We start from the raw sequence: 72,089 nt of genomic DNA on the forward strand, positions 1-72,089 counted from the left end.
AATTGGAAGCATGCAAGTAACCAATAACATACTTGCAAAACTAGTATTGACAAAAGGGTTGATGAGTTGTGACTTGAAGTTTGGAAGCATATGGTTTTCATGGGATCAAAATTCTACACTTGCCTTAAAAGGAAATCAATGACACACTTTTAGTACAATGTGACTTACCCCTTTCAAGCCAAGGTCAACTTCAAAGAATGCTTCCAAGACTAAATGGGTAATGCAGGTCTTTTCAGATATTTTTGGCATCAAATTGCAGCCATCTAATAAGGGAAAAAGCCAAAGTAAAAGATCTCAAACGGCTACAAAATTCAGAGAACAGAGCTGCACGGTCAACCCACGGTCGACTTTGGGGTGAGCCGCAGTTATCCGAGTTTAAATTTCTCTTGCCTATAAAAGCCAAACCTTGGAGCACTTGAAGACTCACCTCTTGCACTTATATTTCAATATATTTACTGATATAATTCAAATCTCATTGTAATCAATTTAGAGTGATTCAAGCAAGAGTGTCTATAAACTTAGTTGTGAGTTCACTTGAAAATTATCTTCTTAAAGGGATCTAGAAGATAAGTGAGGTTTCACTTAGTGATAGCATTAGGATATTGTGATAAGAGCTTTTGGTGATTGTGAATTCTTCAACGGGACGTAAGGGTTCATAAGTTGCGGCTTATCAAGGAGCTAGTGTTGTATCCGGACACTCCACCGAGTTTGGAGCATCATAGTGAAACTAACTCTCAATTCATTAGAATTGAGGAGTGGATTAAGTAAGATTAGTTAACATCTTCCCGAACCACTATAAATCTCCGTGTTTGTTCTCTTATCCCTTATTTACTTACTTATTATACTTGTGAACAAACTATTTAAATCACACTATAGTAATTTCAAGTTCTAAATCGGAAAAAGTTTTAAAAATTACACCAAGTAACTATTCATCCCCCCTCTAGTTACTTACAATTGGTATCAGAGCGGTTGCTCTAAACGTTTTGCTAAAATTATTATTTTTTAGATAAAAATTAATTTTTGCAAACTTTTGAGTTAAAGATCATGGAACAAAAACTTGAGAACTTGAGCTATAGTGAAGGTTCCTCTATGTAAAGACCTCCACTACTTAAAAGTGAAGGATTTTGCTATTGAAAACAAAAAATATGAAAGATATGTCTATGCTAAAGATATAGACGTTTGGAACATTATTACTAAGGGCGATTATATCCCATTCACACAAAGTAAGGATAGAAAAAGTAGGATAATTGTGCCCGAGGAAAATTGGTCAAAAGAACATAAAACGAATGTAGGAAAAAACTACCTAGCTAAATTAGTCATATTCAACGCTTTGAATAGAAAAGAATATGAAAGGGTATTTATGCTTAAGAATGCAAAGGAAATATGGGATAGTTTAATAGTTACTCATCAAGGAAATGTACAAGTCATTGAAAATAAAATTGAACTACTAGTGGCTCAATATGAACAATTTGTTATATCGGATGATGAAAAAATTGATATTTCTTATTCTAGATTTAACAATATTTGTTCAAGTTTGAATGCTCTAGGTACTATCTACACGAACAAGCAATATGTTCGTAAATATTTAAGAGCTTTACCCTCCAAATGGAGACCAAAAGTGGCGGCAATAGATGAGTCAAAGGACTTGGAGAAAATGTCGCTTCATGAACTCATTGGAAATCTCAAATTCCATGAGGTCATCCTAGACAAGGATGAAGAAGCGGACAAAGTCAAGAAGAAGGTGAATACGAGGAGGATGAAGACGATATACTAAATGACGATGAACAACTTGCATTTATTGTTCGTTCATTCAAGAAGTTCTACCGAAGACTCGGGAATCATGTTCGAACTCCAATGGACTCAAAGCCACCTTTTGATTCCAAGAAGTAGTTCGTAAGGAGATGTTTTAGATGCGGTGATCCAAATCATTTAATCCCAAAAGAAAGAACGAGAAGGCGTTTCTAGGAGGTGCTTGGGACGATGAATAAAATGAAACACAAGAAAAAGGAAAGGAAACATGTGTCATGGCTATCGATGCACCAAGCTCGGAAAGAAATGATAAAGCTTTCCTAGTCGGACAAATCGACAATGAGGTTCTTTCAAACTCTTTTGAACTCAATTTTGATAATTTCATTAAGCTTTGTGATCTAAGTAGTAGAGTTAGCACTAGTAATACTAACTTAAAAGAAGAAAATAGCTCACTTAAGATAGAAGTGTCTAGGCTAAAGGAAAGAATAACTAACTCAAGTGAATGCCTTACCTGTGATGATCTAAACCATGAAAATAGAACACTTAACAAAATCGTCAAACTACTTGAGAATAAAATCAAGTTTTCAATATTTAATAAAAGTGAAAAACTACTAGAAGACATCTTAAGTGTTCAACGAACTAACCATAACAAACATGGGTTAGGGTTTAAAGAAAGCACCCTAAAAAATAAACCATCGAAACAACAACCTATAGGGTTTGTTAAGTCTCAAGAAAATCAAAATGTTATAGGAAGTTTGCGGTCGAAGCACGGTCCCACCGTGAAGTCGACCGTAGGTCCTTTCTCAAAAACTAGACCACTAAAAAGGGTAGAATCTAAAGGGAATTTCTTAGAAAATATGACTAATCACTCTTGAAACCCTAGGAAGAAAATCATTGAAACAAGGGCTCAACCGAAAGAAAACTACAACGCTAAAGTGGTAAAAAGATGGGTTAGAGTAGGAGTTTTCAATGCTAATCATCCTGGACCCAATAAACATTGGGTACCAAAGTCATTAATCAACTAAATATAGGTTTGCCTAAATGAAGTTGTACAAGAAGAAGATTGGATTATTGATAGTGGATGTACAACACACATGACGGGGAACAAAGACTTCTTCACAAAGTATAAAGAACATAACGGTGGTGATGTAATCTTTGGCAGCGATGTACAAGGTAAAATCGTCGGTAAAGGTAACATCACTAACTCTAAAATTACACTTGAAGATGTCTTGCATATTAAAAATCTAAGTTTTAATTTGCTAAGTGTTGGTAAAATATGTGATAAAGGGTATAACATGACATTTACTAAATTATCTTCACATATCACCAAAGATGGTAAAAATGCTATAAACGAAATTAGGATAAAGTGCCTTTACATATATAAACTAAATGACAAACACCTAGATATTTGCCTTACTTCCATTCATGATACTACCACTTTGTGGCATAGGAGACTCGGGCATGCTAATATGAAATTAATTCACAACATATCTTCTAAAGAAATGGTTAGAGATTTACCTAAGCTAAAATATGAAAGTCATTTTTGTGATGCATGTAAAGTAGGAAAACAAGTCCATGCTAGTCATAAACTTAAGAACTTCATTTCAATAAAAGATATCTAGAACTCTTACACATGGATTTGTTTAGTCCATCATCTGTTCAAAGCTATGGTGGGAATTTCTACACCCTAGTAATTGTTTATGATTTTTCAAGATATACTTGGACACTTTTTCTAAAACACAAAAATGAAGCTTTTGAAAGATTTTTAATTTTTGTCACAAAGAGACAAAACTTGCTTGGGTGTACAATTGTCACCATACGAACGGATCATGGAAGAGAATTTGATAATGATGCCCAATTTGGAGACTTTTGTGATTTACATGGAATTTCTCATAATTTCTTGGTTCCTCGCACTCCTCAATCTAATAGGGTTGTTGAAAGGAAAAACCGAACTCTTCAAGAAATGAGTAGAACAATGTTAAATGAACAATCAGTCCCTCAAAAATTTTGGTGTGAAGTTGTCACACCCCGGACTTTTCCAACTAGGTTATTTAACCTAACTTGTCTGAGCTAGAAACTTTTCGGGTTAGTTCACATGATCTTTGAAAGTAGTTCCATGTTAAGGTTTGTCTATGGTCTCATAATTAGAACTTGAACTATCCTAAGTTATCACAACCATTCACATAATTTTCGAAAACCCTATTATATCGTTGTAAACTCTTAACTTGAGAAAACTCGCACCTCTATGCATTTATGAAGATGAATACATAAACTAATCACGTATTATGATTAAGTAACCTTCCTTAATCTATCTAGAAGCTAAAACAATATATGATCAAACTTAAATCAAGATCATAAACACTTAAACACATACTTACATCTAAACCTAACTAGTTTAAGTTTAAACTTAACATCAGACCTAATTAATCACAATTAATTAAGACTAATCACATGAAACCTTAACCTCCAAGTATTACTAGATAAACTTTCATGAACTAATTAATGAAAGGGCTTAGTCACTCCCCTTTTCCCACCCTGCCACGTTTTCCACCACCACCACCATATAAACCCCTTCAACCTTCTCTTCTGTCATTTGATCACTCTTTTCACTCACAAACACTCTCTAGTTACAGCCATATTCATCCTTCTCCTTCATTTTCTTGAGTCTAATCATCCTTTCTCTTCAAGGTATAACAAACTATTTAATTCTATTCATCATTTTTAGTCATTTTCAAGAACATTCTTGGTCTAAAAGCTTAAATTAGAGTGTTAAATCACTCAATGATGACTATATAGCTAACCATGATCTTGATGTTAGACAGTAAACTTAAGATCTTTACATGTCCTATGTCTTAAAATGAAGCTAAACTAAGAACTAAAGTGGTTAACTACATAAAACTGTTTTATCTTTGAGTTGTCCAAAATTTTACTTGAAGTTCATGACATAAACACCAACTTATGATTGATCTCAGGAACTCATAAATTTGTATGATGTTCATATACGTGTTTGTGACTTCCAGTAAAGTTTTCATGATTTATTTCAAAGAAAAATTCATTTTTCATTTTTATTTGGTGACACAAGTTCAGATTTAAAGCAATCTGACCAAGTGTCCAAGAATCATGTATAAATCAAAATATAAGATAGATCTTGAAATGAAGGATTTTGATTTGAAAAATGGACATAATAAGGAAACCATGGATAGTTAAAACTCCAACAACCATTAAGGAATCATTGATATATAGTCCCATCAAATTGACATAAGAATTTGTTGTAGTCAGAATTTGGTCTAAAACATTGTCTCTAAAAACAAGGTTAATGAAGACCTGGAAGTGATTCATTTTGAGAATAAGAACTTTTATGTGTCCTAAGATCTCTGTAAAAATCTTAATCAAACAAATGTATTTTGCTATTTTTAAACTTGCCTAGGAACTTATAGTGTAAATCTGAACTGTTTTGCACACTTGAAAAAGAGTGAACTTTTGACCAACTTCTATTTTGAGTTTAGAGGCGAACCTTACATGGTTATAAACTTTACTCAAAGAGATTTCCAGAGATGGTAATCTCACCTTAAATGAATTTCTAGATTAATAGAAACACCTAAACTAATGTTACGGTAAAAGTAGTCAAAACAGTCAACACTTAAAACTATGAACAATGTAATCTTTGAAACCGAGAATCGAAATGGACATGTAAGATCACTTAATAAATTGATCTTAGATCTAACCTAAATACTATATTAGATATGGTATGACCTCCGACCTTAATTCATATATTTAGGTCTCGATCCCGGATCACCGCGAAACATTTAAAACCGCACTTTCCGAGCCTCGCACCGTATTGCATAGATAGTGAGTTTCATAGTTCCATTTTTCAATATTTTTGGGCTGAGAATCATGCTTGATGTTTTATTACATGCTTTTTGTTATCAAAACATGTATATATTTTATACTACATGTGTGATATAAGTGAAGTTTGTGCTTCCTTTTAAACGTTTTGTAACTTAGAATGCGAATTATGTTTGATCTATGTTTTATACTGTGGACATGAGTAACTAAACTATATTCTACGGAATAACTTTTATAGTCCACTGAAATCCCGATTCTAATATTGTTAATTACCTGGATTTGGTAAACGCGAATAATGGGGATATATCTATCGGGGTTTGACAACCACATCTGGACTTAGTAGTTAAACTAAATGGATGCTCAGACTTCGTCATGCGTCACTTTTGGACTATAAGTGACTACGCTTTTCGGGTATGGATACTTATGTATCTAATTGGTTAAGTTCAATATTGGGAGCTCTACTATATGGAATATACTTTTTGATTGTTTTTGAACCAACTTGACAATCGTTAGGAAACTACCTTAAACTTGAACTATTTATATACTTTGAAATCTTGTGGTCCACAAAAACTATTTGAAGACTATGAAATCTTATGGTTCATGAAACTGTTTATAAGCTTGAAATCTTGTGAACTATGAAACTATTTATGAACTTAAAAGCTTGCGATTCGTGTTACAGTCAAACTATTTATACACTTGAAAACTTGTGATTCATTTCATCATTAACCTATGTATGAATTGTGAAATCTTTTTAAACTATTTTCACGACTGATTACAAACTGATTTAAACTGTGAACCCTTGTGGTCAAATCATTTTACTTGTGCAACTATTAACTTTTTATGCATGCATTCTCAGGTTTATAGCTAGCTTCCACGCACTCTGATAGAAGACTGGACTGGGACCATGAAGTCAGCCACGTCATAAAGGTTCAGGCAGGGGTATGATAGAGTGGTATCAGAGCCCATGTCATAGGGATCTAGGATATGCATTAGTGAGTCTAACAGATTTGTTAGGATACATTAATGAGTCTAGAATACGACATGATTAGTTTACGTTCTTACTTGAACTATTTGATTACATTATCTGATATTAAGATATTGAACTATCCTTAAGAAACTAATAACTCTTAGATGACCTCGTTCGCACAAATCATTTCTATTGATTTTGACAAGTATGTCGACTCGCTCATTATCGTACAATTCAAGACTTCACTCGACTCCATTGTAGTCAGTTTTCTTATTGGAAGGAGTCAATTAAAATATATTCAGAGAGAGATTTTGAGGATTCATATTTATCCTCATCTACCACTTATACTCCACTATTGTTTGTCATTTACCTTACCTCCTCAACACTTGTTACCAGTCTGCAACGACGAGTATTCACTGACTACCTCTTATACTTATACGTTCAGTATTTTAAACTATAAGTATTCCTAGGGTGGAAATTCATATTCCCATTATGAATAATCGTTTGACTCAACCCTAATCCTATACCTTCCACCATTCATTGTCAATCAGACGCACGTAAGTGGAATTGGATGTGCGACATCTTTGATTAATGGAAATCCAAGGACAACAACTCCCGTTATAAGACAAGTGAACCTTACAGTACAATATCAGTTAATCCCGTCACTCGCTTGCAACATCACCATACTACTCACATGGTTGTAGATCGCACCATTCGTCGGGGAAGATATCCGAACAATTTGGACGTTGTCAAGAGAAATTCGCATATCGTGTCCCTCAAGTTTAGGATCGTGTGATACCGTGAAGACTATGATAATTACCCGCTATTGAACAATAGTTTAATTTATTCATAGTCGTGGATAACTCTTTGGACAATAACCCGATCTAACCATTAGTACCACATAACCGAATCCCACCAATAATATACGATTCCACCTAATCAAACATGAGATACTTAATGAAGCAAGAATCTCAAATCATAAATTAACGAGTATTGTTCCTCGGAGGAGGAATACGATAAATACTTATTAAAGAAGCTGCATTCTCTCTCTCTCATCAAACACTCGACTAAACTATCCTATGGAATCTACCCTAGTCACCCTAATGAATTATATTAGGCATACTTATCCTAAAAGATGGTTAAGATGACCAAGATTCGCTTTGTATCACATCTCACGACACTTATCTTCCACTTCCACTTACCATTATTGGTCGATACATGAACGCCAAGGATTTAAAAAGCGAAACTCTAACACCCTCGACCGTTGAAGATGGCATGAGGGAAATACCCTAATCCAAGATCAGTAAACATTACACCACTATAGCTCAAGGATCAGGAAACTATTACCTCATTCTATTTTCTTTCCCTAATAACCCGCATATTTTTCTACAAGGCACATACCGAGATCTTAAGGTCAAGCGTACACTCTATCCGAGATTAGAATATCACCAATTGAAGATAAAGGAGGATGACGTACCTGTGATTAGCATTCAGGACTATATACAGTCATTACAGATTTCTAGGAATGCCATTTGGTTTGATTAAAGCTCCTATAGTGTTCTTAAGAACAGTGTGTGCGAACCATATTTGGAAAAATTCATCATTGTGTTCAATGACGATATCTTGATCTACTCTGATATTAAGGACGAGCACAACCAATAATTAAGAATAATTTTGCAACTGCCGGTGAAGGAATAATTGTGTGCTAAATTTTCAAAGTGGGCTGGAGTAAGAAAGCTTGTGTTGGACGAAACACACATGATGAGATATTCAATCCATACAGGGATAGGTAAGATGTACCATAACCTAAACAAATTTTATTAGTGACCAAGTAGGAAAACTGAGGTCGCCACTTATGGAAGAAAGTTCTCGACTTATTCAAAAGTCAAGGCTGAGAATCAGATACCGTCTGGATTATTGCAGTAACCCGAGATCCTAGAACGGGAATGTGAAGATTCCTATGGATCTCATCCCTAAACTACCAAAGAATACGAGTGGTGATGACACTATTTGAATAAAAGTGGATCTTTCCTCAAAGTCAACACCTTATTACTAGTAACCACTAACATCTCACCACTCTCGATAGATATACAAATTAATTTCTCCGCGCAGGCGATGTCCGCCCAATTTCTTGACAACCAATCCATTAAAACTTCCTAACTCGACCGACATAAGGTCCACTTTAAACAAACTATTAGATAAGTTCAAGGTATAATTTCATATGACCTTATCTATCATCAAAAATTTACCATTAGCTAGCCCTATAGCAATATGGGAATCACATGCGTCAAGAAGGACGTATGAATCTCTCTTACAGAGGATAGAATGTTAGCAACCCTATAAGGATCGTGACACGAGGCTGAACATAATTCTATATCTAAATATTCAATAATACCCAAGGAAAGGGTATCCCGCAATAACAATGTACGAACCATCAACTCATGAGAGAAGAGAGTTGAAAAGATACTAATCAGAGAACCTTGTGACGAATTACGAATCACTTGAACAACCATGAGGATCAAGTGATTTACTCAAAGAATCAATCGGGTGGAAAGCCTGATAACTAAACTCATTCTAACTCTTAGAATACGAATAAGACAAGAAAGACATTCCTAGCTTCAAGCCATAAGTTAATTGAATATAGGACATGGACATCATCTGTTAAGAAAGGATGGTGAAATGAATGTATGAATTATTATAATATAATGACGTCTGACTAACGGAATTATATTGTAATAAGTTATACGGAAATTTACACCATCAGTTCAGGAAAAGATGAAAGTATGAATAGTTACAGTATAACGACGCCTAGTCAACGTGATTATACTACAATAATTCACACAGAAATCTTGATAGGATCTGCATATATCGGATCTGTGATAAGATCTATAATCGAGTATTAAGAAATCGATAGAAATTGAAGAAGTTTCTAGAACGCCGATTTTAGGTATCGAAACCTTATTAGGATTCATTATTTCCCCCTCAATCATGATTAGATTCTCACCATTAATGAACGTTGGGATAAGAAAAATCCAATAACTTGTCATTGATAACTGCCATCTGAAACTAATAGCCTTCATGATATCTTTTGAATACTGAATTCGAAGGAGTATCTCTTCAACGAACCTATTCATCTATTAGAAGAGATGCGTCTGAACGACAACCTTAATTCACCAGAGAATCCATAGAAATATCCAACTCGAAGATTATTGATAGATCATTAAGATATTAGAGTCGTCCTTTTTCAAAAAGGATGTATATGAAACTAAAACTCTCTTACCATTTCAACACTCGATTCAATTACTACCCAAATTTCGGGACGAAGTTTCTTTAACGGGTGGAGACTGTCACACCCCGGACTTTCCCAACTAGGTTATTTAACCTAACTTGTCTGAGCTAGAAACTTTTCGGCTTAGTTCACATGATCAATGAAAGTAGTTCCATATTAAGGTTTGTCTATGGTCTCATAATTAGGACTTGAACTATCCTAAGTTATCACAACCATTCACACAATTTCCGAAAACCCTATTATATCCTTGTAAACTCTTAACTTGAGAAAACTCGCACCTTGAAGATAAATACATAAACTAATTAATTATTATGATTAAGTAACCTTCCTTAATCTATCTAAAAGCTAAAACAATATATGATCAAACTTAAATCAAGATCATAAACACTTAAACACATACTTACATCTAAACCTAACTAGTTTAAGTTTAAGCTTAACATCACACCTAATTAATCACAATTAATTAAGACTAATCACATGAAACGTTAACCTCCAAGTATTATTAGACAAACATGCATGAACTAATTAATGAAAGGGCTTAGTCACTCCCATTTTCCTCCCCCTTTGCCACGTTTTCCACCACCACCACCATAAAAACCCCTTCAACCTTCTTCTCTCATTTGATCACTCTTTTCACTCACAAACACTCTCTAGTTACAGCCATAATCATCCTTATCCTTCATCTTCTTGAGTCTAATCATCCTTTCTCTTCAAGGTATAACAAACTAATTAATTTTATTCATCATTTCTAGTCATTTCCAAGAACATTCATGGTGTAAAAGCTTGTTCTAGAGTGTTAAATCACTCAATGATTACTATATATCTAACCATGATCTTGATGTTAGATCAGTAAACTTAAGATCTCTACATGTCCTATGTCTTAAAATGAAGCTAAACTAAGAAGTGAAGTGGTTAACTACATAAAACTGTTTTATCTTTGAGCTGTCCAAAATTTTACTTGAAGATCATGACCTAAACACCAACTTATGGTTGATCTCAGAAACTCATAAATTTGTATGATGTTCATATATGTGTTTGTGACTTCCAGTAAGGTTTTCATGATTTATTTCAAAGAAAAAGTAATTTTTCATTTTTATTTGGTGACACAAGTTCGGATTTAAAGCAATATGACCAAGTGTCCAAGAATCATGTATAAATCAAAATATAAGATAGATCTTGAAATGAAGGCTTTTGATTTGAAAAATAAACGTAATAAGGAAACCAAGGATAGTTAAAACACCAAAAACCATTAAGGAATCATTGAGATATAGTCCCATCAATTTGACATAAGAATTTGCTGTAGTCGGAATTTGGTCTAAAACCTTGTCTATAAAAACAAGGTTAATAAAGACCTGGAAGTGATTCCTTTTGAGAATAAGTACTTTTATGTGTCCTATGATCTCTGTAAAAATCTTGAGTCAAACAAATGAATTTTTCTATTTTTAAACTTGCCTAGGAACTTATAGTGTAAATCTGAACTGGTTTGCACACTTGAAAAAGAGTGAACTTTTGACCAACTTCTATTTTGAGTTTAGAGGCTAACCTTACAAGGTAATCTCACCTTAAATGGATGTCTAGATTTTTAGAAACACCTAAACTAATGTTATGGTAAAACTAGTCAAAACAATCAACACTTAAAACTATGAACAATGTAATCTTTGAAACCGAGAATCGAAATGGACATGTAAGACCACTTAAGAAATTGATCTTAGATCTAACCTAAATACTATATTAGATATGGTATGACCTCAGACCTTAATTCATAGATTTATTTCTCGATCCCGGATCACCGCAAAACATTTAAAACCGCACTTTTCGAGCCTCGCACCGTATTGCATTGACAGTGAGTTTCATAGTTCCTTTTCAATATTTTTGGGCTGAGAATCATGCTTGATGTTTTATTACATGCTTTTTGTTATCAAAACATGTATATATTTTACACTACATGTTTGATATAAGTGAAGTTTGTGCTTTCTTTTAAACATTTTGTAACATAGAATGCGAATTATGTTTGATCTATGTTTTACACTGTGGACATGAGTAACTAAACTATATTCTACTGAGTAACTTTTATAGTCCACTGAAATCCCGATTCTACCTAGATTTGGTAAACACGAATAATGGGGATAGATCTATCTGGGTCTGACAACCCCATTCGGACTTAGTTGTTAAACTAATTGGATGCTCAGACTTCGTCACGGGTCACTTTTGGATTATAAGTGACTAGGATTTTCGGGTACGGATACTTATGTATCCGGATACTTATGTATCTAATTGGTTAAGTTCAATATTGGGAGCTCTACTATATGGAATATACTTTTTTATTGTTTAAATTATTTATTATTTACTATATCCATTTTTTTTACTACTACTACTTTTTGGGCCGGAGGTCCTTTTAGAAGCAATCTCTTTATCCGTCGAACAGAGAGAGTGAGGACTTTCTCTACGCTTGTGAGTGTTTCACTCGGGGTGAAAAAATGATTTCTCTTTATTCTAGGATAGAGGCATGTTGTTGTTGTTGATTGTTTTCGAACCAACTTGACAATCATTAGGGAACTACCTTAAAATTGAATTGTTTATATACTTTGAAATCTTGTGCTCCACACAAACTATTTAAAGACTATGAAATCTTATGGTTCATGAAACTGTTTATAAGCTTGAAATCTTGTGAACCATGAAACTGTTTACGAACTTACAAGCTTGCGATTCGTGTTACAGTCAAAGTATTTATACACTTGAAAACTTGTGATTCGTTTTATCGTTAACTTATGTATGAACTGTGAAATCTTTTTAAACTATTTTCACTACAGATTACAAACTGATTTAAACTGTGAACCCTTGTGGTCAAATCATTTTACTTGTGCAACTAAAACCTATGAACTCACCAACGTTATGTTGACCGTCTTTTTATGCATGCATTCTCAGGTTTATAGCTAGCTTCCGCGCATTCTGATAGACTGGACTGAGATTATGAAGTCATGCCACATCATAAAGGGTCAGGCGGGGTATGACAGAAGCGGTCTCAACCACAAAGTATATTCAAAATAGAGTCCTAATTAGACCTTCAATAGATAAAACACCCTATGAAATTCTAAATGGTAGGAAACGCATCGTAAGCCATCTTAGGGTATTTGGATGTGAATGCTTCATCTTGAACAAAAAGGAATACTTAACCAAATTTGAACCCAAAGCCTATGAAGGAGGGTTTCTAGGATATTCGTTAGAAAGCAAAGCCTATAGGGTTCTAAAGAAATACACTAATGTCATAGAAGAGTCATTAGATGTCACCTTTGATGGGACACCTCCACCCAAGTCCAAACCACTTTTAGATGATGATGTAATTGAACAAGAAACCATTGTGACTAGCACAAACCAAAATGAGTCCAAAGAAGTTGAAGAAACCAATGAGAGACAATCTCATTTGGAAAACAACCACAGTAAAAACAACTTAGAATCCACAACCGACCTTAAACATATTAAGGATCATCCAATACAACAAGTCATAGGAGATATCAACACTAGAACCACACGTTCACAAATCTTCAATCTTGTTGCAAATTATGCATTCATCTCCCAAATAGAACCCAAAAATGTCCAAGAAGCCTTATTAGATGAAATTTAGATAGAAGACATGCAAGAGGAATTAAACCAATTCCAAAGGAGTGATGTATGGGATTTGGTTCCCCTACCAAGTGAGCAAAATATTATAGGAACCAAATGGGTATATTGAAGCAAATTAGATGAAGATGGGAAGGTTGTTAGAAATAAAGCTAGGCTGGTTGCACAAGGGTATAGTCAACAAGAAGGAATCGATTACAATGAAACCTTTGCCCCCGTAGCTAGACTAGAGTCCATTAGAATACTTCTTGCTTATGCATGTGCTAATAACTTAAAACTATATCAAATGGATGTTAAAAGTTCTTTTCTAAATGGTGTCATAAATGAAGAAGTATATGCATCTCAACCCCCGGGCTTTGAAGACTTTGAAAAACCATATCATGTGTTTATACTTAAGAAGGCCTTATATGGACTCAAACAAGCACCTAAAGCTTGGTATGAGAGACTTAAAACCTTCCTTATTAATCTTGGATATGAAATGGGAAAAATTAACAATACACTATTTGTCAAAAAGCATGAAAATGATTTGGTTATTGTTCAAATATATGTTGATGATATTGTATTTGGTTCTACTAGTGAGTCTCTTAGCAACGTGTTTTCTAACTTGATGCATGATGAGTTTGAAATGAGCATGATGGGTGAACTCAAGTTCTTTCTCAGACATCAAATTAAGCAACTAGAAGATGGAACTTTCATCAATTAACAAAAGTATATACATGTATGCTCAAAAAGTTTGGAATGGAGAACTCAAAACCTATGGCCACTCCTATGGCTACCAATGTCAAGCTTACTCATAAAGGAGAAGGATATTCATTCAATAGCACTGATATCTACCACAATGACATAGGAAGAATGGACAGTTTTTATCTATGCGGTGTCGTTAGGTCGCACAGCGTCAGAACCAGCTGATCATGGTAGCAATCAAATAGTCTTAAATTTATATGTAGCTGGGCCTAAATTGTACTATTGCTTATTATGAGTAAGGTAAGTATGACCTAGAGTCGTAATTTTAAGAGATCAGTAGAATCGAACCTATAAGTAAAGCTTAAGATAATCCTAAAGTAAAGGAGTAGTGGTTGTTACCTAATTTTGAGTTTTCTAATTTAAAAGACAAGTAAAGTAAATACGATAAAATTTGTAATTCAGATAAGGTTAAAAAAAACGTATACTATGATTTCATCAGTTACTTTGCCGAGATTATGGAATGTTGGATCATGAATAGGTATTGACCTTGTATTGATTACACTGGTCCTAAATGCCTCTGTCATAAGACATGTCACTGGGAAATGCGTTATGCTTGAAGATTCTGAATAGACAGCAACGTCCCTTACCCCCGATGCCCGTGCAGTCCGACTACAGGCATACACGTTCAGACGGCTCATCCAATTGAGCGATTCGGTTGGGTGACATATTAACATTCCACAAAGGTCTAAACTTTCTTAAGCATAATAGAATACAGGGTTTGCAATATCCGAGAGACGTGATGTGTTTTGATGGCTTCGTTAATGATTGGGTTTAAAAGATAGTTAGGCCCTTAAAAGAGTTCAACCATAAAGAACACCATGGCCAAGTCAGGTTTGACTTCCACAAACACGTTCGGTTTTCCTAACGGTCCAATCCTTTATGTATTTAAACAAACCATTCCTTAATTAACCAAGAATCCCTCAAGCAGGGTGCAATGCTTGAGACTGCGTTATGGTGCAGTGTACTAATCAACACTGACCAGGTTCCATGGCCTTACTTAGCAGGGGTACAGCTTACAACAATCGTTGTGCTTCAGCGTGCATGTACGAAGTTTATATGCTTGGTGACTACACTAGCATGGTCTAGGATCGACAATGTAATAAGGTTCAAGTCAGATGTTTCACTACAAAAGAGTCCTCAGTCAGAATCCAAGGCTTGGTGGACTTACTACAACCGGTGTGCCTCAGTCAAACTTACGTTGTATCTGATAGACTTCTCTTACCAAGGGGTGACACAGATAGTGTACTATGAATCGGGGTTCGCGACTTCCCAATAACAGAGCCGATAACTACGTTCTATTAGTTAGAAAAGCAATTGAGTTTAAAGCATAATTGGAAAGCATCTCGATGACATACCCAAACCATAACATTATTTCAGCATTATAACTGACTATATCATAACATACACTAAAGATAACTACTCGATAATCATGGCAACAATATCACAAAGCATAATAATGGAAGTTATTATATAAAGACAAAGGATAGAAGTACCAGTAGATTAAACGAGTTCCGAATATAAAAGTGACAACTTCAAACTTCAGACCGCTCCTAATACAATCTTCGGCGTTCTTCTCCGGGTACTAGGTTTCCCGCACGGAGTCGAAGACCTTGAAAGTATGACTAATATTGTAGAAAGAGAGAGAAAGAAGTGAATTGAAGTGTGTGTTAGAATGGATGACAAAGACCCTTTAAATAGGAGTAAAATTGGCCTGCAAATGGCTGACAGGCCGTTTGGCAGGCCGTTTGCAGGGACCGTTTGATCAGGCCACCCGTTTTTTGTGCCAGTTTGCCTGGGCCGTGTGGCAAGCCATTTTTCATATTGGCAAGCCATTTGACAGGCCGTTTGGCTTCCTGATTGTAACGACTCGGAAAATTTTGACTTATTTTAAGTCAATTATCAACATGATTTAATATTTTCGACACGATAAGTAAAGTCTGTAATGTTGAGTCTCAAAATTTTTGAATTGTTTTTATACATTCATTTGACCTTCGACTCTTCTCGACGATTCACGAACAACTATTTGTAAATAGATACATAAATATTTAAATATATAAATATATATAATAATTTAAAATATAATTAGAAATAATATACAACTTATTTATTAGAAATAAATATAAAAAATGATACAAGTAATAATAAAATTTATTATTAAAATAAATCTATATATATATATATATATGTATATATATATATATATATATATATATGTATATATATATATATATATTGTAAGACCCGAATATTTTATTGTACTTATGTATGTATAAGTTATTCAAGTTGTGGGGTTTAGGTTGTATTTAATTAAAAGGCAAAAGAAGCTGAACTGGGCATTTGGCGCGCCGCGCGGCCTTATAGCGCGCCGCGCCATTACGGGCTGACAGCTCACTTTGTTTTTAATTAGATATTTTGAGGGCAATTGGGTAAATTCACTTGAGGGCCGACCTTAAGGCCCTAGATCAGTTTTGGGGAGCCTCATAACTCCATTTTCATCTACTTCACTTCTTCCAATTTAGTATCTAGAGAGAGAGAGATTCTTAGTTAGGGAAAGCTTGAATCAAGGAAGAAGGAGGCGATTTCGGATCAAAGTGCGGGTATTAAAGTTGTTCATCTTTCCTCTAGCTACGTTTTGATCATAGTGGTATGCTCTAATCTTGATTTCCTTGTTTAATTTGTGAAAGGGTTAGAGTTAGGGTTAATGATGAACTTAAAACCCATTTGTGGGTAAATTGGGTGTTTTTGGATGAATTTGGGTCATGAAGACTCAAAGATGACTAACTAGGGTTTTCAAGTGTTAGATTGATGATTATGAACTTAATTGGTTAGTTAAAGTACTAGAACACTTTAATGATATGTAAATGGGTGTTATTGGGTATGGATGACCCAAATGGGTGTGTTGACTTTGAAATGGGTCAAATGAGTCTTTAATGACCTAAGCGGCCTAGCAAGTATGAAAATGAGTTAGCCTTGTGACCTAAGTGTGTTTTAAACGCATCTTGACGAATGATTAGGGTTTTGGTGTGTGTTGACCCAATTTAGGGTTAAGGGTGCAAATGGGTTGAAATTGCACCTTGGGTCAAAATGGTTTAGAATGGTGAAAGGGTTTGGTTGACCGACTTGAGTTTGCATTTGATTATATGTTTAATGTGATAAGTACGTTACTTTGAGGTTTCGCAAGCTCGGGTATCTTTTCACAAGACTTTGAGGTGAGTGGAATAATTATATGCGTATGTATATAATGTATCTATTTGTTGTAGCTTGAAATGTGTAGTGTCGAGGTGCTAAGACACCATGTTTCACGTGAAGAGTGTAGCATCGAGGTGTTAAGATGCCACTCGGGTGTAGCATCGAGGTGTTAAGATGCCACCTAGGAGTGTAGTGTCGAGGTGTTAAGACGCCACTCCGTAAATTTATGAGTGATGCATCGAGGTGTTAAGATGCCACTCGGGGTGATGTGCCGATGTGTTAAGGTGCCACCCTAGGGGTTAGTGGTGTGAGGTGTTAAGTGCCCTAACGGATGTTGTGAACACCGATGGCGTTTTCGCGAGCGCCGTTCCCTTGTACTATTGGTTAACCATGGTTATTTGTGTGGTAAGCATATTATATTATTCGAGTTATATTTATATGCGGTTGTTATGCTAGCTTGTGGTATTGGAGGTTTATAGCTTGTTATTGCGACGATAAGCTAATTGTGTTTGTTAGCATGTTTGCGGTTTGTGTAAGTGTATGCAAGTAGGTATAATTATATATGTATTCGTATAATTATTGCATTCACTAAGCTTTGCTTACCCTCTCGTTGTTTACTATTTTTATAGGTTCGGTTGTGGACAAGGGTAAGGGCATTATCATGGATTAGAGATCCCGCTTGTTGATTAGGGGACGCTTTTTGGAAGTGTTAGTTTTTGGAGTTTGACGACTTGGGTAGTTTAATCCCAAACGCCATGCTCGTAGTGTAGTTTGGTACTTAAACTTTTTGGCGGTCGAAACTCATATTTTGTATTAAACTCGTAAAACGGCCGAAGTGGGCCCCGCTTTGTAAAACTTATTTTACGTTTGAATTGTGTTAGTTTTACATATTTGAATGTGTGGTTAAAAGCGTGTCGTCTAAAAATGTCGGGAACTGGTCGATCTTTTTCGCATTTTGCAACTTTCCGGACAGGCCCGAATGGCGCGCCGCGCGGCCATCCTGGCGCGCCGCGCCACTTCTCTGTACAGCAATTTTTTTTTTATTTTGTATTCTGGTCGCGGTTTAGTTTGGGTTGTTACAAGTGGTATCAGAGCATGGTCTAAGGGATTTAGGCGACTTGAGATAGGTGCCTAGACTTAGACTTTAATGTGTATGCGCTTTTTGCGGGACTTGTAGGAGACGGGTCGGACCGGGGATTTGGTTAGTGCTTAGGTCTATGTGAACTAACCTTGCACTAATAGTTTTGTGTTGTTTTAGCAATCATCAAGCGAGATAGACATTGTACTAGCAAGTTAATGCGACAAGCTCGCGTAACAATGATTAGCTACCATTGTTACGGGTTCAAGACGTGTCAAACAAGCAATGTACGACGAGTATCAACCAAGATGGGGCGGTGTGGTATATGTATGTCGTTCCTTTTCGTTTCGTTGTTTAATCTATATGCATTCTTTAGAATGAAGACGGAAGATTGAACTGGAACAGACGCGCCTATTCATGAGGGGAAGGATGAGTTAACATTAAGGATTGAGGTGGAGTTCGAACGCTATATCTTGATTTTCGCCAACAAGGTTAAGCAAGTTCTCCAAGAGTCGTTCGAGGGAATAGTGACCGAAATGGTTCGAGACCGAGTGCCTAAGGTCGTGAAGGAAGAGTTAGAAAAGAGGTTTCCTAAACCTCAAGGTGACGGTGACGAAGGAGCAACTATGGGGATTGAATCTCATGCTTCAAAATTTGCTGATCACTCTTTGGGTAAGAGAAAGTTAGAATCAAGAGGTGCTCCTAGTAAAAGGGCGAGAAGTACGCCCGGAGGTGTTGAAAAAGTGAAGAAGAGGAGTAAGACATGTTATGGGCCTACGTGCTTTCGGTGTGGAGGACGAGGTCATTTTGCACGGGATTGTACGAGTGTACCTTTAAGCACGATCAAGTGCTTTATTTTCCAAAAGAAGGGACACCGTAAGTCGAAATGTTCCAAATCGTTTGTAGATCGGGTTAGGGGGTTAGAGCGTGACTATCAGGTGTAGAAATTTACCGTTTTTCTTGAGTAATTCTTAGATAGCATCCTTCTCAACATGATTTTAGCAAAAGATTTGGTGATTAACGGTTAAAAATTGTGATTTTGGGGGTTTTTTTTTGTGTTTTTTGGGTGCAGTTTTTCGAGCTGTATTTTTGGGTTGAGGAGTATGAAACTGATCAGTTTGCAGCTCTTATATTTTTTTTTCTGTAATCCGGCTCCTCCGCGACTCGCGGGGATTTACTCTCCAAACTCCGCGACTCGCGGAGGTTTTTTTTTTTTTTTTTTATAATCATTAACTTTTGAAACAATTAAGTACTTAATTTTAAAATTTTGTTTCCCTTGTTATTTAGGACGAGGTCGTTTCGGATCGATGTCCTAGTCCGTCCCTCGACAAAATTTTAAAATTTGTCTTTTTGTAGCGATTGTTTTAAAAGCTAAGATTTTTGGGTTTTTTCAATGTTTTTGGCATACTCTAATTCAATAAGGTTAAAAATAATGATAATAAAAATTCTCGTCCCTCCCTCGGGTAAAGCAATTTCGGTTCAAAGACCTAGTCTTCAACTTACGACGAATTTTAAAAATCATATTCTTAACTTAATGAGATAAAGTAAATTTTTGTTTTTAAATTCACACAACTTAAATATAAAATTCAAAATTATTATTAAAAATTCACACCAAACTTAAAATTTGAAATGCATAAAATTAAAAATTTATATTTTAAAAATTCACACCAAACTTAATTTAAAAATTCATATTATAAATTCATACCAAACTTATATTAATTTTTCAAATATTTACAATTTTAAATATATTGTTTTTTACAAAGTTTACCATATTAATTTAAGATTTAAATATTAATTTTAAAAACATGGTAAAAATAAAATTAAAAATCTTTTTGTCTTTTTATCCCACTTTAATCAATCAAATATTATCAAAAATATACACCCCTCTTTTCGGTAAAGTAATTTCGGTTCCAAGACCTAATTTAACTCATGACGAATTTTTGAAATATTTTTGGTTGGTTGATTAAAGATATTTATACCTTAAGAATAATCGTTAAATTTCGCAGTGATGTAATAAATTTTTGAATGATATCAATAATTTCGGTCGCCAAACCTAATTTTATTCAATACCAATTTAATACTTTTTAGCGAACAAAATAGCGTTTATTATCAAAAGGTTAAAAATAAAAATAAAAATAAAAACTGTACAGACAAACCTGTGAAATAGATTTCTTAGTTATATGAGCTATCCCATTCATAAGATAGTCGGTTTAATTGGTTTTCCATGGCTACATAGGCGTAACCTCGAGCATTCAGTGTCTTTTCTTCTAAACATATGAACGGTCCGTCTCTGCATAAAGTAACAAATTCGGTATTTGAATAGGTTTGATTATTTGAACATTTACCTCCATGTGACCATTTTCCGCATTTGTGACATCGTTCTAGGTGTCGTGCTCTTCTTTTCGCTGCGGATTTTGATTTTCCTTTACCAAATTGTAACTTATTATCTTCGCATCTAGATTCTTTTCTAACTCCGTCCATTCTTTCTCTGATTACTGATACTAATTCACTCGGTAGTATGTCATTATTTCTTTTAGTGATCAAAGCGTGTAGCATTAGACCATGGTTTAGTTCACAGGCAGTCTTCATTTTGTAAAAACCTAAAAAAAAATAAAAATTCAGAATGGGGGGAGAAGACTAGTTCTTTAGGGTCTGCTAGGGAAAGACCATTCGGGTTCCATTTTCGAGAACTACACGAAAACAGACAATCTAACTCTAACAGAAATACATATTATCCTTTAAAGACTTGATTCTCCCCACACTTAGTTAGCTGTGGTGTCGAAATTGTGATTAACTTCGTTGTCGACTTCCATCGGACCATGTATGTAATGTTTAACTCTGTGACCATTAACTTTAAATTCAATCCCATGTGAATTTATTAATTCTATCGTTTCGTATGGGAAAACTCTTTTGACTATGAATGGTCCAGACCATCTTGATTTCAATTTTCCAGGAAATAGCTTGAATCGTGAATTGAAAAGAAGAACTCTGTCTCCTTCTTTAAATTCTTTTGAACTTCTGATTTTTTTATCATGCCATTTCTTCATTCTTTCTTTATAAATTAACGAATTTTCGTATGCTTCATGTCTTAATTCTTCTAATTTGTTTAGTTGACTTAATCGTAGACGTCCGGCTTCATGTAAATCAAGATTACATGTTTTCAAAGCCCAAAATGCTTTGTGTTCAATTTCTACTGGAAGATGACATGCTTTTCCATAAACAAGTCTAAAAGGTGTGGTTCCAATTGGAGTTTTGTAGGCTGTTCTAAAAGCCCAGAGTGCATCCTCCAATTTAATGGACCATTCCTTCGGATTTGATCCTACGGTTTTCTCTAGAATACGTTTTAAAGCTCGGTTGGTATTTTCAACTTGTCCACTTGTTTGTGGATGATATGCGGTGGAGATTTTATGAGTTACTCCATATCTTTTAAGAACTTTCTCAAGTTGATTATTACAGAAATGAGTACCCCGATCACTTATTAAAGCTTTCGGTGTTCCAAACCTTGCAAAAAGACGTTTTAAAAAGTTGACTACAACTCGTGCATCGTTAGTTGGGAGAGCTTGTGCTTCCGCCCATTTAGATACATAATCAATGGCTACGAGTATATATAGATTATTATGAGATTTTGGAAATGGACCCATAAAGTCAATACCCCAAATGTCAAATACTTCACATACTTGGATGACATTTTGTGGCATTTCATCACGTTGACTTATTTTTCCGGCCCTTTGACATGCATCACAGGATTTGCAAAGAAGGTGTGCGTCTTTGTAAATTGTAGGCCAATAGAATCCAGCTTCATAAACTTTTCTTGCTGTTAGTTGAGGCCCATAATGCCCTCCTGTTGGTCCTGTGTGACAATGGTTTAATATTTTACTAGCTTCATCTCCAAATACACATCGGCGTATTATTCCATCGGGACAACTTTTAAACAAATGTGGATCTTCCCAGAAATAGTGTTTTATATCACTGAAGAATTTCTTTCGTCTTTGGTACGATAATCCTTTTTCAAGGAATCCACAAACTAAGTAGTTTGCATAGTCTGCAAACCATGGGATTTCTTTATAATCTATCTTCAATAGATATTGATCAGGAAAGTTGTCTTGTATGGCTGATTCATTTAGAACTTCTAATTCGGGATTTTCAAGACGAGAAAGATGATCAGCGGCGAGATTTTCTGCTCCTCTTTTATCTCGGATTTCAATATCAAACTCTTGTAAGAGTAAGATCCAACGGATTAATCTTGGTTTAGCATCTTGTTTTGAAAATAGGTATCTAAGAGCAGAATGGTCGGTATAGACCACCGTTTTTGCTAGAACGAGATATGATCGAAATTTGTCAAAAGCAAAGACAATAGCAAGGAGTTCTTTTTCAGTAGTTGTATAGTTTGTTTGTGCTCCTTGTAATGTCTTACTAGAATAATATATAGGTTGAAATCGTTTTTCAATCCTTTGTCCTAAAACGGCTCCCATTGCAAAATCACTTGCATCGCACATTAGTTCAAATGGTAGATTCCAATTTGGTGTTATCATGATTGGTGCATTAGTGAGTTTCTCTTTAAGAATATTAAAAGATTTGATACACTCATCTGAAAAGATGAATGGCGCATCCTTTTCTAGGAGTTTATTCATAGGAGTGGCAATTTTAGAAAAATCATTTATGAAACGTCGGTAAAAACCGGCATGCCCTAGAAAACTCCTAACTCCTCTAACATTTGTGGGATGTGGAAGTTTAGCAATTACATTTACTTTAGCTCTATCCACTTCAATTCCTTCTTTTGAAATTTTATGTCCAAGAATGATGCCTTCTTTAACCATGAAATGGCATTTCTCCCAATTAAGTACTAGATTTGATTGTTCGCATCTAATTAGCATTCGTTCCAGATTAACTAGACATGATTTAAATGTATCACCGAAGACTGAAAAGTCATCCATGAATACTTCCATGCATTCTTCTATCATGTCGTGAAAAATCGCCATCATGCACCTTTGAAAGGTTGCAGGGGCGTTGCAAAGTCCAAATGGCATGCGTTTGTAAGCAAAAGTACCATAAGGGCACGTGAATGTGGTTTTCTCTTGGTCTTCGGGTGCTATTGGAATTTGAAAATATCCGGAAAATCCATCTAGAAAACAATAGTAACTATTTCCAGCTAATCTTTCCAACATTTGATCTATGAAAGGTAAGGGAAAGTGATCTTTTCTGGTGGCGTCATTTAATTTTCTATAATCAATACATACACGCCATCCTGTTACAGTCCTAGTAGGAATAAGCTCATTTTTCTCATTTGTAATGACAGTCATGCCACCCTTCTTAGGCACGCATTGAACTGGGCTTACCCATGGACTATCAGAAATTGGATATATCAAACCTGCATCTAGCAGTTTAATAATCTCTTTCTTAACTACATCTTGCATATTAGGATTTAGTCTTCGTTGGCGTTGCACATACGTTTTATGATCTTCTTCCATAAGGATTTTATGTGTGCAATACGAAGGACTTATTCCTTTAATATCATGAATCTTCCATGCAATGGCTGGTTTATGAGCTTTCAACACAGAAATGAGTTGTGATTTCTCATTTTCAGTAAGAGAAGATGATATTATTACAGGTAATTCAGATTCACCATGTAAATAAGCGTATTCCAAATGGTTTGGAAGTGGCTTTAACTCTAATTTCGGAGGTTCTTCTATCGATGATTTATATCGATATCTGTCTTCTTCTTTTAGCATTTGAATTTCTTCTGTTGTTGGTTCATATCCAATAGCTATAAGTGTAGCTAACATTTCAGCTTCATCAATTGGTTCATTACCTTCTCCTAAAGAACATTCTCCTGTTCCTTGTAATTCTGGAAATTCTTCTAATAATTCTGCATGTGCATCTATAGTTTGAATATAATAACATGTATCATCTGCAGATTGTGGTTGTTGCATTGCTCTATCAACTGAAAAGGTAACACTCTCATCCTCTATACTTAGGGTCAGTTTCTTACCGAACACGTCTATCATTGCTTTAGCCGTGTTTAAGAATGGTCTTTCTAATATGAGAGGAACTTGAGAATCTTCTTCCTTGTCCAAAACAACAAAATCTACTGGAAATACTAAAGTACCAACTTTAACTAGCATGTTCTCCATTATCCCTCTAGGATATTTTATTGATCTATCGGCTAGTTGTATGCTTATTCTGGTTGGTTTCAATTCTCCAAGGTCTAGTTTAGCGTATAGTGAATACGGCATTAGATTTATACTAGCACCTAAGTCTGCCAATGCTTCTATTGAACTAAGACTACCCAGAAAACATGGAATTGTGAAACTTCCTGGATCAGATAGTTTTTCTGGTATCTTATTCAACAGCACTGCTGAACAATTAGCATTCATAGTAACAGCCGAGAGTTCTTCCATTTTCTTTCTATTTGAGATTAGATCTTTCAAGAATTTAGCATATCTAGGCATTCCTGAAATCACATCAATGAAAGGAAGATTTACATTTATCTGTTTAAACATATCCAAAAATTTGGATTGCTCGGCTTCAAGTTTCTCTTTCTTCATTTTACTCGGGTAAGGAAGTGGTGGTTGGTATGGTTTAACATAAGGTTTATCCTTAACTGTGTTATCTTCATTAACTTTTTCAACTACTGGTTCTTTTTCCTTATCTTGATCAGGTTGTGGTTCTTGTGGAGTAGGAATAGTTTCATCAGAAGTTACAGGTATTTCAGGTGGTTTAAGTGTTGTACCACTTCTTGTGGTAATGGCTTTAGCTGTTTCATTCCGGGGGTTAGTGTTTGTATCACTAGGTAGACTTCCCGGTTTTCTTTCACCTATTAACCTTGCTAGGTTACTTACTTCTTGTTCCAGATTTTGAATAGAAGCTTGTTGATTTCTAAATGCTTGAGCATTTTGTTCATTAGTTTGTTTTTGAGATGTGAAAAACTGTGTTTGAGTTTCAACTAGCTTCGTCATCATATCTTCTAAATTCGGCTTTTTATCATCGGTTTGTTGTGGTGGTTTGTTTTGAAAATTCGGTCTTTGCTGGTTGTAAGTATTATTGGATACTTGTTGATTGCTAGGACCTTGTTGGTTGTTGTATGGAATATTTCGGTTATAATTCTGGTTTTGATTGTAAATCGGTCTTGGCGGTTGATAATTACTCTGATAATTATTTCCAGGCCTTTGGTTTATGTATGAAATATTCTCTCTTTGTTCCATTGTTAATTCAATACTGAGACATTCTTTTGTCAAATGTGGTCCTCCACACTGCTCACAACTAATTCGTATTGAGTGAATATCTTTAGTCATCTTTTCCATTCGTCTCTCCACAGCATCTATCTTTGCGGAAATGGAATCTAAGTCATGGCTAGAATCGGCTCTAGATGCTTTAGATGATCTAATGATATCTTTTTCTTGGTGCCACTCATGTGAGTGGGAAGCAGTGTTATCAATAATTTTGTAAGCATCAGTTTCGGTTTTCTTCATAATAGAACCACCAGCTGCTATATCTATGTCTTTCCTTGTAGTGATGTCGCATCCTTGGTAGAATATTTGTACTATTTGACAGGTGTCTAAACGATGTTGCGGACATCCTCTTAACAACTTTCCATATCTAGTCCACGCCTCATATAGAGTTTCATTTGGTTTCTGTGTGAACGTAACAATTTCTGCTTGAAGTCTTACGGCTTTAGATGCAGGAAAGAATTGTTTAAGAAATTTGTCAACTAAAACATCCCATGTATCAATCGCCCCTTCAGGTAACGATTCCAACCAATCTTTGGCTTCTCCCTTTAAAGTCCAGGGAAATAACATGAGATATATCTGTTCATCCTCTACTTCTCGTATTTTAAATAGTGTGCAGATCCTATTAAAGGTACGTAGATGTTCATTTGGATCTTCCTTCGGCGCACCACTAAATTGGCATTGATTAGTCACAATGTGTAGAATTTGTCCTTTGATTTCATAATCTGGCGCATTAATGTCAGGATGAGTAATTGCGTGACCTTGGCCAGTGCGTTTAGCTCTCATTCGGTCTTCCATACATAGAGGTTCCAGATTCTCCATAATTGAATTTGTTGAATCGGTATCACTAGATGATTCTGATTTAATGGTTCGTTCCTCAACAATCTCTGTTTGAATGATTGGTGGTTCCGGAGGAAAGTTTAGTGGTTCCGGATCTACGAACCGTTCCTGAATATTCTCCGGATTCTCAATTGTGAGGTCGGGTTCAAAAAATGGATTATCGGAAATTTGAACTGAAGTACTTGGTCTACTGGATGACGATTCTAAAGAAAAATTAACGGCGGTTATATTTGCTAAATGTCTTGATCTAGTTACAGGTGGTGAACGTACAAAAGGTGGTGAACGTCTTGCTCGGTGCATTCACTGAATATCCTATTAGTTTTAAAAAGGAAAGAAAAATTATAATAAGTTATCCAATTAATAGACTTTTCTGATTTTGTCCACGTTTCGAATAGCCAAAAGATGCAGCAGAGGGGCAGGATTCGTTTGGTCTCAATATAATTGAGGACTGTTTGGCTCCAATAACCCGGTCCACGTACAAATCCAACTATTACTACGAATCAGAAAATTTTGATGTCTATTAATTTAACCACTTAAAATAAATTTTCGTAATTTTAAGAAATTTAGATAAGAAGTAGAAAAAATATCTATGTCCTAAAACTAGAATAGCGAGAAATAAGAAAGAAAAAGAATTCGTCGAAAAAGGTCGAAAAAGAAAAAATGGTTGAAAAATAAAAGGTGACGGAAAAATAAAAGAAACTTATAAAAACTTAAAAATACTTGACTAACCTAACCTTATTACTACAACTAACTTAAAATTATAATCGCAAATTGAAATTACTAATTGGAATGATAATTGATACATAGTAAAAGGTGTCTAAAAATATTAAAGCTTACAGGAAAAACTAAATCCCAAATGGAGATAACTAAAAAAAGAAACTAAAACTTAAAAAGGCGTCGCAAAATTCTAAAGCACCTAAATCTTAGTCTAAAGAAAAAGCACTTAAGGAATTCTACGGCAAAGCCTAAAAATCTAGGAGTAAAAATAACTATAGCAAAAACTAAGTTTAAAATTAAATATGAGCTAAAAATACAAAAGTTATGCTACAACGATTAAAAAGGGACAAAATATAAAAATATACAAAAAGTTGTAAAAAGTACAATTTTTATAAAAATATTATTTTTATATTAATTATTTTATTAAACTATTAATTTAATTAAACTTAATAAACTAAAATATAAATTAAATAAAACTTAAATTAAACTAAAACTAATTATAATAATAATAATAATTAAGGTTAAATAATAATAATAATTAATTAATACCCGTAATTAATGCAGGATTAGGGTTTCTGTTCGCGTGTCAGAGAAGCTCCGCGACTTGCGGTATTTAATGCTTCAAACCCCGCTACTCGCGGGGTCCAGAAATTCAGTTGACAGATTTAATCTTCAACGCGTTTTTTTCTTTATTTATTTATTTTTATTTTCTGTTTTCTGTTTTTTTTTTTTAAATAAAAGATATTAAAATTAAACTTATATTTTTATAAACTAAAATAAAAATAAAGAAACTTATAAAACTTAAATATTTAACAAAATCTAAAAAAAATACTTATATTTTTGTTTTTCTTTTTATGTTTTCGAATAATTAAAACGTATTTTTACAAAAGCGAATTTTTAATAGAAGTAAGCTAAATTTTTTTTTTTTTTTTGTGTGTGGCGTTTCGCTTCGGCGTTTCCCCGGCAGCGGCGCCAAAAATACTTGATGTCAAAGCAGAGGGGTATAAAATACTATTAATTTTTACAAGGAAAAACTATTAAATACGATACAATTTTACAAAAGATATTTATTTATTTATAGAATGGATATACTTAAACCTTGCTACAACACTTATAGGCAGTGTACCTAATCGTACAGTAGTGTAGTTTTTAGTAAGTCCGGTTCGTTCCACAGGGAAATCTTTAAACAAAGCTCAACGCTATATTAGTTTACTTTTATAAAAATACAAATATATATATATAAGTAATATTATTATTATAAAGGGGGGTTTTTACCGTTTAATGACCGGTTTGTCGATTTTAAGACTTTAGTCGCAGTTAAAACCTAATGTAAAATATTAAAAATAAATACAAGACTTAAATTAAAGCGTAAAGTAAATAACGATAATGAAATTTCCAATAATAAAAGTGCAATAAAATAACAATAAAAATGCGATAATTAGAAGTGCAATTAAATATAAAATAAAGGAAATTAAATATGAAATAAAAGAATTATGCTTATTTAAACTTCCGTAATCATGATGTTCGACGTGTTGATTTTAGTTTTATGCCCATGGGTTAATTGTCCTTTGTCCTGGATTATTTAATATGTCCGTCTGGTTTTTGTCCATAACAGTCCATCAGTCATAAATATAAAGTGCGAGTGTCCTCGTCAAATTATTCTTATACCCGAAGTTAAATATTCCAACTAATTGGGGATTCGAATTGTAACAAGGTTTTAATACTTTGTTTAATGAATACACCAGGTTATCGACTGCGTGTAAACCAAGGTTTTACTACTTTGTTAACAATTACACCAATTACCCTTGAATGTAATTTTACCCCTGTTTTAATTATTCTAGTGGCTATTAATCCATTCCAGTGTCCAGTTAAATGAACGATTATTCGTACATATAAATACCCCGCCCATCGTGTCCGATTGAGTGTATATGGTAACTTATAGGGACGCCCAATTGTAAATCTTTATATTAACATTAACAAACTATCATTTAGTTAAACAAATATAAAGCCCATTAATAGCCCATAGTCTAATTTCCACAAGTGTCGTTCTTTTGTCCAAACCCCAATTATGGTACAAAGCCCAATTACCCAATTTTAGTAATTAGCCCAACATCATGATTACTTCGTTTTAAATAAGCATAATAATAACTTAGCTACGAGACATTAATATAAAAAGATTGAACATAACTTACAATGATTAAAAATAGCGTAGCGTTACACGGACAGAATTTCGACTTACACCCTTACAACATTCGCTAACATACCCTTATTATTAGAATTATAATTATAATTAAAATTAAAATTAAAATATAAATATAAATATATACGATATAGATAGAGAGATGGATATATTTTTTTTTGGGTTTTTCTTCTTCGATCAGAATTCGTTTGCTTTTATAGGAAGTTTCTGAAATTGGGGCTCCGCGACTCGCGGCCCTTTTGGCCTTCAAACTCCACGAGTCGCGGAGAATGAAAATACAGCTCACACTTTGGAGTCTTTCTCTGCCGACGGTTTTTATTTATAAATATAATATATATATAATTAATATAATTAATTATATATTATATTATATTTATATACATAGTTAACTTGTAATTTTTAGTCCGTTGCGTCGAGTGTTGAGAGTTGACTCTGGTCCCGGTTCCGGATTTTCGAACGTCCTTGCGTACAATTTAATATCTTGTACTTTGCGTTTTTAATCTTGTACTCTTGTAATTTCGAGACGTTTCTTATCAATAATTGGAACCTTTTTGATTGTCTTTTGTACTTTTGAGCTTTTTTGGTCGTTTGCGTCTTTAATTCGTCGAATCTGTCTTTTGTCTTCACCTTTTATTATTTAAACGAATATCACTTGTAAATAGAACAATTGCAACTAAAAGCTTGTCTTTCTTGAGGAATAATGCTATGAAATATATGTTCGTTTTTAGCATTATCAACAATCTAATATTAGTCAAAGTAACAGGCAAGTGAGAAGTGGTGGTTGTAGTTTGGTTTCAGTAGATGTTTTCATAGATGTAAGTGGATATATATATATATATATATATATATATATATATATATATATATATATATATATATATATATAGTAAAATGAAGGGTGATTTAATCTTGTAAGTGGAGAGAAACATAAAGGTAGTTCAAGTGGCTTGTGGGGATGGATATTTATATCATATTCATTTATATTACTCCATAAAATTATTAAGAGGATAATGAGAAGACAACAAAACCAACAGTAAATCAATATTAAATTAAAAGGAACAGTAATCATGTGCATAAATATAAGATTTAGAATATATCTCTAACAGTATAGCCATCGAATATTTTGGTTGTTTCTACCGATAATTTTCACGGAGTGCTATTTCGTAGTCCGTTGTTTAACAGTGGCGGATAGAAGTACTCAGAAAAATCCCAAATATTTATATTAAATTCATTTATTTATTTTAGTCATTATTGTATAAAATCGCTCATTAACTATTTAAAATCATTAAATAAAAATTAAATTAATTATTAGCTCTCAACCCCAAGTAAAATATACTAAGTGTTAAAATTTAATAATTAGATCCTAAATACATTTTTAATAAATCTATAATTTATTTAACTTATTTTCGGATCACCGTTTATTTTTAAAATCATATAAGTTTGAATTTAACTTGCTTAAATAACCATCGAATAATGAACGAGTGCTATAATCATTTACTAAATGAATTCGAAACCAAATATATACATATTCAATATACTTTATATATATATATATATATATATATATATATATATATATATATATATATATATATATATATATATATATATATATATATATATATATATTTTAATAATAAATTTTATTATTACTTGTATCATTTTTTATATATATTTATTTCTAATAAATAAGTTGTATATTATTTCTAATTATATTTTAAATTATTATATATAGTTATATATTCAAATATTTATGTATCTATTTACAAATAGTTATTCGTGAATCGTCGAGAACAGTCGAAGGTCAAATGAATGTATAAAAACAGTTCAAAAATTTTGAGGCTCAATATTACAGACTTTGCTTATCGTGTCAAAAATATTAAATCATGTTGAGATTTGACTTAAAATAAGTCGAAATTTTTCGGGTTGTTACAGTACCTACCCCTTAAAGAAATTTCGTCACGAAATTTGACTGAGGTCATCATGGCTGACAACTAGAATATTTTAATGATGAATATGAGTTGAAAAATAGGGTTTTATCACCATTGAGTAATATGGGTAAAACAATTCGATTACGCGAAGAGTATGAGTGAAGCTATCATAAAAAGTGAATATGAGGAAATTAAAGATTCGTCTTAACTGTCGACATAGTCAGGGTTGATTTTCGGGATTCAAGGGATTTAATGAAAATCTTCGTAATCTATATAAGATCTGATTCTTCGGTAAATAAGGAAATTAGGAACCTCTTTAATTAAATGTGGTAATCTGCATTAATTGCTCCGTCCGATATTTCACTATAAATTTTACCTCTTCCGTTCCATTTTCTTCACCACTTATATACTTTTCTTCCTCAATTCATACTTCCAAAGATTTAGGAAATGCTCAATCCCATTCTTATTCTTGATATTTTCCTGACTATCGCATCTGTCATCCTTCATTTTCATCTACCACCGGAGGAATTTATTTACTTCTATTACTACCTTGGGGTTATAGTATTTTTAATTCTCCCGTGTATTTATATTGCTATACGCATTGATATACACAGTTTGTAATTTCTGTGTTGTTATCGGGCTTTATATTTTCCCTTATATTTCGGAGCTCCATGCCTTTGTTTTCTATTCTCTACTTTAAGTAAAGCAAGTAATTGTAACATCCCGCCTTTTTCCGTTTACTTTTCCGTTTAACTATTTAAATTCCGTTATATGTTTATAACATCTCCCGTTAATACGCGTTTAAAAAAAATATCTCGTTAGGTAATTCACGCACCCGAATGAAACTTGAGGGACCATTGTTGCCAAGTGACCAAAGGTGTGACTAGGTCAACTAGTCAACACCCTTTCTCCACCATTCATTAATTTCATTTCATTTTCCTTTTCTCTTCATACTTTCCAATTTTTCTCTAAATTCTCCAAACAACGAATTCATCATCTACAACAAATCGATCAAGCTTCAATCTAAACAAATTATATATTTGGAATCCTTGCAACTTCTTCTTCGATTCCATACCGATTTCATTACATTTGGGTAACTTTCTAAAATCACTAGATTTTGTGTTCTTAATATTTTTAAGTTATAAAGTTGTTAATTAGTGTCTATGGCTCAAGTCTAACATGATTATATGATTTTCTAACATGATTATATGATTTATATGCTCAATTTCATTATTTGAAGTAACTGGCTTGAATATGAACTTTGGTGTGTTTGATTTGGTGATTTGGTTGTTTGAATATTGTTAAATATTATAAATGCATGTATTAAATGTGTTCCTAACATCACTAGCTTCAACTTGATGTGTAGGTTGCTTGAGAACACACCATAAACTTGATTAGTGATTTTGGTGAATTTGGCTTAGGGTTTGATAAGCTTGAAATGAATATTTGATGCATTGAATGCCATGAATTATTGTTAGTAAGTAGTTAGTTGTATTGTATGCTCGATTACCTACAAAACGGCGTGTTGTATGTATGCATTAAATGCCCGAATCATAAATGTGCACTTATCAAATTTGAGTATTAAATGTGTGCATTGATTGATTATTTGATTTGAAAAGTCAGTTATTACAAATAATGTTTTCGGTTGGTGAAATGTGCTTAGTTGTCTTCCTTGTCAAAAGACCTTTCCAACGATATATAATGCATGTCATAAGTGTTTACGGTTTGCGATTTGTGTTTGATCGAAGTTCGGAAAAGACTTGAACAATTGAAACTGGCCGAGTACTAGCACACGTTATGTGCTGCGGTGCGGCCAGCCTTTGTCGCGGCGCGACATATAATGTGTTCAGGTTCTGACCTACATGTCAATTATATGAAAAATGTTTGGCATGCTATGGACCTCCGATTCACATGAGACTTATTCTAACATGCTTATATATGATTAAAAACCTCAGAAAAATAGTTTGGGACCTGACCCGAATGTGTTGACTTTTTCATTGACTTTGACCGACCAAAGTTTGACTTTTTGTCAAACTTAACCAAATGATTATGCAATCTTTCTAACATGATCCTATACTTGTATCTTGCATGAAACTTGACAATTTGATTCACATGCTACATAATCGAGTCGTATTGAGCCATAGGACTAATTGAACATCTTTGACCAATCGTGACTATCGTTATTGATACAACCTATTTGTTTAGGTCAAGACTAGCGTTGTTCTTTGTACACGTCACTTGTCGAAGTACTTATTTACTCTTGCACTCAAGGTGAGATCATAGTCCCACTTTTACTCTTTTGAACTTACATTTGGGATGAGAAAACATAAACGTTTCTTTTTAACTAAGCGAACATAAGTACAGGAAAACAAACATTCTACATACGAGTTTAGAACAAAATCCTCAATTCGATTATCATTTGTTACACTTGCAGGGTGTAAGTGTAGGCGTGAACTTATGTTGTATGGCCATATGGGTTTGACGAACCCTCATTCGGACGGTTCGCTACCGTTATTCGGATGAAATATATTTTCGGGAAACAGTGTATGTTCTAACACTATTGTGATGGGGTACTATTGAAGAAAACGTTAAGCCTTGATAATTGGGTGCTCGTGAATATTAACTTTTAGAATGTATTACTATTTATCAATGATGCAAAAATCTTGTGGTTCGACTTACTTTTACTCACTTACTTACTTAAACCTATGATTTCACCAACGTTTTCGTTGACAGATTTTTATGTTTTTCTCAGGTCCTTGAACATTAGGTGATACATGCTTCCGCTCATTCTTTTTGATACTTTCTTTGGATGTCGAGTATACTTGCATATGTGGAGCGTCTTTTTACTACTTTAAACTGTGTCGCACGTGTTTCATTTGTACTTTAAACATCGTTATGTACTAGTTATGGAAACTACTTTTGTAAACTTTGAAACATCTACACTTATGAAATGAATGCGACATATTTTCGGTCAAACTTTGTCTTAAAGACTTATGACCATGTAATGGGACCTACGTAGACGGCGCCGTCAAACATCATTTGGTCAGGTCACTACAGATGGTATCAGAGCTTTGGTTGTAGGGATTTAGAGTTCATTGGTGTCAACCCCGAGTCATAGGGTACATTGGTGAGTCTAGACTACAACCGGCATATAGACTTGAAGTAGGAATTACTTGACTACTTGTGCATTATACTCGAACTCTTCTATCATATCTATTTCTTATTCAATCTTAATCTCACGTTACTTGATTTAATTGACGCGCCACCTTGACTATATGAAATAGTGTCGAATGCACATATGAATTAGGGTAATATAATTTCCGGGATTATATTACGGTGACTCATATGAACATTCCGACATTATGACATAAACAATTTAAGGCGAGTCAAGGAAAATTTTTCTTTCTATCTTTATTCCATATCACGGTTAGTATTATTTAGAATACTAACCAATGGTATTCTTTTGTTTTGAAGGAACAATGCCTCCTCGCCGTGTGCCACGTCGTGAAACTCCCAAACAAGCACTACAACGAATGGTGGCCGCCGCCGTAGAGGCGGCCATGGCCGGTCACTCCACCAACAACAACAACAATAACAACAACCACAACAACAACCAAGGAGCCGGTAACTCTAGCGAAGGGTGCTCCTACAAGGCTTTTATGGGGTGCAAACCTCACATTTATGATGGAACCGGGGGACCGGTTACTCTCACTCGATGGTTCAAACAAACGGAGGCCGTCTTTAGCATAAGCGGTTGTCGGGACCAAGATAAGGTCAAGTACTCCACCCACACTCTCACCGGTGTCGCTCTTACATGGTGGAACACCTATGTACAATCGGTGGGTACCGATGAAGCTCATGCCCTCTCTTGGGCCGATTTAAGGGAAAAGATGATTGTTGAATATTTCCCTCGCGAAGAGACCCGAAAGCTCAAGCAAGAGCTAAGAACTTTGAAGGCGGTTGGAAACGATCTCAAAGCCTATAACCAACGTTTCGCCGAATTATCCTTGATGTGTCCTAATCTCGTGAACCCCGAATCTCAAAGGGTTGAACTCTATATGGATGGTCTTCCAAAGAGCATCAAACAAGATGTGATGTCCTCCAAACCCGCTAATCACCAAGCCGCTTTGAACATGGCCCGCCAATTGATTGAAACGGTTGATGAAATCGTAGTGCCGGCTCCTAAGGCCGAGGACAAATCGGGTGGCAACAAAAGCAAATGGGAAGCTACTCCATCAAGCAACTACAACAACAACCCTTCACCAAAAAGTCCTTCACCAACGACGGCAAGAAAGGTTATGCCGGAACTCAACCTTTTTGCAACAAATGTCACAAGCACCACTCGGGTGAGTGTGGCAAGCTAATTTGCCACCGGTGCCAAGGAGTTGGTCATAGAGCCAACAATTGCACAAGTGCCGCCCCCGTCGCTCGAAAGGGGCCCAATCCTCCAAAAATGGTCACTTGTTATGAATGTGGCCAAACGGGCCATTATAGGAATGAATGCCCGAAGAAGAAAGCCAACCCCAACACACGCGGCCGAGCTTTCAACATTAACACCGAGGAAGCCCGAGATGACAATGAACTAGTCACGGGTACGTTTCTTCTCAACAACACTTATGTTACTTGCTTATTCGATTCGGGTGCCGATAAATGCTTTGTATCCAAGACTTTGATCCATTCTTTTAGCACTCCACCACTCCCACTAGATACCACTTATACCATTGAAGCGACCAACGGGAAGCTATTGAGTACCGACACATATTACCGGGGGTGTACGTTAAACATTTTGGGTAATGAGTTTGAAATTGACTTGATACCCATGGAACTAGGAAGCTTCGATGTAATAATCGGTATGAATTGGCTAGCCAAAACGAAATCTCACATCCTTTGTGATCTTAACGCAATCCGAATTCCTATCGAGAACGGCGAACCTTTGATCGTCTATGGTGATAAGAGTTGCACCGGACTCAACCTCGTTTCGTGCATTAAAGTTAGAAAACTACTCCGTAAGGGTTGTTTTGCAATCCTTGCCCATGTTAAGAAAGTCGAGTCCGATGAGAAGCACATCGATGATGTGCCAATTGTTAGTGACTATTCCGATGTATTTCCGACGAATTGCCGGGTCTTCCACCTCATCGATCGGTTGAATTCCAAATCGATCTTATTCCGGGAGCCGCACCCGTAGTACGTGCACCATATAGACTCGCTCCATCCAAAATGCAAGAATTGCAAAGTCAAATCCAAGAACTACTTGACCGTGGTTTTATCCAACCTAGCCATTCACCATGGGGCGCTCCGATTTTGTTTGTTAAAAAGAAAGACGGATCCCTACGAATGTGCATTGATTATCGTAAACTAAACAAATTGACGGTTACGAACCGATATCCTCTTCCCCGCATCGATGACCTCTTTGATCAACTACAAGGGTCTTGTGTATATTCAAAAATCGATCTCCGCTCGGGTTATCATCAATTAAGGGTTAAGGGGGAAGATGTATCCAAAACTGCTTTCCGAACTCGTTATGGTAGTTATGAATTCCTTGTCATGCCGTTTGGTCTCACTAACGCACCGGCGGTGTTAATGGATCTTATGAACCGCGTGTGCAAACCGTATCTTGACAAATTCGTTATTGTGTTCATCGATGACATCTTGGTCTATTCTAAAAGCGAAGAAGAACACGAACAACATCTCCGACTTGTGCTTGAAGTTTTGAGACAAGAACGACTCTATGCCAAATTCTCCAAGTGCGAATTTTGGTTGAAGGAAGTTCAATTTCTTGGTCATGTTGTAAGTGACCAAGGTATTAAAGTCGATCCATCAAAAATTGAAGCCATTAGTAAATGGGAGACTCCTACTACTCCTACTCACATTCTTCAATTCTTGAGTCTCGCCGGATACTATCGTAGATTCATCAAAGATTTCTCTTTGGTCGCTCGTCATCTAACCACGTTAACTTATAAGGGAAAGAAATTCGTTTGGGCGACCGAACTAGAATCCGCATTTCAAATCTTGAAAGCAAAGCTAACCACCGCTCCTATCTTGTCACTTCCCGAAGGCAACGATGATTTTGTTGTGTATTGCGATGCCTCAAAACATGGTTTTGGGTGTGTGTTGATGCAACGAACGAAAGTCATTTCTTATGCTTCTCGATAACTCAAAATTCATGAACGAAACTACACGACACATGATCTTGAACTCGGAGCAGTTGTCTTTGCACTAAAAATGTGGAGACACTATCTTTATGGAACCAAGAGTACTATCTTTACCAATCACAAAAGTCTCCAACACATCTTCGATCAAAAGCAACTAAACATGAGACAACGAAGGTGGATTGAAACCTTAAACAATTATGATTGTGAGCTTCGTTACCATCCCGGAAAGGCAATAGCCGATTCCTTAAGTCGAAAAGAAAGAGCGGTGCCTCTTCGTGTACGAGCTTTAAACATTACCATCCACACAAACCTTAATTGCCAAATTCGGATAGCCCAAGATGAGGCTCTCAATGATGAAAACGTTTCACACGAGCTCTTGAACATTCTCGTCTCTCGATTCGAAATTAGGGAGACCGGACTCCGATATTTCGCCGGAAGGATTTGGGTGCCTAGATATGGGGACCTACGAAACCTTATTTTAGATGAAGCCCATAAGTCACGATACTCGATTCACCCCGGTGCCAATAAGATGTACCACGACCTTAAACAACAATATTGGTGGCCGAACATCAAAAGGGACGTAGCTACTTATGTTTCCATGTGTTTGACATGTTCCAAAGTCAAAGCTGAACACCAAAGACCATCCGGACTGCTTCAACAACCTGATATCCCGCAATGGAAGTGGGAAAGGATAACGATGAATTTTATCACCAAGTTACCAAAGACAACGGGCAGTTATGATACCATTTGGGTTATTGTTGACCGTCTCACCAAATCCGCACACTTTCTCACCATGAAGGAGACCGAAAAAATGGAGAAAGTTGCACAACTTTACATCAAGGAGATCGTAGCCCGACACGGTATACCTTTATCGATTATCTCCGATCGAGATGGCCGTTTTGTTTCTAGATTTTGGCGTACCTTGCAAGAAGCGTTGGTAGACATGAGCACCGCATATCATCCTCAAACCGATGGGCAAAGCAAATGCACAATTCAAACCTTAGAGGACATGTTACGGGCTTGTATTGTCGATTTTGGAAAAGCTTGAGACAACTTACAACAATAGTTATCACGCGAGTATTAAAGCCGTACCTTTTGAAGCGCTATATGGCCGAAAATGTCGTTCACCTCTTTGTTGGGCCGAGGTAGGCGACGTGCAAATCACCGGACCCGAACTCATTCACGAAACCACCAAAAAGATCGTTCAAATCCGAGATAGGCTTCGGACGGCCCGAAGTCGTCAAAAGTGTTATACCGACAAAAGACGCAACGACCTCGAATTTCAAGTCGGTGACCGAGTAATGTTAAAAGTCGCACCTTGGAAAGGTGTAATCTGTTTTGGGAAACGCGGAAAGCTAAATCCGTGGTATAATGGTCCTTTCGAAATCTTGGAGCGTATTGGAACCGTTGCTTATCATTTAGATCTTCCGCCTCAATTGAGCTCCGTTCATCCTACCTTCCATGTATCTAACTTGAAAAAGTGTCTTTCCGAACCCGATATCGTCATCCCTCTCGAGGAGCTTACTATTGATGACAAACTTCATTTTGTGGAGGAACCGGTTGAAGTTGTGGACACCTCTGTTAAGACATTGAAACAAAGCCCAATCCCGATTGTCAAGGTTTGTTGGAATGCCAAAAGAGGACCCGAGTTTACTTGGGAAAGGCAAGATCAAATGCAAAAGAAATACCCTCACTTATTCCCGGTTCCGGAAACGCAAGGTTTCAAGGAAGAAACAACGACTACTACGCCTACTTAAATTTCGGGACAAAATTTCTTTTAAGGAGTTGGTAATGTAACATCCCACCTTTTTCTGTTTACTTTTCCGTTTAACTATTTAAATTCCGTTATATGTTTATAACATCTCCTGTTAATACGCATTATAAAAAATATCTCGTTAGGTAATTCACGCACCCGAATGAAACTTGAGGGACCATTGTTGCCAAGTGACCAAAGGTGTGACTAGGTCAACTAGTCAACACCCTTTCTCCACCATTCATTAATTTCATTTCATTTTCCTTTTCTCTTCATACTTTCCAATTTTTCTCTAAATTCTCCAAACAAAGAATTCATCATCTACAACAAATCGATCAAGCTTCAATCCAAACAAATTACATATTTGAAATACTTGCAACTTCCTCTTCGATTCAATACCGATTTCATTACATTTGGGTAACTTTCTAAAATCACTAGATTTTGTGTTCTTGATGTTTTTAAGTTATAAAGTTTTTAATTAGTGTCTATGGCTCAAGTCTAACATGATTATATGATTTATATGCTCGATTTCATTATTTGAAGTAACTAGCTTGAATATGTACTTTGGTGTGTTTGATTTGGTGATTTGGTTGTTTGAATATTGTTAAATGTTATAAATGCATGTATTAAATGTGTTCCTAACATTACTAACTTCAACTTGATGTGTAGGTTGCTTGAGAACACACCATAAACTTGATTAGTGATTTTGGTGAATTCGGGTTAGGGTTTGATAAGCTTGAAATGAATATTTGATGCATTGAATGCCATGAATTATTGTTAGTAAGTAGTTAGTTGAATTGTATGCTCGATTACCTACAAAACGGCGTGTTGTATGTATGCATTAAATGCCCGAATCATAAATGTGCACTTATCAAATTTGAGTATTAAATGTGTGCATTGATTGATTATTTGATTTGAAAAGTCGGTTATTGCAAATAATGTTTTCGGTTGGTGAAATGTGCTTAGTTGTCTTCCTTGTCAAAAGACCTTTCCAACGATATATAATGCGTGTCATAAGTGTTTACGATTTGCGATTTGTGTTTGATCGAAGTTCGGAAAAGACTTGAACAATTGAAACTGGCCAGGTACCAGCACACGTTATGTGCCGCGGCCAGCCTTTGTCGCGGCGCGACATATAACGTGTTCAGGTTCTGACCTACATGTCAATTATATGAAAAATGTTTGGCACGCTATGGACCTCCGATTCACATGAGACTTGTTCTAACATGCTTATATATGATTAAAAACCTCAGAAAAATAGTTCGGGACCCGACCCGAACGTGTTGACTTTTTCGTTGACTTTGACCGACCAAAGTTTGACTTTTTGTCAAACTTAACCAAATGATTATGCAATCTTTCTAACATGATCCTATACTTGTATCTTACATGAAACTTGACAATTTGATTCACATGCTAAATAATCCAGTCGTATTGAGCCATAGGACTAATTGAACATCTTTGACCAATCGTGACTATCGTTCTTGATACAACCTATTTGTTTAGGTCAAGACTAGCATTATTCTTTGCACACGTTACTTGTTGAAGTACTTATTTACTCTTGCGCTCAAGTTGAGATCATAGTCCCACTTTTACTCGTTTGAACTTACATTTGGGATGAGAAAACATAAACGTTTCTTTTTAACTAAGCGAACACAAGTACAGGGAAACAAACATTCTACATACGAGTTTAGAACAAAAACCTCAATTCGATTATCATTAGTTACACTTGCAGGGTGTAAGTGTAGGCGTGAACTTATGTTGTATGGCCATATGGGTTTGACAAACCCTCATTCGGACGGTTCGCTACCGTTATTCGGATGAAATATATTTTCGGGAAACAGTGTATGTTCTAACACTATTGTGATGGGGCACTATTGAAGAAAACGTTAAGCCTTGATAATTGAGTGCTCGTGAATATTAACTTTTAGAATGTATTACTATTTATCAATGATGCAAAAATCTTGTGGTTCGACTTACTTTTACCCACTTACTTACTTAAACCTATGATTTCACCAACGTTTTCGTTGACAGATTTCTATGTTTTTCTCAGGTCCTTGAACAGGTGATACATGCTTCCGCTCATTCTTTTTGATACTTGCTTTGGATGTCGAGTATACTTGCATATGTGGAGCGTCTTTTGACTACTTTAAACTGTGTCGCACGTGTTTCATTTGTACTTTAAACATCGTTATGTACTAGTTATGGAAACTACTTTTGTAAACTTTGAAACATCTACACTTATGAAATGAATGCGACATATTTTCGGTCAAACTTTGTCTTAAAGACTTATGACCATGTAATGGGACCTACGTAGACGGCGCCGTCAAACTAGATTTGGTCGGGTCACTACAGTAATAGTCCAGAATTCATAGGTATGAAGTTTTAAACGAACCTAACTAAGGTTCTAAGCAAGAAAAAAATTTGTACTAGCACGATTTGATTTGTTAAATTACCAGAAATCACGGAAAGATAGAAATATCAAGAAAATATTTTCTTGATATGTTTAGAGATTAAGTAGAATGAAAGAATCGTGTAACATGGCACATGATGAGGGTAAACTGTGAATCATCACGTCCTATTAGAAATTCACCATGACTTACTGTAATATAACCACGTTGACCAGGCGTCATTATATTATACTAACTCATGCTTCAATTCCCAACACTACTCCAGAAAACATTCATAATTTAAACTCGAATTTTTATAGAAAGATAGAAAATAAATAGTTTTCTTTATGATTTAACACAGATAGCTCGAAAAAATAAATAAGTTCGGACAAGAATAGCTATTAAGATATTTTCAGAAATATCGAAGATATTTATAATGAAAGATACGATGATATTTTAGAATTTTTCCGCAAGGATTTAATATAAGTAAGGAGCAAGGTATTCGCTAAAGATCTCGTCAGATACTGAATCATCTAGATTCTTTGAATACAGGTTTAGTCCTTGTGATTTGTCCACAGTCTCCTTCATAGTTTGCTCAGTCCATTTTTCAGTTCCAAATCCGAGCTTTTTCAACATACCATTCTTTATTATTAAACTTTTGATCATTAATACCATCTACAGCTTTGCTGCTTCATCAGCATTCCCAACGTTAACTTATCTGAATCATTGGTTATCAATCCGAGGTGTTTTCAAGAATTTTGAAGGGTTTGAATGCAGGTTGTAATCGTCAAGATACATATGATGTTTAAGATGAAATCAAGTGGCAAATTCGAAGAAATGTTTAGTCTAATATATTATAATCAATATTTTAATACTTTTTAATTGTCCAATGTTAGTAGCCGAATGTTAATAGTCTAAATATAGTCCAATAGTCTAATATATAATCTTAGAATCAATCAAGACGTATTTTATACGTATTGCCTAAGACTCAATCACGACCCATTGCACAACTATCGTCTTAGAATTAATCCAGACGTATTTTGTACATGTGTCTTACGATTTATCGACGTATTGTATAACTATTGTCTTAATTAATCAAGATTATATTATATTGTCTCGGGATTAACCAACACCTAGTAAATTACATGAAAATAGTCATGACGGATATAGGAACAGTGAGCTAGGATATTGTTAGCGTGGATTCTTAACAAAATTTCACATAGTTAATTAGTTTGTTTCTAACAAATTTTATTTTGTTCATAATTTCTTCATTATGCCACATGTTAAATCTTAACTTGGATTCTGATCTGTTAAAATCAGAATATGGAATTGAATTTGAATGAAAATAGTTATTCTTTGGTGAACGGATACGTATATATGTGGATGTAAAGAGTATAGCTAATGACTGTTGAATCAGAATTGAAGAATATACAGTGTAACATATTAATGTAAATTCTAATTATTTCTCAGGTATTACCTACCCGTTAAAATATTCTCATCATTAATAGTTTGTACAAAAGAGTTTTGATGTAGAACAATATGTAGAACAAAGATTATGGTCGAGGTACCGATCTTGATGATGTTGAGGTATGCGATGTGGAGGCTTGTGTTGTCGGTGGTACTGTTGGTGTCGGTGATGCTGCTGGTGCTTGAAAGTTTTGCACCATATTCTCCAAAGCCATTACTTGAGCGCGAAGCTCGTTGACTTCTTCTATTACTTCAGGATGGTTGGCGATTAGAACGAGCGGATGAATAAGGTTCACAATAGTAGATATTATGTAATCGTTACGAGTTATTCTGGAAATGAGGGTGAAGATGGTGTTTCGAATTGGTTCGCCGGTAAGTGCTTCAGGTTCTTTGTCAAGGTGGAAATTTGGTGGGTGGAAGGGATTACCTTCTTCTCGTCTCCATTGATTAAGAAGACTACAAATCCATCCCCATTTCATCCAGAATAGATGATGACTAATTGGTTGATCCATTCCGGTTACACTACTTTCGGAGCTTAGGTAGAAATCCATATCGAAAAAACTGTCGCAATCCGACGAATTTGAACTAGTTGCAGAATCCATCTTGTACAATCAGGAAAATGATTTTTGATATGAAATAGATTATAGGACTTAGATTGGTATTTTTTTCAAAACATAACTTACATATGTATATATACTACCAAAATCCCATAAGTTATGGAGGAATCTTTGGAAGATGTGATTCAAAGTTTACCGTAACAGATACGCTAAGATATGAATTCGTCTATACACTATCGATGCAATAAATCCAGTAAGATGCGTCTAGACTTAAAAATTATAAGCAGAAAATTTCTGACAAGAAATGATAAGCAAAACTTTTGACATGCAGACACGGTCGAAGTCCAGTCTCACTAATGCATCTTATCAACTATCAGTTAGACACACTAATGCAAGACCTAATTCACTAAGACCAACGCTCTGATACCAACTGAAATGACCCGTCCAAATCCATATGGACGAATACATCAAGGTCTTATCCCATTGCGAGGTACTGACCTCTATATGATACATTTTGTAAACATTGCATTCATTTTAAAAGACAAACTTTCATTACAACGAAAGTTAACAGGTATGTATACCATTTCAAAAAACATCCATTCTAAACCAATGATATAATTACGTTTCCCAAAATATAAATGACTAATATGTCATTTACTAAATAACAATCTTTTTGAACTCGAATGATTTGAATGCAACGTCTTTTGAAATATGCCATGAATGACTCCAAGTAATATCTTTAAAATGAGAAAATGCACAGCGGAAGATTTCTTCAATACCTGAGAATAAACATGCTTAAAAGTGTCAACCAAAAGGTTGGCGAGTTCATAGGTTTATCATAAACATTGATTTCAATAATTTTAATAGATGATGTTAAAGCAGAGGGGTATAAAATACTATTAAATTTTAGCAGGAAATACTATTAAATACGATACAATTTTACACAAGATATTTATTTATTTATAGAATGGATATACTTAAACCTTGCTACAACACTTATAGGCAGTGTACCTAATCGTACAGTAGTGTAGTTTTTAGTAAGTCCGGTTCGTTCCACAGGGAAATCTTTAAACAAAGCTCAACGCTATATTAGTTTACTTTTATAAAAATACAAATATATATATAGGTAATATTATTATTATAAAAGGGGGGTTTTTACCGTTTAATGACCGGTTTGTCGATTTTAAAACTTTAGTCGCAGTTAAAACCTAATGTAAAATATAAAATAAATACAAGACTTTAAATTAAAGTGTAAAGTAAATAACGATAATAAAATTGCGAATAATAAAAATGCGATAAAATTAAATTGCGATAATTAAAAAGTACGATAATTAAAAGTGCGATAAAATGAAATAACAATAAATAAAAGTGCGATAATTAGAAGTGCAATTAAATATAAAATAAAGGAAATAAAATATGATATAAAAGAATTATGCTTATTTAAACTTCCGTAATCATGATGTTTGACGTGTTGGTTTTAGTTTTATGCCCATGGGTTAATTGTCCTTTGTCCTGGATTATTCAATATGTCCGTCTGGTTTTTGTCCATAAGAGTCCATCAGTCATAAATATAAATTGCAAGTGTCCTTGTCAAATTATTATTATACCCGAAGATAAATATTCCAACTAATTGGGGATTCGAATTGTAACAAGGTTTTAATACTTTGTTTAATGAATACACCAGGTTATCGACTGCGTGTAAACCAAGGTTTTACTACTTTGTTAACAATTACACCAATTACCCTTGAATGTAATTTCACCCCTGTTTTAATTATTCTAGTGGCTATTAATCCATTCCCGTGTCCGGTTAAATGAACGATTATTCGTACATATAAATACCCCGCCCATCGTGTCCGATCGAGTGTATATGGTAATTTATAGGGACGCCCAATTGTAAATCTTTATATTAACATTAACAAACTTTCATTTAGTTAAACAAATATAAAGCCCATTAATAGCCCATAGTCTAGTTTCCACAAGTGTCGTTCTTTTGTCCAAACCCCAATTATGGTACAAAGCCCAATTACCCAATTTTAGTAATTAGCCCAACATCACGATTACTTCGTTTTAAATAAGCATAATAATAACTTAGCTACGAGACATTAATATAAAAAGGTTGAACATAACTTACAATGATTAAAAATAGCGTAGCGTTACACGGACAGAATTTCGACTTACACCCTTACAACATTCGCTAACATACCCTTATTATTAGAATTATAATTAAAATTAAAATATAAATTATAAATATAAATATATATTACGTATATATTGAGAGAGATTGAGAAAAAAAAGATGATAAATTCGATCAGAATTCGGTTGGCTTTATAGCCAGAAGTGAAATTTGGGGCTCCGCGACTCGCGGCAAAAAGCCCTTCAAACTCCGCGAGTCGCGGAGAGGTATTTTCAATTCACACCCTTGGAGTTTCTGGCTGCCGACAGTTTTTAATATATATATATAATATATATATAATTAATATAATTAATTATATATTATATTATATTTATATACATAGTTAACTTGTAATTTTTAGTCCGTTGCGTCGAGCGTTAAGAGTTGACTCTAGTCCCGGTTCCGGATTTTCGAACGTCCTCGCGTACAATTTAATATCTTGTACTTTGCGTTTTGAATCTTGTACTTTTGTGATTTCGAGACGGTTCTTATCAATAATTGGAACCTTTTTGATTGTCTTTTGTTCTTTTGAGCTTTTTGGTCGTTTGCGTCTTCAAATCGTCGAATCTGTCTTTTGTCTTCACCTTTTATTATTTAAACGAATATCACTTGTAAATAGAACAATTGCAACTAAAAGCTTGTCTTTCTTGAGGAATAATGCTATGAAATATATGTTCGTTTTTAGCATTATCAAATATTCCCACACTTGAGCGTTGCTTGTCCTCAAGCAATATCGTCTTGAAATACTAGAATCACTTTTTTATTCTTCACACTTTGTACATCAGTGATTTCTATACGGCGGTATAAACAATGGTAGTAACGATATGGTTTACAGTCCCACATGACTATAAAAATTTAGATCCATTAAGGAAATTGGATCTTTATGAAATCATTTGATCTTTTGAAAATTAAATCTAGTTTTTACCCTAGATAAATTTTCCGGAATAACCCTTTACCGGTGTTTGCAAAATATTTTTGTGGGTTTGGTGGGTTTCAGATTTGAAAATTTTAGCTCAAAACTTGCGGTTTTGTGTCACCCACTTGCTAACCTTGTATTTGGAAAGCAACACGTCCAGTTTACTTGTTCCGTATATTACCTTTCGGCAAACTACCGTCCGGTTGTAAAGGAAAGCGTTGAACAAGCAACTGTTTAAGGCAATGTCCCGTGACATGCTTTTGATTATGGTCTATAACGTGTCGGACGCAATTACTATCCTTGGTAGGAGCAATAGTAAAGCTCACCCTTATAATTTGTCGGTCTGGCACAAGGTCCTGTCTTTGACCATGCTATGCAACCACCGTTCTTACGGTTGACACCCGATTTGATTCAGGTGACCTAATGAATTCCAGGTGAATTCCTAGGATTTTACGTTCAATGGTAATGAACGCATTGAAAATAGGGTTTTCAGAAAACAAATCGGTTTGTATTTTTGATCAAAATATTTTCTCGTTTAAGCTCGAGTTTAGATATCATTGAATTCCATGAGTTTGAATTCTCAATCTTTAAGGTCAATTTCTAGGATTGAGTAATATCAGTCTTAAAAGCTGATTTTTAATCTTTAAGGAGATTATCCTTTCTGGGGATCTGATTCATTAGTCTTATCCAGCTAATTTGCACGGTGCCTCCCCATTGTACGAGATAAATCCTTCTCATGGTTAGGATAAATCTGACCACTTGGCGACCCTGTTTAATGCTGAGGTCCGTGGATTTCCTGCTGATTTTAGTGATGACTTTTCTAGATTTTTCGTCAACCTACAGCTGGTCTGAACGACAACTTCATGACCTAAATCAAGAAGCGCGTGTCTTTTTCGGAAGACTTTACTTCCTTTTAGTGATGGAATTGATTCATCGTGTAGATCCATCTCTTCTTTTCTTTCATCGGGTAAAACAGTTTAGTTTAGTTCAAAGCAAAAGTATTTTCAGTTATTTGTTACAAATATATGTGACATATGTTTAAAATAACTTGGTAAATTTTCCCACACTTGGCTTTTTATTTTTCTTTTTATCGTCCTCTATTCCATTTTAAATGAATTTTAACATTTTAGTTTGTTTCTCAATTTATGTCCTTTCCGAGGTAACAATAATTTCGGTGTTAAAACCTAGTTTTATCGTTCATAAATATGTATAAACATGATTTGAATTCATTTAATTGAAAATTTTGAAAAATTTTACTAGAATTGGGTAGTCAGTATATAAGACTAGGGCTGTTCTTTTTTATCAGAGAGCACTAGATTCTAATACAACTACTGCTTTACTAGTATTTTTTCTTAATGGTAACCAAGTGTTTATAAAAATTTTTTAAAAAATCCGAAAGAATTTAACCCCTTCCCACACTTAAGATCTTGCAATGCCCTCATTTGCAAGAAATCAGTAACAATTTAAATTATTGAGGGTGATTTGTGTGAAAATGATTAAATTTTTACCAAAGTTTCCAAATATATTGGCGTTTGTTTGCTGAATGATAAATGGTGCACATCATTTGTTCATTCCGTCTTGTTGTTATTTCACATATATTTTGCATCTTGTCGTCAAAATTAGTTGCTTTTGCTGAACTTAATGCCAGTCTTTGAAAATGCGTTGTTTTACCCTGTTTTGTACATAAGATAAACTGCAAACATATATACATATTTTTGAAGTTTGGTATATTACCCCACATTCAAAAATTATTAAAATCTAAGAATAAAAGTTAGATAAATATAAAAATGATTACAATATTAACAAAAAATATTAAACATATCAATAATTACAAATTACAAAATAAAAATAAAAATAAGTAAACTAAGGATGATATTGGTACCAATAGGGGTTCCACGCATAACCATAAGTGCTATAGAATGCTTCGGCAGGGTCATACGTAGGATATGGTGGCTGCATCTCTATCGACCAAGGAGGGAAGACGGGCTTCGGTGTAGGAATATAGTTTCTACCTATATGTTGGCAATGCGCTATGATCTGGTTCTGATGAACTTGCCAATCTTCAAATGCTCTCTGTCTAGCATTTTCGTATTCCTGAGAAGCTATAAACCTATGCATCTCATTCCCCCCTCCTACATTACCTTGTTCCTGGTTTCTCTCTACCTGTGGATGTCTACCATTGTATCGTACTGCGGCGTTATTTCGCCGCTTCAACACTTTCGCACCATGGTATACATTTAAACCTATAGTGTCGCGGGGTTCCGGCTCTTCTACTAATAATCCCCCCCGACTTATATCCACACCGAGATATTCACCAATCAAAGTAATAAAAATACCACCTCCTATTATGCTATGTGGACGCATCCCTCGAACCATAGCTGATAAATAATAACCCACACAATATGGTATACTTACAGCGCTGTGTGGGTCTCGAATACACATATGGTAAAACAAATCTTGTTCATTTACCTTTTCTTTGTTTTTACCCCTTTGTGTAATCGAATTAGCTAAAAACCTATGTATTACTCTTAATTCGGCTCTATCTATATCCAAATAAGAGTAGTTTCCCCCTTTGAAACGGTGATGGCTTGTCATTTGACTCCACACACCGTGTGTATCAAAATTTTCATCTATTTTCCTACCGTTTAGTATCAATCCTCTACAATCGGCAGACGCTAACTCCTCAGGCGTATATATACGTAAAGCCTGAGCCATGTCCAGTAAAGACATGTGGCGCATCGAACCGCCTAACAAAAATCTAATAAAAGAACGATCGGTTAAACTAGCTACCCGATCATTCAACTCTATACTGCATAACAACTCTTCACACCATACTTTATATACAGGTCTGCGTATGGTGAATAAACATATCCAGTCATTAAAATAAGAATTACCATACCTCTGTACCAGTAATTCCCTAATTGGCCCGGCCAATTCTACAGCTTCCAAGGGTCCCCATTCTATGACCCTCGGTACCTCAACAACCTTGGAATGAAGAGTATGCAAACCCCGTTGATATTTTGGATAATCTATCCAAAGTCTGTCAAATCGCAGGTTCGGGTGCAACTGTTCCAAGTGCATATCTGAAAAGGTCATGACTGGATGAGGTACATCCTGCTTGTAGTAGTTATCTACCTCCTGTTGTTCCAAGTTCTCAGCAGGAGCATGGCGGGCTTGGGATGAAGATTCACCCCTTTCATTCTGCAAAACACATCAAACACAAATTTTGTGCATCCAAATATGCATTAGTGTCAGCAAAATTATCAATCAAAATAATTACAATGACATTATCAATTTATATCAAACTTAAGCTTATTTTCACATTTTTATCAAATCTACACTTTTTCAAATAAGCATATACGAAAATTTTCGCCAAGTTCATAAGCATTCAACTCAAATAACATGTCAAAATAATCATTACTAGCAATCAAACAAGTCTCAAATGGCATTATCTTTAAAAAATCAAGTTCATGAATTTTAGACTTGAAAAAGTCCACTTTAATTCTCAAAATCATGTTTAGGCTCAAAGGTTGGATCATTTAACTACCTAGACATGTTACACTACTTAATTTAGCAACAATTCATGACAAAAATCGGCCATAACCTGTTTATATCAAAAAGCCCCAAATTTGCTCAAGAACACAAACCCTAGATTCTAAAGATTTTGAAGTTTTTGGCTTCAAATCATGTTAACAAGCATCAATCTAGGTTATACATGCATAATATACTAACAATTTAACACTAATTACACTAAAAATTAACAAAATTCAAATTATGAAAATATGCTCAAGAACACACTAAAATTCGGATTTAAAGGTGATTTGGGGTGTAATTGTACCTGTTTTCTTGAGTAATTCTTAGATAAGATCCTCCTCAACATGATTGTAGTGAAAAATTTGAAGATTAACGGTGAAAAATCGAGTTTTTGGGATGATTTTCGTGGGTTTTCTCGGGTTTTTTCGAGCTGTATTTGGGTGTTTTTTGTGTGTGGGAGAGTGATCAGTCGAGCAGCTCTTTTATTTTTTTTTCTGGGTTTTGGACCCTCCGCGAGTCGCGGAGGTTTTCACTGAAAACTCCGCGAGTCGCGGAGTTTATATTTTTTTTTTTTTTTTTTTTTTTTTTTTTTTTTTTTTATGTTTTTGGCATACTTTAAATCAATAAGATTAAAAATAATGATAATAAAAGTTCTTGTCCCTCCCTCGGGTAAAGCAATTTCGGTTCAAAGACCTAGTCTTCAACTTACGACGAATTTTAAAAATCATATTTTTAACTTAATGAGATAAAGTAAATTTTTGTTTTTAAATTCACACAACATAAATATAAAATTCATAATTAATATTAAAAATTAAAAATTCACACCAAACTTAAAATTTGAAATGCATAAAATTAAAATTTCATATTTTAAAAATTAAAAATTCACACCAAACTTAATTTAAAAATTCATATTTATAAATTCATACCAAACTTATATTAATTTTTTAAATATTTACAATTTTAAAAATATTGTTTTTACAAAGTTTACAATATTAATTTAAGATTTAAATATTAATTTTAAAAACATGATAAAAATAAAATTAAAAATCTTTTTGTCTTTTTATCCCACTTTAATCAATCAAATATTATCAAAAATATGCGCCCCTCTTTTCGGTAAAGTAATTTCGGTTCCAAGACCTAATTTAACTCATGACGAATTTTTGAAATATTTTGGGTTGATTGTTTAAAGATATTTATACCTTAAGAATAAACGTTAAATTTCGCAGTGATGTAATAAATTTTTGAAGGATATCAATAATTTCGGTCGCCAAACCTAATTTTATTTAATACCAATTTAATACTTTTTAGCGAACAAATTAGCGTTTATTATCAAAAGGTTAAAAATAAAAATAAAAATAAAAACTGTACAGACATACCTGTGAAATAGATTTCTTAGTTATATGATCTATTATATTCATAAGATAGTCGGTTTAATTGGTCTTCCATGGCTGCATAGGCGTAACCTCGAGCATTCATTGTCTTTTCTTCTAAACATATGAACGGTCCGTCTCTGCATAAAGTAACAAATTCGGTATTTGAATAGGTTTGATTATTTGAACATTTACCTCCATGTGACCATTTTCCGCATTTGTGACATTTTTCTAGGTGTCGTGCTCTTCTTTTCGCTGCGGATTTTGATTTTCCTTTACCAAATTGTAACTTATTATCTTCGCATCTGGATCCTTTTCTAACTCCGTCCATTCTTTCTCTGATTACTGATACTAATTCACTCGGTAGTATGTCATTATTTCTTTTAGTGATCAAAGCGTGTAGCAATAGACCATGTTTTAGTTCACAGGCAGTCTTCATTTTGTAAAAACCTAAAAAAAATAAAAATTCAGAATGGGGGGAGAAGACTAGTTCTTTAGGGTCTGCTAGGGAAAGACCATACGTTTTCCATTTTCGAGAACTACACGAAAACAGACAATCTAACTCTAACAGAAATACATATTATCCTTTAAAGACTTGATTCTCCCCACACTTAGTTAGCTGTGGTGTCGAAATTGTGATTAACTTCGTTGTCGACTTCCATCGGACCATGTATGTAATGTTTAACTCTGTGACCATTAACTTTAAATTCAATCCCATTTGAATTTATTAATTCTATCGTTCCGTATGGGAAAACTCTTTTGACTATGAATGGTCCAGACCATCTTGATTTCAATTTTCCAGGAAATAGCTTGAATCGTGAATTGAAAAGAAGAACCCTGTCTCCTTCTTTAAATTCTTTTGAACTTCTGATTCTTTTATCATGCCATTTCTTCGTTCTTTCTTTATAGATTAACGAATTTTCGTATGCTTCATGTCTTAATTCTTCTAATTCGTTTAGTTGACTTAATCGTAGACGTCCAGCTTCATGTAAATCAAGATTACATGTCTTCAAAGCCCAAAATGCTTTGTGTTCAATTTCTACTGGAAGATGACATGCTTTTCCATAAACAAGTTTAAAAGGTGTGGTTCCAATTGGAGTTTTGTAGGCTGTTCTAAAAGCCCAGAGTGCATCCTCCAATTTAATGGACCATTCCTTTGGATTTGATCCTACGGTTTTCTCTAGAATACGTTTTAAAGCTCGGTTGGTATTTTCAACTTGTCCACTTGTTTGTGGATGATATGCGGTGGAGATTTTATGAGTTACTCCATATCTTTTAAGAACTTTCTCAAGTTGATTATTACAGAAATGAGTACCCCGATCACTTATTAAAGCTTTCGGTGTTCCAAACCTTGCAAAAAGACGTTTTAAAAAGTTGACTACAACTCGTGCATCGTTGGTTGGGAGAGCTTGTGCTTCCGCCCATTTAGATACATAATCAATGGCTACGAGTATATATAGATTATTATGAGATTTTGGAAATGGACCCATAAAGTCAATACCCCAAATGTCAAATACTTCACATACTTGGATGACATTTTGTGGCATTTCATCACGTTGACTTATTTTTCCGGCCCTTTGACATGCATCACAGGATTTGCAAAGAAGGTGTGCGTCTTTGTAAATTGTAGGCCAATAGAATCCAGCTTCATAAACTTTTCTTGCTGTTAGTTGAGGCCCATAATGCCCTCCTGTTGGTCCTGTGTGACAATGGTTTAAAATTTTACTAGCTTCATCTCCAAATACACATCGGCGTATTATTCCATCGGGACAACTTTTAAACAGATGTGGATCTTCCCAAAAATAGTGTTTTATATCACTGAAGAATTTCTTTCGTCTTTGGTATGATAATCCTTTTTCAAGGAATCCACAAACTAAGTAGTTTGCATAGTCTGCAAACCATGGGATTTCTTTATAATCTATCTTCAATAGATATTCATCAGGAAAGTTGTCTTGTATGGCTGATTCATTCAGAACTTCTAATTCGGGATTTTCAAGACGAGAAAGATGATCAGCGGCGAGATTTTCTGCTCCTTTTTTATCTCGGATTTCAATATCAAACTCTTGTAAGAGTAAGATCCAACGGATTAATCTTGGTTTAGCATCTTGTTTTGAAAATAGGTATCTAAGAGCAGAATGGTCGGTATAGACCACCGTTTTTGCTAGAACGAGATATGATCGAAATTTGTCAAAAGCAAAGACAATAGCAAGGAGTTCTTTTTCAGTAGTTGTATAGTTCGTTTGTGCTCCTTGTAACGTCTTACTAGCATAATATATAGGTTGAAATCGTTTTTCAATCCTTTGTCCTAAAACAGCTCCCATTGCAAAATCACTTGCATCGCACATTAGTTCAAATGGTAGATTCCAATTTGGTGTTATCATGATTGGTGCATTAGTGAGTTTTTCTTTAAGAATATTAAAAGATTTGGTACATTCATCTGAAAAGACGAATGGCGCATCCTTTTCTAGGAGTTTATTCATAGGAGTGGCAATTTTAGAAAAATCTTTTATGAAACGTCGGTAAAAACCGGCATGCCCTAGAAAACTCCTAACTCCTCTAACATTTGTGGGATGTGGAAGTTTAGCAATTACATCTACTTTAGCTCTATCCACTTCAATTCCTTCTTTTGAAATTTTATGTCCAAGAACGATGCCTTCTTTAACCATGAAATGGCATTTCTCCCAATTAAGTAATAGATTTGATTTTTCGCATCTAATTAGCATTCGTTCCAGATTAACTAGGCATGATTTAAATGTATCACCGAAGACTGAAAAGTCATCCATGAATACTTCCATGCATTCTTCTATCATGTCATGAAAAATCGCCATCATACACCTTTGAAAGGTTGCAGGGGCGTTACAAAGTCCAAATGGCATGCGTTTGTAAGCAAAAGTACCATAAGGGCACGTGAATGTGGTTTTCTCTTGGTCTTCGGGTGCTATTGGAATTTGAAAATATCCGGAAAATCCATCTAGAAAACAATAGTAACTATTTCCGGCTAATCTTTCCAACATTTGATCTATGAAAGGTAAGGGAAAGTGATCTTTTCTGGTGGCGTCATTTAATTTTCTATAATCAATACATACACGCCATCCTGTTACAGTCCTAGTAGGAATAAGCTCATTTTTCTCATTTGTAATGACAGTCATGCCACCCTTCTTAGGTACGCATTGAACTGGGCTTACCCATGGACTATCAGAAATTGGATATATCAAACCTGCATCTAGCAGTTTAATAATCTCTTTCTTAACTACATCTTGCATATTAGGATTTAGTCTTCGTTGGCGTTGCACATACGTTTTATGACCTTCTTCCATAAGGATTTTATGTGTGCAATACGAAGGACTTATTCCTTTAATATCATGAATCTTCCATGCAATGGCTGGTTTATGAGCTTTCAACACAGAAATGAGTTGTGATTTCTCATTTTCAGTAAGAGAAGACGATATTATTACAGGTAATTCAGATTCACCATGTAAATAAGCGTATTCCAAATGGTTTGGAAGTGGCTTTAACTCTAATTTCGGAGGTTCTTCTATCGATGATTTATATCGATATCTGTCTTCTTCTTTTAGCATTTGAATTTCTTCTGTTGTTGGTTCATATCCATTAGCTATAAGTGTAGCTAACATTTCAGATTCATCAATTGGTTCATTTCCTTCTCCTAAAGAACATTCTCCTGTTCCTTGTAATTCTGGAAATTCTTCTAATAATTCTGCATGTGCATCTATAGTTTTAATATAATAACATGTATCATCTGCAGATTGTGGTTGTTGCATTGCTCTATCAACTGAAAAGGTAACACTCTCATCCTCTATACTTAGGGTCAATTTCTTACCGAACACGTCTATCATTGCTTTAGCCGTGTTTAAGAATGGTCTTCCTAATATGAGAGGAACTTGAGAATCTTCTTCCATGTCCAAAACAACAAAATCTACTGGAAATACTAAAGTACCAACTTTAACTAGCATGTTCTCCATTATCCCTCTAGGATATTTTATTGATCTATCGGCTAGTTGTATGCTTATTCTGGTTGGTTTCAATTCTCCAAGGTCTAGTTTAGCGTATAGTGAATACGGCATTAGATTTATACTAGCACCTAAGTCTGCTAATGCTTCTATTGAACTAAGACTACCCAGAAAACATGGAATTGTGAAACTTCCTGGATCAGATAGTTTTTCTGGTATCTTATTCAACAGCACTGCTGAACAATTAGCATTCATAGTAACAGCCGAGAGTTCTTCCATTTTCTTTCTATTCATGATTAGATCTTTCAAGAATTTAGCATATCTTGGCATTCCTGAAATTACATCAATGAAAGGAAGATTTACATTTATCTGTTTAAACATATCCAAGAATTTGGATTGCTCGGCTTCAAGTTTTTCTTTCTTCATTTTACTCGGATAAGGAAGTGGTGGTTGGTATGGTTTAACATAAGGTTTATCCTTAACTGTGTTATCTTCATTAACCTTTTCAACTACCGGTTCTTTTTCCTTATCTTGATCAGGTTGTGGTTCTTGTGGAGTAGGAATAGTTTCATCAGAAGTTACAGGTATTTCAGGTGTTTTAAGTGTTGTACCACTTCTTGTGGTAATAGCTTTAGCTGTTTCATTCCGGGGGTTAGCATTTGTATCGCTTGGTAAACTTCCCGGTTTTCTTTCACCTATTAACCTTGCTAGGTTACTTACTTCTTGTTCCAGATTTTGAATAGAAGCTTGTTGATTTCTAAATGCTTGAGCATTTTGTTCATTGGTTTGTTTTTGAGATGTGAAAAACTGCGTTTGAGTTTCAACTAGCTTCGTCATCATATCTTCTAAATTCGGCTTTTTATCATCGGTTTGTTGTGGTGGTTTGTTTTGAAAATTCGGTCTTTGCTGATTATAAGTATTATTGGATACTTGTTGATTGCTAGGACCTTGTTGGTTGTTGTATGGAATATTTCGGTTATAATTCTGGTTTTGATTGTAAATCGGTCTTGGCGGTTGATAATTATTCTGATAATTATTTCCAGGCCTTTGGTTTATGTATGAAATATTCTCTCTTTGTTCCATTGTTAATTCAATACTGAGACAATCTTTTGTCAAATGTGGTCCTCCACACTGCTCACAACTAATTCGTATTGAGTGAATATCCTTAGTCATCTTTTCCATTCGTCTCTCCACAGCATCTATCTTTGCGGAAATGGAATCTAAGTCATGGCTAGAATCGGCTCTAGCTGCTTTAGATGATCTAATGATATCTTTTTCTTGGTGCCACTCATGTGAGTGGGAAGCAGTATTATCAATAATTTTGTAAGCATCAGTTTCGGTTTTCTTCATAATAGAACCACCAGCTGCTATATCTATGTCTTTTCTTGTAGTGATGTCGCATCCTTGGTAGAATATTTGTACTATTTGACAGGTGTCTAAACCATGTTGCGGACATCCTCTTAACAACTTTCCATATCTTGTCCACGCTTCATATAGAGTTTCATTTGGCTTTTGTGTGAACGTAACAATTTCTGCTTGAAGTCTTACTGCTTTAGATGCAGGAAAGAATTGTTTAAGAAATTTGTCAATTAAAACATCCCATGTATCGATCGCCCCTTCAGGTAACGATTCCAACCAATCTTTGGCTTCTCCCTTTAAAGTCCAGGGAAATAACATGAGATATATCTGTTCATCCTCCACTTCTCGGATTTTAAATAGTGTGCAGATCCTATTAAAGGTACGTAGATGTTCATTTGGATCTTCCTTCGGCGCACCACTAAATTGGCATTGATTAGTCACCATGTGTAAAATTTGTCCTTTGATTTCATAATCTGGCGCATTAATGTCTGGATGAGTAATTGCGTGACCTTGGCCAGTGCGTTTAGCTCTCATTCGGTCTTCCATACTTAAAGGTTCCAGATTCTCCATAATTGAATTTGTTGACTCGGTATCACTGAATGATTCTGATTTAATAGTTCGTTCCTCAACAATCTCTGTTTGAATGATTGGTGGTTCCGGAGGAAAGTTTAATGGTTCAGGATCTACGAACCGTTCCTGAATATTTTCTGGATTCTCAATTGTGAGGTTGGGTTCAAAAAATGGATTATCGGAAATTTGAACTAAAGTACTTGGTCGACTGGATGACGATTCTAAAGAAAAATCAACGGCGGTTATATTTGTTAAACGATGTCTTGATCGAGTTACAGGTGGTGAACGTACAAAAGGTGGTGAACGTCTTGCTCGGTGCATTCACAGAATATCCTATTAGTTTTTAAAAGGAAAGAAAAATTATAATAAGTTATCCAATCAATAGACTTTTCTGATTTTGCCCACGTTTCGAATAGCCAAAAGATGCAGCAGAGGGGCAGGATTCGTTTGGTCTCAATATAATTGAGGACTGTTTGGCTCCAATAACCCGGTCCACGTACAAATCCAACTATTACTACGAACCAGAAAATTTTGATGTCTATCAATTTAACCACTTAAAATAAATTTTCGTAATTTTAAGAAATTTAGATAAGAAGTAGAAAAAATTCTAAGTCCTAAAAACTAGAATGGCGAGAAATAAGAAAGACAAAGAGTTCGTCGCAAAAGGTCGAAAAAGAAAAATGATTGAAAAATAAAAGATGACGGAAAAATAAAAGAAACTTATAAAAACTTAAAAATACTTAACTAATTTAACCTTATTACTACAACTAACTTAAAATTATAATCGCAAATTGAAATTACTAATTGAAATGATAATTGATACATAGTAAAAGGTCTAAAAATATTAAAGCTTACAGGAAAAACTAAATCCCAAATGGAAATAACTTAAAAAGAAACTAAAACTTAAAAAGGCGTCGCAAAATTCTAAAGCACAAGGAATTCTACGGCAAAGCCTAAAAATCTAGGAGTAAAAATAACTATAGCAAAAACTAAGTTTAAAATTAATTATGAGCTAAAAATACAAAAGTTACGCTACAACGATTAAAAAGGTACAAAATATAAAAATATACAAAAAGTTGTAAAAAGTACAATTTTTATAAAAAATATTATTTTTATATTATTTATTTTATTAAACTACTAATTTTACAATTTTAATAAAACTAATTAAACAAAATACATAAATATAAAGTAAAAAGTAAAAATAAAACTAAAATTAATAATAATAATAATAATAATTAAGTTAAATAATAATAATAATAATTAAAACCCGTAATCAATGCGAAATTAGGGTTTTTGTCCGTGTGTCAGAGGGCCTCCGCGAGTCGCGGCAAATAAAGAGGAAAACCCCGCGAGTCGCGGGGTTCAGGAATTCAGTTGACAGCTTTTGTTTTTACGCGTTTTTCTTTATTTTTTTTTTTTTATTTTGTTTTCTGTTTTTTTAAATAATTAAAAGATATTAAAATTAAAACTTATATTTTTATAAACTAAAATAAAAATAAAGAAACTTATAAAACTTAAATATTTAACAAAATCCTAAAAATACTAATATTTTTGTTTTTCTTTTTATATTTTTGAATATTTAAAACGTAATTTTAAAAAAAAACGACTTTTAATAAAAGTAGATAAAAATCTTTTTTTTTTTTTTTTTTTATATATTAGCGTTGCGCTTCCGGCTTTTAAGAGTAAGTCCCCGGCAGCGGCGCCAAAAATACTTGATGTTAAAGCAGAGGGGTATAAAATACTATTAAATTTTAGCAGGAAATACTATTAAATACGATACAATTTTACACAAGATATTTATTTATTTATAGAATGGATATACTTAAACCTTGCTACAACACTTATAGGCAGTGTACCTAATCGTACAGTAGTGTAGTTTTTAGTAAGTCCGGTTCGTTCCACAGGGAAATCTTTAAACAAAGCTCAACGCTATATTAGTTTACTTTTATAAAAATACAAATATATATATAGGTAATATTATTATTATAAAAGGGGGGTTTTTACCGTTTAATGACCGGTTTGTCGATTTTAAAACTTTAGTCGCAGTTAAAACCTAATGTAAAATATAAAATAAATACAAGACTTTAAATTAAAGTGTAAAGTAAATAACGATAATAAAATTGCGAATAATAAAAATGCGATAAAATTAAATTGCGATAATTAAAAAGTACGATAATTAAAAGTGCGATAAAATGAAATAACAATAAATAAAAGTGCGATAATTAGAAGTGCAATTAAATATAAAATAAAGGAAATAAAATATGATATAAAAGAATTATGCTTATTTAAACTTCCGTAATCATGATGTTTGACGTGTTGGTTTTAGTTTTATGCCCATGGGTTAATTGTCCTTTGTCCTGGATTATTCAATATGTCCGTCTGGTTTTTGTCCATAACAGTCCATCAGTCATAAATATAAATTGCAAGTGTCCTTGTCAAATTATTATTATACCCGAAGATAAATATTCCAACTAATTGGGGATTCGAATTGTAACAAGGTTTTAATACTTTGTTTAATGAATACACCAGGTTATCGACTGCGTGTAAACCAAGGTTTTACTACTTTGTTAACAATTACACCAATTACCCTTGAATGTAATTTCACCCCTGTTTTAATTATTCTAGTGGCTATTAATCCATTCCCGTGTCCGGTTAAATGAACGATTATTCGTACATATAAATACCCCGCCCATCGTGTCCGATCGAGTGTATATGGTAATTTATAGGGACGCCCAATTGTAAATCTTTATATTAACATTAACAAACTTTCATTTAGTTAAACAAATATAAAGCCCATTAATAGCCCATAGTCTAGTTTCCACAAGTGTCGTTCTTTTGTCCAAACCCCAATTATGGTACAAAGCCCAATTACCCAATTTTAGTAATTAGCCCAACATCACGATTACTTCGTTTTAAATAAGCATAATAATAACTTAGCTACGAGACATTAATATAAAAAGGTTGAACATAACTTACAATGATTAAAAATAGCGTAGCGTTACACGGACAGAATTTCGACTTACACCCTTACAACATTCGCTAACATACCCTTATTATTAGAATTATAATTAAAATTAAAATATAAATTATAAATATAAATATATATTACGTATATATTGAGAGAGATTGAGAAAAAAAAGATGATAAATTCGATCAGAATTCGGTTGGCTTTATAGCCAGAAGTGAAATTTGGGGCTCCGCGACTCGCGGCAAAAAGCCCTTCAAACTCCGCGAGTCGCGGAGAGGTATTTTCAATTCACACCCTTGGAGTTTCTGGCTGCCGACAGTTTTTAATATATATATATAATATATATATAATTAATATAATTAATTATATATTATATTATATTTATATACATAGTTAACTTGTAATTTTTAGTCCGTTGCGTCGAGCGTTAAGAGTTGACTCTAGTCCCGGTTCCGGATTTTCGAATGTCCTCGCGTACAATTTAATATCTTGTACTTTGCGTTTTGAATCTTGTACTTTTGTGATTTCGAGACGGTTCTTATCAATAATTGGAACCTTTTTGATTGTCTTTTGTTCTTTTGAGCTTTTTGGTCGTTTGCGTCTTCAAATCGTCGAATCTGTCTTTTGTCTTCACCTTTTATTATTTAAACGAATATCACTTGTAAATAGAACAATTGCAACTAAAAGCTTGTCTTTCTTGAGGAATAATGCTATGAAATATATGTTCGTTTTTAGCATTATCAATAGACCACAAGATTTCAAATATTTAACCGCACACATACCTGTGTACAAAATAATACACATAACCTGTGTTTAAAAATCATTCATATGAAGAACACCTGGTAACCAACATTAACAAAATGCATCTAGAATATCTCCACTAAACAGAACCACTCGTCTGTAGAGAAAAATCGAAGTACTAAAGCAATTCAAATTTTCTGATTGGGGCGTGTCAAAGCCCATATATCTATCTTTAGGATTCGCATCAATTAGTGGCAATTATAATAAACACTAATTCTTAGGCTACCAAGCTAAAAGGGGTGATATTCGGTATAATAATTCAATCATAGAATGTAGTTTCAAGTACTTGTGTCTATTTTGTAAAACATTTATAAAAGCATCGCATGTATTCTCAGCCCAAAAATATATATAAAAAGGGAGTAATGAAACTCACGATACGATATTTTGTATTAAAATATGCATATGACGGAACTGAACAATGCAGGGTTGGCCTCGGATTCATGAACCTATATCATATATATATATATATATATGTATATATATATATACATATATATATATATATGTATATATATATATATATGTATATATATATATATATATATATATATATATATGTATATATATATGTATATATATATATATATGTATATATATATATGTATATATATATGTATATATATATGTATATATATATATATATATACATTAACACATATAATTGTATTCGAACAAATATATATATTATTAGTGATATAATTGTTATTTTAATAAATTATTTATTTCATTAATAGTTTAATTAAATATTTTTATTTTATATACTTTAAATAAATAATTAGTATTTATTATAAAAATATAGTTTTGTTAAATATATTTTGATATAACTAATTTTTATTGTAATAATAATAATATTAATATTAATAGTAATATTGATAATAATAATAATATAGTTATTATAATAATAATAATGATAATGATACTAGTAATAATAAAAATGATAATAATAATAATAATAATGTTAAAAATAATAATATTAATGTTAAAAATAATATTAATAATAATAAATATTATAATATTCATAAAAATAATAATAATGATAATAAACATAATAGTGATAAAAATAATGATAATTCTAATAATAATAATAATAATAATAATAATAATAATAATAATAATAATAATAATAATAATAATAATAATAATAATAATAATAATAATAATAATAATAATAATAATAATAATAATAATAGTTTTAATGATAATAAAAATGATAAATTTAATAATCATGATAATAATAATACTTATATTCATAATAATGATAATAATATTATTAATAATGATAATACTTATATTAATAATAATAATGATATGATAATAATAATAATAATGATGATAAAAATAAAACAACTACCTTTAAAAGAAAAGCTTCAAAAAAATAAACTACCACAACCCGGGCTCGAACCCATGACCTCCCGTTTAACAACCACACACCCAATCATTGATCTGTCCATTTTTATCTGTTTTAATTCGTGCGATTAACTAGTTAACATATATGAGACTGTTTATTATTTTAAATTACAACTTCATCACTTTTCCATCATCATCATCATTTTACAGAATCGATTATCATCTCATCATCTTACACGATCATAATCATCATCATTATATGATTATGTTCTTCCATGATCATCATTATCATTATTAAATCATCGTCATTGTTTTTCTTCAGCGGAGACAGTGCAGCAATTGAATTGTTTTGATGGTGGTTGAATAGTGAATCGTAGTGGGTTTAGTTGCACAAGAAAAAAAACCATAGCAGCAGTAGTAACACGAAAAGGAAAGAATAAAAAATTATGCAGCAGTAGTAGTAGATAGTTAACCATGGTGGTTTCAAGGTGGTAGGTAGTGAGCCGATGGAAGTGATGGTCGATTTTGTTTATGTGTTGATTTGGTTTCAAAGTGATGATGTTAAATGGGTTTTGAAGGTGATGGTTTAATTGGCGGTTGTTGGTGACTGGGTTGTGGTGGTTGCGAGGGTGATGGTGTTGTTCTCGATTAGCATCTTCTCGGTTAATATCGATAAACGAAGCAGAAACAATCTAATATTAGTCGAAGTAACAGGCAAGTGAGAAGTGGTGGTTGTAGTTTGGTTTCAGTAGATGTTTTCATAGAAGTAAGTGGATATATATATATATATATATATATATATATATATATATATATATATATATATATATATATATATATATATATATATATATATATATATATATATATATATAGTAAAATGAAGGGTGAATTAATCTTGTAAGTGGAGAGAAACAGAAAGGTAGTTCAAGTGGTTTGTGGGGATGGATATTTATATCATATTCATTTATATTACTCCGTAAAATTATTAAGAGGGTGATGAGAAGACAACAAAACCAACAGTAAATCAATATTAAATTAAAAGGAATAATAATCAAGTGCATAAATTCAAGATTTAGAATATATCTCCAACAGTATAGCCATAGATTATTTTGGTTGTTTCTACCGAAAGTTTTCACGGAGTGCTATTTCGTAGTCCATTGTTAAATAGTGGCGGATAGAAGTATTCAGAAAAATCTCAAATTTTTATATTAAATTCTTTTATTTATTTTAGTCATTATTGTATAAAATCGGTCATTAACTATTTAATATCATTAAATAAAAATTAAATTAATTATTAGCGCTCAACCCAAGTAAAATATACTAATTGTTAAAATTTAATAATCAGATCCTAAATACATTTTTAATAAAGCTATAATTTATATAACTTATTTTCGGATCACCGTTTATTTTTAAAATCATATAAGTTTGAATTTAACTTGCTTAAATAACCATCGAATAATGAACGAGTGCTACAATCGTTTACTAAATGAATTCGAAACCAAATATATACATATTCAATATACTTATATATATATATATATATATATATATATATATATATATATATATATATATATATATATATGTATATGTATATATAACCCAAACCAAACCGCGACCAGAATACAAAAAAAAAAAAAAATTGCTGTACAGAGAAGTGGCGCGGCGCGCCAGGATGGCCGCGCGGCGCGCCATTTGGGCCTATCCGGAAAGTTGCAAAATGCGAAAAAGATCGACCAGTTCCCGACATTTTTAGACGACACGCTTTTAACCACACATTCAAATATGTAAAACTAACACAATTCAAACGTAAAATAAGTTTTACAAAGCGGGGCCCATCTCGGCCATTTTACGAGTTTAATACAAAATATGAGTTTTGACCGCCAAAAAGTTTAAGTACCAAACTACAGTATGAGCATGGCGTTTGGGATTAAACTACCCAAGTCTCGGTCAAACTCCAAGAACTAACACTTCCAAAAAGCGTCCCCTAATCAACAAGCGGGATCTCTAATCCATGATAATGCCCTTACCCTTGTCCACAACCGAACCTATAAAAATAGTAAACAACGAGAGGGTAAGCAAAGCTTAGTGAATGCAATAATTATACGAATACATATATAATTACACCTACTTGCATACACTTACACAAACCGCAAACATGCTAACAAACACAATTAGCTTATCGTTGCAATAACAAGCTATAAACCACCAATACCACAAGCTAGCATAACAACCGCATATAAATATAACTCGAATAATATAATATGCTTACCACACAAATAACCATGGTTAACCAATAGTACAAGGGAACGGCACTGGCGAAAACGCCATCGGTGTTCACAACATCTGTTAGCGCACTTAACACCTCGCACCACTAACCCCTAGGGTGGCACCTTAACACCTCGGCACATCACCCCGAGTGGCATCTTAACACCTCGATGCATCACTCATAAATTTACGGAGTGGCGTCTTAACACCTCGACACTACACTCCTAGGTGGCATCTTAACACCTCGATGCTACACCCGAGTGGCATCTTAACACCTCGATGCTACACTCTTCACGTGAAACATGGTGTCTTAGCACCTCGACACTACACATTTCATGCTACAACAAATAGATACATTATATACATACGCATATAATTATTCCACTCACCTCAAAGTCTTGTGAAAAGATACCCGAGCTTGCGAAACCTCAAAGTAACGTACCTATCACATTAAACATATAATCAAATGCAAACTCAAGTCGGTCAACCAAACCCTTTCACCATTCTAAGCCATTTTGACCCAAGGTGCAATTTCAACCCATTTGCACCCTTAACCCTAAATTGGGTCAACACACACCAAAACCCTAATCATTCGTCAAGATGGGTTTAAAACACACTTAGGTCATTAAAGACTCATTTGACCCATTTCAAAGTCAACACACCCATTTGGGTCATCCATACCCAATAACACCCATTTACATGTCATTAAAGTGTTCTAGTACTTTAACTAACCAATTAAGTTCATAATCATCAATCTAACACTTGAAAACCCTAGTTAGTCATCTTTGAGTCTTCATGATCCAAATTCATCCAAAAACACCCCATTCACCCACAAATGGGTTTTAAGTTCATCATTAACCCTAACTCTAACCCTTTCACAAATTAAATAAGGAAATCAAGATTAGAGCATACCACTATGATCAAAACGTAGCTAGAGGAAAGATGAACAACTTTAATACCCGTACTTTGATCCGAAATCGCCTCCTTCTTCCTTGATTCAAGCTTTCCCTCACTAAGAATCTCTCTCTCTAGAAACTAAATTGGAAGAAGTGAAGTAGATGAAAATGGAGTTATGAGGCTCCCCAAAACTGATCTAGGGCCTTAAGGTCGGCCCTCAAGTGAATTTACCCAATTGCCCTCAAAATATCTAATTAAAAACAAAGTGAGCTGTCAGCACGTAATGGCGCGGCGCGCCATAAGGCCGCGCGGCGCGCCAAATGCCCAGTTCAGCTTCTTTTGCCTTTTAATTAAATACAACCTAAACCCCACAACTTGAATAACTTATACATACATAAGTACAATAAAATATTCGGGTCTTACAACTCTCCCCCACTTAGATTGGATCACGTCCTCGTGATCCGCACCAAATACTAGAAGTTAAGCACTCTACCTTGAACATTTCCGTCTCCAATGCGGAATTACACTTGTAGCAATCACTCATCCGGGTTCTCACTTCGTACACTAACGCATCATAATACAACAACCGTACTTCACACTTCCATTCGATCAAAATTCTCACCACTCACTCGGAAATACACCGTGAAAACATCATAATATATCTTTCCAAAAGCCATAGCACTCCATCATTTCACAATATCGGGTAATCAACCTACGAGACCCAATAACTACAACCGTTTGCTCTTACGCCGAGTATCCAAACTCGTACCCTACACTCCACACTCGTCCTAAAAGTAGTACAATCCACCGACAATCATTGTCGTCATGCCTATCAATCGTGGAATATTCGGGAATCATCTCGACACTTTTCGAAAATCTCTCGTATCCCTCTATCGGGAACTTCGCTAAACCGTCTCACGTCGCTAACTACCTTCGCAATTAACTCCAAAGTCCAACTTGGGACTTTTTCGAAGACCATCGAAGCTTTCCTTTCCAAAATGAGCGACACCCGTTCGCTCATCACGTCTACTAGATAGGAACTTTTCCGCATTCTCCGGCATTGGTCATACTAAATAATCCTTCCAAGGACTCGCTATAAGATATTCGAACCTCGGTCTTTCAAATCATTTGAGTGTCAACGCTCGCTAAACATCACACTATACCACCGTTGTAAATTCAAGTTTCTCACCGGTACCCAAAATCAAAGCAATCACATCATCGGGGTCAAAAGTTACACTAGTAGGTATAAGGAGGCACCTGACGTTGTGTTATCCAACTCCGATTACTAACACCGAGTCTCCCAGACTCGACCCTTACGGGGTCTACTCCTGATGTCACACGTCACCTAACTACACGCGGTCACACAAATCTAACGAACCTTACGGCTCGACACCCATGACTTCCTAGCGGCACCTGCTAGTCACTATCCACCTAGGCCGCATAGCTAGTCTACTTATATTCCATCTCAACACTAAGGAGGCGCTTGGAACACCAAGGCTTACACCTTTCCAACTTGGTCCTAACCATTAACCCGGTTACCTACATACATAAGGATAGTTAACCACCAAGACTCTACTCGCACACGAACGCGATTAACGAAAATGCCTCTAGAACGGCACACCGCGTACACCCCCAAAATCATAAAAGAAAAGAGTGGCCGTCAAGAGCGTACAACACTCGCCACAAAATCACAAAACCGCCATTGAAATCGAATCGTCAATTAATCATTAATTCGAAGATTATTCCAATAACTAAATACACACTTGCACGCATTCCGAAACGTGCAATACACACAACATCCGAAGTCTATAATGATCACTTAGAATACGCGAAGTCGTCACGTATTCTTCCAACTTCTCTAGGCAATCATTCTCTAAGAGTCAACATTAATAACCAAATTGTCACCCGCAATTTACTAAAGTCCACAATTCCGAGTACAAAGTTTGCTCAATCCCTTATATCGGGAAGAACTTAACCGATCTCGTGCCAAGATATCAATCCCCTAGCGTACCCTTACCAAGTACAATGCTAAAAACCACCAAGTCTCAACCTAATGTCAACAACCCAAATGATGAAGGCCAAGTAAAAATGAATCCTTACGGATAACACCTTCCACCTAACACCCCTCTTAGTACGCATACACGGCTAATACGCATCTACCACAAGTATTTGATCAGAACACGGCTATTGTATCACTAGTCACACAACATGGTCCTCATGACTGAACCACCGGCGTATACAACCAGTAGTTTTCAATACTAACAATAAGAAGGTTATTCAATACAAAACTCAAGGTGTACAAAAATGGCTATCGTGATATATCCGTAGTGCGCAAAAACGGCTATTGCAACACTATCAACAATATGTGTGTGAAACACGGCTACCGCACTATTAATACCAATGTGTGAGTAAAACCGACTATTACTCACAACCATGTGCACAAAACGGCTATGTGCACAATTCCTACGGGCAATTAAAATCGTAAATATACAAGTAACGGTTCTTCCCGAGAGCCGCTTGCCATCCATCACAACCAAGGGTGGTAACGAAGAGTTAATCCTTCCGGATATCCCTCATCACCTATCACAAGTCAAACGAGGTCAACAGAGAGATGACCCGAAATAAACACATATATCTAATTTCCTCGTAGTACACAAAATGGCTATTTTGTAACTACTACCCAAAGTATACGACAATGAGGCATCGTACCCTTTCTCAAATCCCATTACACTTCCTTGGTAGGAATATAAATCCTAATAAAGTCGACACAATTTCTTTGATGTAACACTACCAACTTCCCAACGTAGAACCTCGTTCCTAAATCAAATCGTCAAGATTACAAAGTCAAACGATTTTGCCATTTACCGTCGCACACGACCATACTTGGCGTCGGTCCCTCTTCCTGAATTCTCGAGAGCTCAATTCGATAATAATAAATACTAACGTTTACCGTCACCCGATTGCGCCACTAAAGTGATGACACAATGTCAACATAACACGTATCCTTTTAGAACGAAATTACCGCTACCCGCAAGGTAGACTTTTCCAACTATCAAATCCTTTCTACTCGTTACCACTACGAAAGCATCCGGTCAACGATACACACATGCTCTCAAGGGTTTCACCCACTTCACTACAAACGCGAACACGCGCTCACAACCTAACGCCCAAGTTCGTTCTCATGGCTTAGTGGATTCATTTACCCTATCACTAAGAAATGCTTGATTGCACCAAGTCTTACGCCCTCGTCCGTCAATACAAATGTCATCATAGGGTGTTTCCATTAGGAATGTCACCCGCATCAATACTACGTATTACCACTATGCATTCGTCCCCAGGGCGCGTTTCCACGAGTCAACGACTCAGGCGCTACCCTGGTGCACTATCATCAAAACCATCAACAAACCGAATCTTCACCGAGTTCACTTGAGTCTAAATAGATCTCGAAGCAAAGTTTAAGTCCCTAATACATACACGAATCCATCGGCACAAATAAACAATAATAAGGCATATTTGTACCAAAGACGAAAATACCTGAAACATCATCGTTGGACCCTTGCGCTCCACTGATCATCAAACACCATTTAATTCGAAATTTGATGTTCTTGAGCTATTTTTTCCCCAATTTGATTTTGATGCTTTTTAGTGTAATTAGGCTTAAATTGTTTATGTATTATGCTTGTATAACCTAGATTGATGCTGTTTAACATGATTAGAAGCCTTAAACTTCAAATTTTGAATAATCTAGGGTTTGTGTTCTTGAGCAAATTTGGGGCTTTTTGATATAAACAGGTTATGGCCGATTTTTGTCATGAATTGTTGCTAAATTGAGTAGTGTAACATGTCTAGGTAGTTAAATGATCCAAACTTTGAGCCTAAACATGATTTTGAGAATTAAAGTGGACTTTTTCAAGTCTAAAATTCATGAACTTGATTTTTGAAAGATAATGCCATTTGAGACTTGTTTAATTGCTAGTAATGATTATTTTGACATGTTATTTGAGTTGAATGCTTATGAACTTGGCGAACATTTTCGTATATGCTTATTTGAAAAAGTGTAGATTTGATAAAAATGTGAAAATGAGCTTAAGTTTGATATAAATTGATAATGTCATTATAATTATTTTGATTGATGATTTTGCTGACACTAATGCATATTTGGATGCACAAAAATTGTGTTTGATGTGTTTTGCAGAATGAAAGGGGTGAATCTTCATCCCTAGCCCGCAATGCTCCTGCTGAGAATTTGGAACAACAGGAGGTGGATAACTACTACAAGCAGGAGATACCTCATCCAGTCATGACCTTTTCCGATATGCACTTGGAAGAGTTGCACCCGAACCTGAGATTTGACAGACTTTGGATAGATTATCCAAAATATCAAAGGGGTTTGCATACTCTTCATTCTAAGGTTGTTGAGGTACCGAGGGTCATAGAATGGGGACCCTTAGAAGCTGTAGAATTGGCCGGGCCAATTAGGGAATTACTTGTACAGAGGTATGGTAATTCTTCTTTTAATGACTGGGTGCATTTATTCACCATACGTAGACCTGTATATAAAGTATGGTGTGAAGAATTGTTATGTAGTATAGAGTTGAATGATCGGGTAGCTAGTTTAACCGATCGTTCTTTTATTAGATTTTTGTTAGGCGGTTCGATGCGCCACATGTCTTTACTGGACATGGCTCAGGCTTTACGTATATATACGCCTGAGGAGTTAGCGTCTGCCGATTGTAGAGGATTGATACTAAACGGTAGAAAGATAGATGAAAATTTTGATACACACGGTGTGTGGAGTCAAATGACAAGCCATCACCGTTTCAAAGGGGGAAATTACTCTTATTTGGATATAGATAGAGCCGAATTAAGAGTAATACATAGGTTTTTAGCTAATTCGATTACACAAAGGGGTAAAAACAAAGAAAAGGTAAATGAACAAGATTTGTTTTACCATATGTGTATTCGAGACCCACAAAGCGCTGTAAGTATACCATATTGTGTGGGTTATTATTTATCAGCTATGGTTCGGGGGATGCGACCACATAGCATAATAGGAGGTGGTATTTTTATTACTTTGATTGGTGAATATCTCGGTGTGGATATAAGTCGGGGGGGATTATTACTAGAAGAGCCGGAACCCCGCGATACTATAGGTTTAAATGTATACCATGGTGCGAAAGTTTTGAAGAGGTGAAATAACGCCGCAGTACGATACCATGGTAGACATCCACAGGTGGAGAGAAACCAGCAGCAAGGTAATGTAGGAGGGGGGAATGAGATGCAAGAAATGCATAGGTTTATAGCTTCTCAGGAATACGAAAATGCTAGACAGAGAGCATTTGAAGATTGGCAAGTTCATCAGAACCAAATCATAGCTCATTGCCAACATATAGGTAGAAACTATATTCCTACACCGAAACCCATCTTCCCTCCTTGGTCTATAGAGATGCAGCCACCATATCCTACGTATGACCCTGCCGAAGCATTCTATAGCACTTATGGTTATGCCTGGAACCCCTATTGGTACCAATATCATCCTTAGTTTACTTATTTTTATTTTTATTTTGTAATTTGTAATTATTGATACGTTTAATACTTTTGTTAATATTGTAATCATTTTTATAATTATCTAACTTTTATTCTTAGATTTTAATAATTTTTGAATGTGGGGTAATATACCAAACTTCAAAAATATGTATATATGTTTGCAGTTTATCTTATGTACACAACAGGGTAAAACAACGCATTTTCAAAGACTGGCATTAAGTTCAGCAAAAGCAACTAATTTTGACGACAAGATGCAAAATATATGTGAAATAACAACAAGACGGAATGAACAAATGACGTGCACCATTTATCATTCAGCAAACAAACACCAATATATTTGGAAACTTTGGTAAAATTTAATCATTTTCACACAAATCACCCTCAATAATTTAAATTGTTACTGATTTCTTGCAAATGAGGGCATTGCAAGATCTTAAGTGTGGGAAGGGGTTAAATTCTTTCGGATTTTAAAATTTTTTTTACTTTATACACTTGGTTACCATTAAAAATACTAGTAAAGCAGTAGTTGTATTAGAATCTAGTGCTCTCTGATAAAAAAAGAACAGCCCTAGTCTTATATACTGACTACCCAATTCTAGTAAAAAAAATTTCAAAATTTTCAATTAAATGAACTCAAAATCATGTTTATACATATTTA

This window comes from Rutidosis leptorrhynchoides, chromosome 2, assembly GCF_046630445.1.
Source record: "Rutidosis leptorrhynchoides isolate AG116_Rl617_1_P2 chromosome 2, CSIRO_AGI_Rlap_v1, whole genome shotgun sequence".
NCBI lineage: Eukaryota > Viridiplantae > Streptophyta > Magnoliopsida > Asterales > Asteraceae > Rutidosis > Rutidosis leptorrhynchoides.